This window comes from Nicotiana tabacum, chromosome 9, assembly GCF_000715075.1.
Source record: "Nicotiana tabacum cultivar K326 chromosome 9, ASM71507v2, whole genome shotgun sequence".
In the NCBI taxonomy this organism is placed as follows: Eukaryota; Viridiplantae; Streptophyta; class Magnoliopsida; order Solanales; family Solanaceae; genus Nicotiana; species Nicotiana tabacum.
Genome location: NC_134088.1, coordinates 71,989,774 through 72,061,862, shown reverse-complemented (window position 1 = coordinate 72,061,862; position 72,089 = coordinate 71,989,774). Strand labels below are relative to the sequence as shown.

The 72,089-nt window shown below is 40.5% G+C and overlaps 2 protein-coding genes across 2 annotated transcripts; one reads left to right on the top strand and one right to left on the bottom strand.

Annotated features, from left to right (window-relative positions):
• Positions 1–35,658: 35,658 nt before the first annotated feature.
• On the bottom strand, positions 35,659–38,167 carry LOC107806741 (uncharacterized). Its single transcript, XM_075221109.1, has 4 exons — positions 38,123–38,167; positions 37,073–37,171; positions 36,135–36,494; positions 35,659–35,865 (listed from the first exon to the last, which is right to left on the bottom strand). The coding sequence occupies exons 1-4, from the start codon at positions 38,165–38,167 to the stop codon at positions 35,659–35,661; spliced, it is 711 nt and encodes a 236-aa protein (XP_075077210.1).
• A 29,001-nt stretch (positions 38,168–67,168) lies between these two features.
• Positions 67,169–67,576, top strand: LOC142163953 (uncharacterized). The gene has a single exon (XM_075221108.1). It carries the CDS (start codon positions 67,169–67,171, stop codon positions 67,574–67,576), a length of 408 nt encoding a protein of 135 aa, XP_075077209.1.
• The last annotated feature ends 4,513 nt before the right edge of the window (positions 67,577–72,089 follow it).

Below are 72,089 nucleotides of genomic sequence, written 5' to 3'. Positions count from 1 at the left end.
CATCCAAATAAACCACGACGAATTCATCAATGTATTATCGGAAGACTTGGTTCATCAAGGTGCAAAATGTGGCTGGCGCGTTAGTCAAGCCAAAGGGCATAACCAGGAAGTCGTACGACCCATATCTTGTCACACAGGTCATCTTGTGCTCATCACCATCGGCAATCCGAACTTGCCAATAACCTGTCCTTAGGTCTATTTTGGTGAATACCGTCGCACCACCCAGTCTATCAAACAAGTCTGCCATTAGCGGAATAGGGTACTTGTTTTTCACGGTGATTTTGTTTAGAGCCCGGTAATCCACGCAGAGTCGTAAACTACCATCATGTTTCTTTTGGAATAGCACAGGGGATCCATGTGGGGACTTAGAGGGCACAATGATCCCTGTGTCTAGCATTTCCGTCAATTGTCTCCGAAGCTCGGCGAGTTCGGGTTGTGACATTCTGTATGGTGCCCGGGCAGGTGGCTTCGCACCCGGCACCAACTCAATCTCATGGTCCACGGTTCGCCTAGGCGGAAGACGCTTTGGCATGTCTTGTGGCATGATGTCTTCAAATTCCAGAAGCAACTCCTTCACGGGTGCATGAATGGGACCCGAGGAGCGTTCTATATCTTCCATGCAGAGGGTAGCCAAGAACGTGGGTTCATGTCTTTTTACCCCCTTCTTCAACTACAAGGCCGAGATGTTCTCGGCTGCCATATTCATGGGAATGCACGGAATAATGTAGGGCTTGGCCCCATTTGCCCCCATCATCAGTAGCATGTCTGCATACGGTGCGGGCATGGTATTGGTCTGTCTCAGGAATTCCAACCCCACGATTAACTCAAAGTCATCTATGATCACTATGCGCAGGTTGAACTTTCCTTCATAAGGGCCAAGCTTCACTGGTACTTCTTTGGCTATTCCACCCACTGGTTGAGGTGGTGAGTTGATAGCCTTCACACGACCTTTGCCCTTTCCTACAACTAGTCCAAGACGCTCCACCTGAGTCGAGGCTAAGTAGTTGTGGGTGGCACCCGTGTCTATCATTGCCCGAATGGGCTTGCCATTTACCTTCATGTCAACGAACATTAGGGTCCTCTCTTGATGAGGAGGAGTCCTCAAATTTGCCTTCTTATTTCCTTTCCTGGTAATTGGATAGGGGTCCTTCTTCTTGCGGATACCGGCACTGGTTCCCGCTAAGGGCTCAGAAATGGAGCCAACAATTGCATTGAATGCACCTACTGGCTCGGTCTGGTCCGCATCATCGGCGTCGTCATCCGTCCCATCCTCAAAAGCTTGATGGGCGTTCATCTGTGCATGTGGACATTCATTATTCCAATGTGGTCCGCCGCAATGGCGACATCCTGAGGGGGGCTTCCTCCCCCGATCATTGTTGTTAGATGCAGCACTAGTACTGCCGGAAGAGGGAGCCTTGGATTTGGGTGCACTCCGGTCTCCTCCACTTCTGCTAGGGCCACTAGTGTTTGGTTGGCCCCCTTTGTATCCTCCTCGGACAGGCTGTTGAGGCCTATCCTTCCAGGCTTCCACTTGGTAATCCCCAAGGCACTCTGCTGCTTGGATTTCCTTAGGCAACGTGTCTACCCTTTGTCTCTGCAACTCCATCCGGGCATAAGGTTTCAACCCTTCCAGGAAGGTGAAGAGTTTGTCTTTGTCCCCCATGTCACGGATGTTCAGCATGAGCGCGGAGAATTCCCGCACGTAATCTCACACTGATTTGGTCTGGCGGAGCTCCCGCAACTTTCTCCTGGCATTGTACTCAATATTTTCGGGGAAGAACTGTAGGCGTATGGCTGCCTTCAGTTCCGCCCATGTGTCGAGGGCATCTTCACCTGCCTTGATGGCTTCGTACTTCACCCGCCACCAGAGTTTGGCATCACCCTGAAGATACATGGCGGCAGTTGCTACCTTCTTAGCTTCTTCCAGGCTTCCCACGGCATCGAAGTATTGCTCGATGTCGAAAATGAAATTTTCCACTTCTTTGGCATTCCGAGCTCCACTGTATGGCTTTGGCTCAGGAATTTTCAGCTTTTGTGCCATGGGGGCGAGGTTCACACCACCCCCAAATTGGTTTCCGCCTCCTCGAAGTAGGCCTTGTAAAGCAGCATTGACAACATTGAGCTGGCCTGTCAAGTTGTCTATGGTTTGTTGCATGGCAGTCACCCTGTCTGCCTCTTGTTCCCTGTTGGCTAAATCCTCGGCACGCTCCTGCTGGAGGACCTCAAATTTACCAAAAATTTCAGCTGCCTCTGTGGCTGCTGTTTGCCGGTCTCCTTCAGAGTCACGACTGATGTTTTCTATGTCAACTCACCTCAAACAACATCAAATCATCAAATTACCCTCGGATTCAAGCCTAAGAACTTCTAAATTTCCAAATTCGGCAACCGATGCCGAAACCAACCAAACCACGTCTGAATGACCTCAAATTTTGTACACACATAACAAATGACACTACGAACCTACTCCAACTTCCTAAATTCCATTCTGACCCCGATATCAAATTTTTCCACTGCCGACCGAAATCGCCAAATTTCCAATTTCGCCAATTCAAGCCTAATTCTACCGCGGACCTCTAAATCACATTCCGTACGCGCTCCTAAGTCCAAAATCACCTGACGGAGCTAACGGAACCATCAAAATTCAAATCTGAGATCGTTTATACATAGGTCAACATCCAGTTGACTTTTCCAACTTAAGGTTCTAAATAAGAGACTAAGTGTCTCATTCCACTCCGAAACCACTCCAGGCCCGAACCAACTAACCCGGTATATCATAATGTAGCTTAAGAGCATAAAGGAAACATAAATAGGGGAAATGGGGCTATAACTCCCGAAACGACTGGCCGGGGCATTACAGTAGTTTAGCCAACATACCTCACTTTGAGATTTCCTTAAATTACTACAATGTTCCGGAAATTCTTAGTAATCACAATCTATTTTGATACATAACAAAATTGAATACAAATTAGGAAGGTATTCATGGGTTCAGATCATTTGAGCATTTCATCAAACACTTGGTGTACAAATTTGGTTACAAGGTTCTTCTACAAGATTTCAAAGATTCTACAACCCAATCTTTACTTATTTAAGCTCAACAATCTTCCCGCAACATTTATTGGTACATGCATGAATAAATAATACTCTCATACCCAAGAATAATACTCAAAATTAACCATCTTCTACCCAAATTCGAAATTAAAAATTAGGGTATGGAATCTTACCTATTAGATGAAGAACTTGTGAGATTTCCTTATTGGATTTCAAAGTTTGGACAAGATATTGATGAACAAATCATTTGAGCTTCTTCTTCTCTCTAGAAATCTCTCACTTCTCTCTAAAATCATCAGATAATTGCCCCAAAATAAGCCCCAAGGCCTATTTATCAAAATGGGGTCGGGTTATGAAAATAGGAAAATGGACCCTCCGAAATCAGGTATGCGGTCGCACAATGGACCGCACAATTGGCATGCGGGTCGCACTATGGACAGCAAAATCGGTTCCCAAAATTGGGTTGCGCTGGCCAGGTCTGCGACCATTTTATGGTCGCATAACTACTTCTGTGATCGCATAATGGTTCTGCGATCGCAGAATTGGTTACAGAATAGCATTTTTCCAGACGGTTTGAAGCATTAGAAACTAAACACATCGACCTTTCTTTTGATATGTAATACACCATATAAATCTTCATATCATGAGAGGTATGCTCGTTTGAAGTTAGGTATTGTGCGAACTCACTTGAAACTTTAGTCTATTATGATATTTCCAACTTGACTTGGACTTAGGGATCTCCTTAGACCATAAACCATTCTTAATGCACCTCATACATATATTATAATGATAAATTGATATTATTCATATAATAGTCCTTGTATTCACAAAAAATAATATAATTAGCGCACATCAACTTTCTTAATAGCGCTTAAGTACTTCGAAATTTTTCGGGGTGTTACATTCTGCCCCACTTAAGAACATTTGTCCTCGAATGTTTTACAAGTCCCTTCTAAGAATAGAGTTACCATCATTTTACCCCCAACCATTATACATAGGCACTTATGACTACATCGGTCTTATACATCCTTTCCAAAATTTCAACTTACTTATGGACCTTAAGATTTGGCTATCTTAATAAATTCTTAAACATTTCGACAGAGTTTCCCCTATAACTGGGCCTATCCACCTGTCAAAGAATTACAGAAATCAATCCTTACAATATATCCATTACTCAACAACACATCACAGTATATATCAACAATACTGATCTAGACATTAGGGCATTACATTAAAAAAAGTGGTATCTCGACATGAAATGTACACATTTAAACCATAATGCATAGAAGGTACATTTTTGAACCACAACCATTTGGCTCTACAAACAAGTGAGAATATTTCCTTTCCTCAACACTTTCGGCCCTACGAGGTGATCTCCTCGACTCACAGACATAGCCATAGCACTTGACGGAGGCAATCTTAACTTCCCGACTTATCTAACAAGGATAGCAAATAGTTGCTCCTCATAATCCAATTATCCATTAACTTCACCTTCTTAGACATAGACACATGAAACACCGGGTACATGGAGAACAATAATAGGGAAACATCATACTCATAGTTTGGCCGATTTCCTTCTTGATTTCATAAGTCCTAATGTGACTACACATACCTTACCCTTATTAACAATTCACATAGCATCCTCATGGAGAAAATATTGAGAATAACCTATTCACTTTCTTCAACTCTAAATCTCTACGCCGAACACCCAAACTAAATCTTTGGCGACCTTCAACAATTATTCTAAGATGTGCTAGCTTGAATATGACCATAAAATTTTCTATCCAATATATTTGATCATGGGATGATGCTTCTTCTTTGACATGTTTGAACCTTTAGCCCCCACAGGTTTACTATAAATAGGAACAACAAGGTTTGAGATTGGACTCGAATTATTAAAGAATCCATCAATGTGCCGAGCATGGCATTTCAGGAGGTTATATCCTAAGAGACATGAAGGTTACTACCAATAGTGATGACATGGTTAATCGTTGTGATGACCTCATTGATTCGACATATAAGGCATAGAGTTTCCTAGTAGGCATTGATAATGTAGGGATCATGTTCATAATTCTGAGATTTAAATAAATCAGTCATTTTATACATGTGACATATGGGAGGCATGGTCGGGAGGATAAAGACATTAGCGTCAGTTATTCTTGGAATATTATGAGCTATGAAAAGGACAACAACAATTGTTTCATTCCATACGTGCCTTGTTTGGCAATAGTAGGCCTTAAAGAGAGATAGCACTTATGTGACACCAGTCGCCTCTTGGAATGTAGAGAAAATCAGTTTAACTCGAAATGAGAATATTCTAGCACCCTGAATATGATATGGGTTTCAAGATACACGAAGTTGCATTATGCTCTTAACTGTATTTGACACAAGTTATCTATGCCACAAACCCATGAGGATGAATAAAAAGTTAAAACGTTTGTGAGATTATTATCATTCTGACAGCTTAACCCTTCCTGATAGTTGATTCTATATGAGAGGACTAGAGATACAATGAACTTTTCTTTCAAATCAATATGCTCTCATGTTACTAGACGGTGAAAAGGATTCATGATAATATACACAAAGGAACAAAGTGATTGTTCAAACCATAGGAGCAACATACACTAGAGAGAAGTGGCTCAAGAAGGATCTCAACACTAGGCCGTTATACATTGGATTTGATACCACATAGGTAAACTTTATGACGGTGCATGCATAAGCACAAGTGAGTAGATGTTATCCACTTGAATCAAAAGGTTCTGTAAGAAATTCATCAGGTATAGTCTCTTGTTGAGAATTCAGGAAAGCAAGTGGGAAGTATTAATCCTAGAGTTATAACTCAATTCAAGGACATAACTATAGAGCTCAATTCCACAATAGGTTGTAAATAAGAAAATATGTGATAGAGTGGATCCACGAATAATGCGTCTCGTTCAAAGAGTAGGTACATGTAATGTTTTGGGATTCAACATCTTGTTAAGACCATGTTTATGAGAGCTCATAAATATAGGTGCACATTTACAACAAAGAAAAATCATAAGGTGTTCATAACGATATAGCAAGGAGTGACTTACTTGGTAACTTTAGATTGATAGAGCAGTACCTTACTTGATGCCCCTCAACTCCACAACCATAACTTATTTCAAGAGTCATTCAACACGTCCCCAAGTAATGTTTCTTACAAATCAAACATTCTGACTTATTGGTACAAACAACCCTCTTTTGTTTCTTAGGTGCTCTTACCACATGATCCGGTGGCATGATAACATTAATAGGGACAAGTACACTTCCCTTAGCAACTGGTTCTTTTATTCCCTTCTCATTGACTCGAACCCGTAGGTTACTCATATGAAAAAGAGACATGACGAGGAAATTAGCTTCCTATCTTGAGCTCTACCGCACGATCGGGAGTATCAAAGAAGTGAGAAATTCCTAAATGTCCAAGTAGCCTCCACATTATAGATGTGGTCGACAACACACCGATAAGAAGGATTCTACTAGACATGGCTCTGAAACATCCTAGGGCACTTTAAAACCTTAGGCTCTGATACCAAGTTTGTCATGCCCCAAACTCGGGGAGCACGCCCGGCGCTCAGCTGAGTGAACCCAGCCGAGCAAGCCTATTAGATTTCCTTATACCCAAACTCATCCATGAATAAAAAAGAGATGCACTCCATTAATCAAATACTGAAAATATTTTATTAACAACTCCCATTTCATTCCATTAGAAACTTCGTTCATAATTTTTAAAGTATTACAAGTTTATAGATATAATGAAAAACATGTTTTCCAAATAAGAACATTTCTAGTTCAATTCCCAACATCATACACCACCCACAACCTGTCAACGGAGCCTCTAAATATGAATAGTATGAAAGTGCCGGCAACAAGGCCCCGGCTATACCTCAAGACACAAAGTGTAACATCAAGTGACATCGGGCCCGGAATAGAGTAGGGCTCACCAAAACTTACTAAATAGGGAGTAACTACTAAAGAGGACCAAATTTGCACCGCTGATGAACCACCTGCATCCATTGAAGATGCAGCGCCCCCGGCAAAAGGGACGTTAGTACATATGGAATAGTACTAGTATGTAAAGCTAGCTGTCCTCTTTCAAAATATAATACCAATGTAAGAAAGGGAAAACCATAGAAACAACAATCAACAATCAATGATATTCAATGCCAAGTTAAAACATAATATTTTCTAAAATATGAAGATAACACGGTGAAGTGATAATCAAAATATGATGATAATATTATTTTTGGTTGGGAGATCTTTAGCACCGATATACCACTGTTCACAATACCAATATTCACAATACTAATATTCAAAATACCAATATTCACAATATCAATATTCACAATACCAATATTCACAATAACAATATTCATAATGCCAATGTTCACAATACCAATATTCACAATACCAATACCACTGTACTTTTAGCACGGAGTCCAATCACGACCCGATCGGCTAGGCCATCTCATTATAGACATCAACCACAATCACTATCAATACCAATACCACCGTACTTTTAGCACGGTGTCCGATCACGACCGGATCAGCTAGGCCATCTTATTTGAAGACATCAACAAAAATCACAATCTCAATCACAATCTCTATGCAAATATACCACCGTGAATCTAGCACGGAGTTCGACCACAACCCGATCGGCTAGGCTCTCTTATTTGAAGACATCAACCAAAATCACAATTTCAATTACAATTTCCAGCACAATCATCACCATGTGTGTGGCATGGTGTCTGATCACGACCCGGTCGGCTAGGCTGTCTTATTTGAAACATCAACCTTTTTATATCAATCAATCTCATCCCAATTAAAGGGAATAATTTAATCACATCAATCTCATCTTAAATAAAAGGAATAATTTTATCACATTAATCTCATCCCAAATAAGGGGAATAATTCACAAAAAATAACATAGGTACTAATGTATTTACCTCATCCTCTTTCACATTGTAAGAATCTCAACTAGTATTTTCAACCAATCAACAACAATATTTCCTTGGCTCTTTTGGCCATTCACAAGATTCTTTATTCAAGGAACAGTGACCGTATTTGATATTCCATACTTTTATTTCTTCCCTCTCATGTATCATCATCATAAATATCAACATATATACTATTCCGGAAATCACAACTTTAAGTTCATTAGAAATGAACAATTTAAGCACAATAGATTTCATTCCGAGAAATGGGGTACAATAATTGGCAATTGATGCGCAAGTTAAAATTATCAACAAGTAACACACTATTTATTCTTGAAATACTTTTCCCTACAAAGGGCAATACACAATTTCCACTTATGAATATGTAAGAGAGCAAAACACATTGAAAATACTCACAAAGCATAGCATTTGTTAAAACAACCACATATGGGCATGACTTGAGTTCATAAGCTTTTAGGCAATTCTATTTGCGAAGTCAATTCGGAATAGTTGAATCAAGGCTCATTTCATAACCTTTCTCACATCATTTCATTTCATTGGCACCATTGGCCACAAGTATAACTTTAACTCTTGGCACGTTGGCGACACTTTATATCCCCAATTCACTTATTTTACTTCTAACCATCTTTATAGATTATCGACAATAAGACATTTCCAATCAATCCTTTAGGTACACACATGAGAAATTAAGAGTCTTAAGTATATTGGAACTTTCTCAGACAATTTGGCATCATAACCTTCATTTGAAACACAACTCAAAGACATAGCATTTTAATACACATATCATTCTTTAATACATTCCCAAAAGATAACATAATGTGATAGGAACATTCGGAACACGTTTTGAATACATAATTCTCGAAACTTTGCTTATTCGGGACAATCAAATTTATTGGGATCAACTCGGAACATAGAATAAGGAACTTGAGACAACCATGCTTGAAACTTACGGGAACATCGTGGAATTCAATTCTAAGAGAGTAGTTTAGCCAACATACCTCGTTTTGAGCTTTCCTTAAATTACTACAACGTTCCGAAAATTCTACCAATCCCAATCTATTATGAGACATAAATAAATTGAATAAATATTAGGAAGGTATTCATGGTTTGAGCTCATTTGAGTATTTCATCAAACACTTGGTGTGCAAATTTGGTTACAAGGTTCTTCTACAAGATTTCCTTCATTCTACAACCCAATATTTACTTATTTAAGCTCAACAATCTTCCCAAAAAACTTATTGGTACATGCATGAATACATAATACTCTCATACGCAAGAATCATACTCCTAATTAACCATCTTCTACCCAAATTCGAAATTGAAAACTAGGGTATGGAACCTTAGCTCTTTGATGAAGAACTTATGAGATTTCCATGTTGGATTTCAAAGTTTGGACAAGATATTGATGAACAAATCATTTGAGCTTCTTCTTCGCTCTAGAACTCTCTCACTTCTCTCTAAAATCATCAGATAATTGCCCCAAAATAAGCCCCAAAGCCTATTTATCAAAATGGGGTCGGCTTATGAAAATAGGAAAATGGACTCTCCGAAATCATGTATGCGGTCACACAATGGACCGCACAATTGGCATGCGGGTCGCACAATGGACCGCAAAATCGGTTCCCAAAATTAGGTTGCGTTGGCCAGCTCTGTGACCATTTTGCGGTCGCATAACAACTTTTGTGATTGCATAATGGTTCTGCGATCGCATAATTGGTCGTAGAATAGCATTTTTCCAGCCTTTGGTAATTTGGTCATAACTTCTTGTAGGAATGTCGAAATGACTAACGGTTTGAAGCATTAGAAACTAGACACATAGACCTTTCTTTTAATAGGTAATAAACTATATAAAGCTTCATATCATGAGAGTTATGACTATTTGAAGTGAGATATTATGCGAACTTAATTGAAACTTTAGTCTATTACGAAATTTCCAACTTAACTTGGACTTAGGGCTCTCCTTAGACCATAAACCAATCTTAATGCACCTCGTACATATATTATCATGATAAATTAATATCATTCATATAATAGTCATTGTATTCACACAAAATATTATAATTAGCGCTTGAGAATAATTTCACTGATAGTCGATGCACCTTGAGAGTAATCTATCCTGTAGTCGGGCCACAATGAGAGTAATATCTCCGATAGTCGGGCCATCTTAAGAGTAATCTCTCTGATATTCGGGTCACCGTGAGACTTATCTCACCGATAGTCAAGTCACCTTGAAAGTAATATCTCCGATAGTTGATCCACCTTGAGAGTAATCTCTCTGATAGTTTGGTCACCTTGAGAGTAATCTCTCCGATAGTCGGGCCACATTGAAAGTAATCTCTCCGATAGTCTGGCCACCGTAAGAGTAATCTCTCCGATAGTCGGGTCACCTTGAGATTAATTTCTCCGATAGTCAGGTCACCTTGAGAGTAATCTCTCCTATAGTCGGGCAACCTTTAAAGTAATCTCTCTGATAGTCGCATCATCTTGAGGGTAATCTATCCGATTGCAAGACCACATTGAGAGTAATCACTCCGATAGTCGGGCCACCTTGAGAGTAATTTCTCTAATAGTCGGGTCGTATTGATAGTAATCTCTCTGATAGCCGGTCCATATTGAGAGTAATCTCTCCGATAGTCGGGTCACCTTGAGCGTAATATCTCCGCTCTTCAAGTCTGTCGGCTTTAAGTTGAAGTCTTCAAATTTGTCGGTCTTAAAGTTGAATTGTTTAAACCCTCCAAATCTTCAAGTTTAAATCTTCAAGTCTACTAGTTTTTCAAGTTGAATTTTTAAAGTCCACCAATCTTCAAGTTGAAGTCTGCAAAATCTGCCAAATCTTCAAAGTTTCCAAATGTTCAAGTCAATGTCGTCAAGTCCAGAAAGTCTTCGAGTTGAAGCATTCTAATTTTCCAATCTTAAGGTGGACATTTATGTCCCATTGCACCTTAAGTTGGCCTCTTCATGGGTTTGTCTTTAAAATGAACTATAACTTTCCAATCATAAGGTGGACATGTAAGTCTCTCTGATATCCGGGCCACCTTGAGAGTAATCTCTCCGATATTCGAGCCGTGATGAGTAACCACCCATTCACACCTTGAGAGAAATCTCTCTGATAGTCGGGCCAACTTGAGAGTAATCTCTCCGATAGTCGAGTTACCTTGAGTTTAATCTCTCTAGTAGTCTGGCCCCATTGAGAGTAATATCTCCGATAATCGGGCCATCTTGAGAGTAATCTCTATAATAGTCGGGTCATCTTGAGAGTAATCTCTCCGATAGTCGGGTCACCTTGAGGGTAATCTCTCCGATAGTCGGGCCACATTAAGAGTAATCTCTCCGATAGTCGGGCCTCCTTGAGAGTAATCTATCCAATAGTCGGGCCACTTTGAGAGTAATCTCTCTGATAGTCGGGTCATCTTGAGAGTAATCCATTCGATAGTCGGGCTACATTGAGAGTAATCTCTCCAATAGCCGGGCCACCTTGAGAGTAATCTCTTAGATTTTTGGGTCACCTTGAGAGTAATCTTTCCAATAGTCGGGTCAACTTGAAAGTAATCTCTAAGGTAGTCAGGCCAAATTGAGAGTAATTTCTCTAATAGTCGGGCCACCTTGAGAGTAATCTCTCTGATAGTTGGGCCACCTTGAGAGTAATCTCTCCGATAGTCGGGTCACTATTAGAGTAATTTGTCCAGTAGTTGGGCCATATATAGAGTAATCTCTCCGATTGTCGGGCCACCTTGAGAGTAATCTCTCCAATACTTGGGTCACCTAGAGAGTAATCTCTCCGATAGTTGGGTCACCTTGAGAGTAATCTCTCCGATTGTTGGGGCACTATTAGAGTAATCTGTCCAGTAGTTGGGCCACATTGAGAGTAATATCTCCGATAGTCGGGCCACCTTGAGAGTAATCTCTCCAATACTTGGGTCACCTAGAGAGTAATCTCTCCGATAGTTGGGTCACCTTGAGAGTAATCTCTCCGGTAGTCGGGTGACATTGAAAGTAGTCTCTCCGATAGTCGATCTACCTTAAGAGACATCTCTCCGATAGTCGGATTACCTTGGGAGTAATCTCTTTGATAGTCAGGTCACCTTAACAGTAATCTCTCAGAAAGTCGGGCCACCTTGAGAGTAATCGCTCAGATAGTCGGGCCACCTTAAGTGTAATCTCTCTGATAGTCAGGTCACCATTAGAGTAATGTGTCTAGTAGTCGGCCCACATTGAGAGTTATCTCTCTGATAGTCAGGCCACCTTGAGAGTAATCCCTCCGATAGTCGGGTCGTATTGATAGTAATTTCTCCGATAGTCTGCTCACCTTGAGAGTAATCTCTCCGATAGTCGGGTCACCTTGAGCGTAATATCTCCGCTCTTCAAGTTTGCTGCTATTCAAGTTGAAATATTTAAGCACTCCAAGTCTCCAAGTTGAGGTCTTCAAGTCTATCGGTTTTAAGTTAAAGTCTTCAAATTCGTCGGTCTTAAAGTCGAATTGTTTAAACCCTCCAAATCTTCAAGTAGAAATCTTCAAGTCTACTAGTTTTTCTAGTTGAATTTTTAAAGTCCACCACTCTTCAAGTTGAAGTCTGCAAAGTCCACCAAATCTTCAATGTTTCCAAATGTTCAAGTCAATATCTTCAAGTCCAGAAAGTCTTCGAGTTGAAGCTTTCTAATTTTCCAATCTTAAGGTGGACATTTATGTCCCATTGCACCTTAAGTTGGCCTTTTCGTTGGTTTGTCTTTAAAATGAACTATAATTTTCCAATCATAAGGTGGACATGTAAGTCTCTCTGATATCCGGGCCACCTTGAGAATAATCTCTCCGATATTCTAGCTGTGATGAGTATCCATCCCTTCACAACTTGAGAGCAATCTCTCTAATAATCGAGCCAACTTGAGAGTAATCTATCCAATAGTCGGGTCACCTTAAGTGTAATCTCTCTAGTAGTCAGGCCCCATTAAGAGTAATCTCTCCGATAATCGGGTCATCTTGAGAGTAATCTCTATGATAGACGGGTCACCTTAAGATTAATCTCTCCGATAGTCGGGTCACCTTGAGGGTAATCTCTCCGATAGTCGGGCCACATTAAAAGTAATCTCTCCAATAGTCGGGCCACCTTCAGAGTAATCTCACCAATAGTCGGGTCAACTTGAGAGTAATCTCTCCGATAGTCGGGTCACCTTTAGAGTAATCTCTTCGATAGTCAGGCCACATTGAGAGAAATCTCTCCCATAATCGGGCGACTTTGAGAGTAATCTCTTCGATATTTGGGTCACCTTGATAGTAATCTTTCCGATAGTCGGGTAACCTTGAAAGTAATCTCTAAGGTAGTCAGGCCACATTGAGAGTAATTTCTTCGATAGTCGGGCCACCTTGAGAGTAATCTCTCCGATAGTCGGGCCACCTTGAGAGTAATATATCCGATAGTCTAGTCACTATTAGATTAATCTGTCCAGTAGTTGGGCCATATCGAGAGTAATCTCTCCGATTGTCGGGCCATCTTGAGAGTAATATCTTCGATATTTGGGTCACCTTGAGAGTAATCTTTCCGATAGTCGGGTCACCTTGAAAGTAATCTCTAAGGTAGTCAGGCCACATTGAGAGTAATTTCTCTGATAGTCGGGCCACCTTAAGAGTAATCTCTCTGATAGTTGGGCCACCTTGAGAGTAATCTCTCCGATAGTCGAGTCACTATTAGAGTAATTTGTCCAGTAGTTGGGCCATATTGAGAGTAATCTCTCCGATTGTCGGGCCACCTTAAGAGTAATCTTTCCGACCTAGAGAGTAATCTCTCTGATTGTTGGGTCACCTTGAGAGTAATCTCTCCGATAGTCGGGTCACTATTAGAGTAATCTGTCTAGTAGTTGGGCCACATTGAGAGTAATATCTCCGATTGTCGGGCCACCTTGAGAGTAATCTCTCCAATACTTGGGTCACCTAGAGAGTAATCTCTCCGATAGTTGGGTCACCTTGAGAGTAATCTCTCCGGTAGTTGGGTGACATTGAAAGTAGTCTCTCCGATAGTCGATCTACCTTAAGAGTCATCTCTCCGATAGTCGGGTTACCTTGGGAGTAATCTCTCTGATAGTTAGGTCACCTTAACAGTAATCTCTCAGATAGTCGGGCCACCTTGAGAGTAATCGCTCTGATAGTCGGACCACCTTGAGTGTAATCTCTCTGATAGTCAGGTCACCATTTGGGTAATGTGTCTAGTAGTCGGGCCACATTGAGAGTTATCTCTCCGATAGTCAGGCCACCTTGAGAGTAATTCCTCTGATAGTCGGGTCGTATTGATAGTAATCTCTCTGATAGTCAGGTCACCTTGAGAGTAATCTCTCCGATAGTCAGGTCACCTTGAGAGTAATCTCTCCGATAGTCGGGTCACCTTTAGAGTAATCTCTTCGATAGTCAAGCCACATTGAGAGAAATCTCTCCAATAATCGGGCGACCTTGAGAGTAATCTCTTTGATATTTGGGTCACCTTGATAGTAATCTTTCCGATAGTCGGATAACCTTGAAAGTAATCTCTAAAGTAGTCAGGCCACATTGAGAGTAATTTCTTCGATAGTCGGGCCACCTTGAGAGTAATCTCTCCGATAGTCGGGCCACCTTGAGAGTAATATATCCGATAGTCTGGTCACTATTAGAGTAATCTGTCCAGTAGTTGGGCCATATTGAGAGTAATCTCTCTGATTGTCGGGCCATCTTGAGAGTAATATTTTTGATATTTGGGTCACCTTGAGAGTAATCTTTCCGATAGTCGGGTCACCTTACAAGTAATCTCTAAGGTAGTCAGGCCACATTGAGAGTAATTTCTCCGATAGTCGGGCCACCTTAAGAGTAATCTCTCTGATAGTTGGGCCACCTTGAGAGTAATCTCTCCGATAGTCGGGTCACTATTAGAGTAATTTGTCCAGTAGTTGGGCCATATTGAGAGTAATCTCTCCGATTGTCGGGCCACCTTGAGAGTAATCTCTCTGATAGTTGGGTCACCTTGAGAGTAATCTCTCCGATAGTCGGGTCAATATTAGAGTAATCTGTCCAGTAGTTGGGCCACATTGAGAGTAATATCTCCGATAGACGGGCCACCTTGAGAGTAATCTCTCCAATACTTGGGTCACCTAGAGAGTAATCTCTCCGATAGTTGGGTCACCTTGAGAGTAATCTCTCCGGTAGTTGGGTGACATTGAAAGTAGTCTCTCCGATAGTCGATCTACCTTAAGAGTCATCTCTCCGATAGTCGGGTTACCTTGGGAGTAATCTCTCTGATAGTCAGGTCACCTTAACAGAAATCTCTTAGATAGTCGGGCCACCTTGAGAGTAATCGCTCAGATAGTCGGGCCACCTTAAGTGTAATCTCTCTGATAGTCAGGTCACCATTAGAGTAATGTGTCTAGTAGTCGGCCCACATTGAGAGTTATCTCTCTGATAGTCAGGCCACCTTGAGAGTAATCCCTCCGATAGTCGGGTCGTATTGATAGTAATATCTCCGATAGTCGGGTCACCTTGAGAGTAATCTCTCCTATAGTCGGGTCACCTTGAGAGTAATCTCTCTGATAGTCGGGTCACCTTGAGCGTAATATCTCCTCTCTTCAAGTTTGCTGCTATTCAAGCTGAAATATTTAAGCACTCCAAGTCTCCAAGTTGAGGTCTTCAAGTCTGTCGGCTTTATGTTGAAGTCTTCAAATTCGTCGGTCTTAAAGTTGAATTGTTTAAACCCTCCAAATCTTCACGTAGAAATCTTCAAGTCTACTAGTTTTTCTAGTTGAATTTTTAAAGTCCACCACTCTTCAAGTTGAAGTCTGCAAAGTCCACCAAATCTTCAAAGTTTCCAAATGTTCAAGTCAATGTCGTCAAGTCCAGAAAGTCTTCGAGTTGAAGCTTTCTAATTTTCCAATCTTAAGGTGGACATTTATGTCGCATTGCACCTTAAGTTGGCCTTTTCGTTGGTTTGTCTTTAAAATGAACTATAATTTTCCAATCATAAGGTGGACATGTAAGTCTCTCTGATATCCGGGCCACCTTGAGAATAATCTCTTCGATACTCTAGCTGTGATGAGTATCCATCCCTTCACACCTAGAGAGCAATCTCTCTGATAGTCGGGCCAACTTGAGAGTAATCTATCCGATAGTCGGGTCACCTTGAGTGTAATCTCTCTAGTAGTCAGGCCGCATTGAGAGTAATCTCTCCGATAATCAGTCCATCTTGAGAGTAATCTCTATGATAGATGGGTCACCTTAAGATTAATCTCTCCGATAGTCCGGTCACCTTGAGGGTAATGTCTCCGATAGACGGGCCACATTAAAAGTAATCTCTCCGATAGTCGGGCCACCTTCAGAGTAATCTCTCCAATAGTCGGGTCAACTTGAGAGTAATCTCTCTGATAGTCATGTCACCTTTAGAGTACTCTCTTCGATAGTCGGGCCACATTGAGAGTAATCTCTCCAATAATCAGGCCACCTTGAGAGTAATCTCTTCGATATTTGGGTCACCTTGAGAGTAATCTTTCCGATAGTCGGGTTACCTTGAAAGTAATCTCTAAGGTAGTCAGGCCACATTGAGAGTAATTTCTTCAATAGTCAGGCTACCTTGAGAGTAATCTCTCCGATAGTCGGGCCACCTTGAGAGTAATATCTCCGATAGTCTAGTCACTATTAGAGTAATTTGTCGAGTAGTTGGGCCATATTGAGAGTAATCTCTCCGATTGTCGGGCCACCTTGAGAGTAATCTCTCCAATACTTGGGTCACCTAGAGAGTAATCTCTCCGATAATTGGGTCATCTTGAGAGTAATCTCTCCGATAGTCGGGTAACTATTAGAGTAGTCTGTCCAGTAGTTGGGCCACATTGAGAGTAATCTCTCCGATAGTCGGGCTATTTTGAGAGTAATCTCTCTGATAGTCGGGTCATTTTGAGAGTAATCTCTCTGATAGTCGGGGTCATTTTGAGAGTAATCTCTCCGATCGTCGGGCCACATTGAGAGTAATCTCTCTGATAGTTGGGCCATTTTGAGAGTAATCTCTCCGATAGTTGGGTTACCTTGGGAGTAATCTCTCTGATAGTCAGGTCACCTTGACAGTAATCTCTCAGATAGTCGGGCCACCTTGAGAGTAATCTCTCCGATAGTCGGGCCACCTTAAGTGTAATCTTTCCTATAGTCGGGTCACCATTAGAGTAATGTGTCTAGTAGTCGGGCCACATTGAGAGTTATATCTTTGATAGTCGGGCCACCTTGAGAGTAATCCCTCCGATAGATGGGTCATATTGAGAGTAATCTCTCCGATAGTCGGGTCACCTTGAGAATAATCTCTCCAATATTCAGGCCACATTGAGAGTAATCTCTCTGATAGTCGGGCCACCTTAAGAGTAATCTCTCTGATAGTCGGGGCACCTTGAGAGTAATTTCTCCGAGAGTCAGGTCACCTTGAGAGTAATCTCTTCGATAGTCGGTCCACCTTGAGAGTAATCTCTCCGATAGTCGGGCCTTATTGAGAGTAATCACTACAATAGTCGGACGACCTTGAGAGTAATCTCTCCGATAGTCAGGTAGTCTTAAGAGTAATCTCTCCGATAGTCGGTCCACATTGAGAGTAATATCTCCGATAGTCGGGTCACCTTGAGCGTAATCTCTCCACTCTTCAAGTTTGCTGCTATTCAAGTTGACATATTTAAGCCATCCAAGACTCCAAGTTGAAGTCTTCAAGTCTGTCGGATTCAAGTTAAAGTCTTTAAATTCTCCGGTCTTAAAGTTGAATTGTTTAAGCCCTTCAAATCTTCAAGTTAAAGTCTTCAAGTCTGCTAGTTTTTCAAGTTAAAATTTTAAAGTCCACCACTCTTTAAGTTGAAGTATGCAAAGTCCGCCAAATCTTCAAAGTTTCCAAATGTTCAAGTCAATGTCGTCAAGTCCACAAAGTCTTTGAGATGAAGCTTTTTAATTTTCCAATCTTAAGGTGGACATTTAAGTCCCTTTGCACCTTAAGTTGGCCTCTTCGTGGGTTTTTCCTTAAAAGGAACTATAATTTTCCAATCTTATGATGGAAATTTAAGTCCCTTTGCACCTTAAGTTGGCATCTTCGTGGGTTTGTCCTTAAAAGGAACTATAATTTTCCAATCTTTAGGCGGAAATATAAGTCCCTTTGCATCTTAAGCTGGCATCTTCATGGGTTTGTCCTTAAACGGAACTACACTTTCCAATCTTAAGGTGGACATGTATGTCTCTCTGATATCCGGGCCACCTTGAGAGTAATCTCTCCGATATTCGGGTTGTGATGAGTATCCATCCCTTCACACTTTGAGAGTAATCTCTCCGATAGTCGGGCCACCTTGAGAGTAATCTCTCCGATAGTTGGGTCACCTTGAGTGTAATCTCTCTGGTAGTCGTTTCTCATTAAGAATAATCTCTCCGATAATCGGGCCATCTTGAGAGTAATATCTATGATAGTTGAGTCACCTTGAGAGTATCGGGCCAACTGGAGAGTAATCTCTCAGATAGTCGGTCACCTAGAGAGTAATCTCTCCGATAGTCGGGCTACCTTGAGAGTAATCTCTCCGATAGTCGGGTCATCTTGAGAGTAATCTCTCCGATAGTCGGGTCACCTTGAGAGTAATCTCTTCGATAGTCGGGCCACTATGAGAGTAATCGGGCCACATTGAGAGTAACTCTTCGATAGTCGGGTCACCTTGAGAGTAATCTCTCTGATAGTTGGTTGATCTTGAGAGTAATCTCTCCGATATTCGGGCCACCTTGAGAGTAATATCTCTGATATTCAGGCCACCTTGAGAGTAGTCTCTCCGATATTTGGGCGGGGATGAGTACCTATCCCCTTACGCCCTAAGACTGTCTTCTTCATTCATGGATCGTCTCGTTAAACAAGAAAATATCCTTCTAGTTTGACCTAAAAAAATGAAAAAAAAAATGCAAAAGAAAGAAAAATAAGTTACCTCGCCACTATAGTACTTCTTGTGATTTGAGAACAATAAATTGATGTCCAACGGATGGAGGGCATGTAGCCTTGCATGTAAGGTTCGACTTAACAGAGTAAAAGCCGATGCTCTGATAGTCCAGTCTTCTTAAGAGTAATCTCTCCGATAGTCGGGCCACATTGAGAGTAATCTTTCCGATAGTAAGGTCACCTTGAGAGTGATCTCTCCGATAGTCGGGTCATCTTGAGAGTAATCTTTCCGATATTTGGGCGGAGATGAGTACCCATCCCCTCACATCCTAAGACTACCTTCTTCATGCATGGTTTATCTCGTTAAACAAGAACATATCCTTCTAGTTTGACCTACAAAAAGAAAGGAAAAAAAAATAAAACAAAAACGCAAAAGAAAGAAAAAGAAGTTACCTCTGCACTGTAGTACTTCTTGTGATTTGAGAACAATAAATTAATGTTCAATGGATGGAGGGCATGTAGCCTTATATAGGTATGTTAGAGATGACTTGATAGAGTAAAAGCCGATGTGGGATCACGTATTTTGCATTCGAGAAAATAATCGAGACTGAAAAATATGCGTCGAGAAAATAATCGAGACAGAAAAATATTGCAACAATCGTAGTATTTGATTTCGAGTAATTTGAGTGTACAATCTCTATGGTTTCTCTGATTCTATTTTTCCAATATAAATTCAAGGGCGTTCGAGCTTGATACTTAATCTATATTTGTTGCAACGGACGATGATCTTGGATTCAACTAGCACGAACATTGATTTGAACTTGTACTCCTTGAATCTTGATTTTTTCTTTGTTCTTGAGCTTGAACTTAATTGTTGAACTTGAACTTGATTGCTTGAAGCTTGAAAGTTATGGAGGAATTTGCAGCGTTTGATCCACGAGATCTTTCTTGCTTCTTGTTATAACTTCTGGTGTCTTTTCTGGTTTATGAAGACCCCTACTTATAGTTGTGGAAGGAAAGAGTTATGATAAGAATAAAATCTTTCTGACCAATCAAATTGAAGTGTGACAAGGCCGCATTTGATTGACCAGAACATGTTACTTGCACACGTGGCGCGGTTTCATTAGATTTTTAATTTGGCTTAGCATGCTTTGTCATTTTGACACATGGCACGATCCTATTGGCTCTTTTGTTTGACTTGGCGTGCCACATCATTTGACACGTGGACACCAAATTGGGCCTCTAGGAAGATAGTATCTTGGGCTTAATGAAGTGGGCTCATCACTTTAGCCTAATTAAATTGGTTAGCCTAATGAATTTGGACTTATTTATTTAATCTGTATGTATTGAACTTATATAATTAATCCAATTATATTAGCTCATAATATTTATTTGTACTACCATATTTAAAATATAATCCAAATTATTTTTAAATTTTTTTCGATAAAATTGATATGCCTACAAATGCCCCCTACTTCAGGATTTATTGAGGTATAGACTTGTTATAACCCAAAATGGGTCACGAAGTATTGGCTGACTTGCCAGATTTGTTGCATGCCAGAGTAGAATGCAAAGTACCAACCATGTAATTTGTTACATGTATACCCAATCAATTACATGAACAATGTAATAACCATTTACCTTTGAATAAGGACAAAGACAAAACCATGCAAACTATTATTTTAATATAAGTTGTAACAGCCATGACATCTCCATTTCTCATTAGGAAACGAATTCCCTCTTTATTGTAATGATTGGATATAACTTCACATGCATTTCAATTTCAATAGCAATTTGAGTTGCCTTTGGATTCCAGCAGTAACCGAATCCCAAGTGGAATATCAGAAAGATTGCTCTCAATGTGGCCTGACTATCGGAGAGATTACTCTCAAGATGACCCGACTATCGAAGAGATTACTCTAAAGGTGGCCCGACTATCAGAGATATTACTCTCAAGGTGACCCGACTATCAGAGCGATTACTCTCAAGATGGCCCGACTATCTGAGAGATTACTCTAAATGTAGCCCGACTATCGGAGAGACTACTCTCAAGATGACCTGACTATCGAAGAGATTACTCTCAAGGTGGCCCGACTATCAGAGAAATTGCTTTCAAGGTGACATGACTATCGGAGAGATTACTCTCATGTTGGCCCGACTATTGGAGATATTATTCTCAATGTAGATAGACTTCCGGAGAGATTACTTTCAAGGTGACCCAAATATCGGAGAGATTACTCTCAAGGTGACCCAAATATCAGAGGGATTTCTCTCAAGGTGGCCCAACTATAAGAGATATTACTCTGAATATGGCCTGAGTACTGGACAAATTACTCTTAAGGTGAGACGAATATCAAAAGATTACTCTCAAGGTGGCCCGATTATCGGAGAGATTACTCTCAAGATGGCCCGACTATCGGAGAGATTACTCTCAAAGTGGCTTGACTACCAAAGAGATTACTTTCATGGTGACCCGACTATCAGAGAGATTACTCTCAAGGTGACCCGACTATTAGAAAGATTATTCTCAAGGTGGCCTGACTATCGGAGAGATTACTCTCAATGTGGCCCGATTACCAGAGAGATTACTCTCAAGGTGACCCGACTATATGAGAGATTACTCTCCAGTTAGCCCGACTATCGCAGAGATTACTCTCAAGGTGACCCGACTATCACAGAGATTACTCTAAAGATGGTCCGATTATCAGAGAGATTACTCTCAATAGGGCCCGACTACCATAGAGATTACACTCAAGGTGACCCGACTATCGGAGAGATTACTCTCAAGGTGGCCCGACTATCGGAGAAATTACTCTCTAGGTGTGAAGTGATGGATACTCATCACGGCCCGAATATCGGAGAGATTACTCTCAAGGTGGCCCGGATATCTGAGAGACATACATGTCCACCTTAAAATTGGAAAGTGTAGTTCCTTTTAAGGACAAACCCACGAAGAGGCCAACTTAAGGTGCAAAAGGACTTATATTTCCGCCTTAAGATTGGAAAGTTATAGTTCCTTTTAAGGACAAACCCACGAAGAGGCCAACTTAAGGTGCAAAGGGACTTAAATATCCATCTTAAGATTGGAAAATTATTGTTCCTTTTAAGGACAAACCCATGAAGAGGCCAACTTAAGGTGCAAAGGGATTTAAATGTCCACCTTAAGATTGGAAAATTATAGTTCCTTTTAAGGACAAACCCATGAAGAGGCCAACTTAAGGTGCAAAGGGACTTAAATGTCCACCTTAAGATTGGAAAATTAGAAAGATTCAACTTGAAGACTTCGTAGAAGTGACGACATTGAATTGAACATTTGGAAACATTGAAGATTTGGCGGACTCTGCAGACTTCAACTTGAAGAGTGGTGGACTTTAAAATTGCAACTTGAAAAACTAACAGACTTGAAGAGTTCAACTTGAAGATTTGGAGAGCTTAAACAATTCAGCTTTAACACCGGCGAATTTGAAGACTTCAACTTGAAAACATCAACTTGGAGACTTGGAGGGTTTAAATATTTCAACTTGTGAGCGGAGAACATGAATACTTTAGCTTGAAGACCGATGGACTTGAAGATTTCAATTTGGAGACTTCAACTTGGAGGGCTTAAATATTTCAACTTGAAGAGCAGCAAACTTGAAGATCGGCGGATTTAAAGATTTGGAAAACATGAAGACATAGTGAATCCATGAACTTCAGTGCAAATATTTGGTAGCCTCTTAAAAGACTATAATCATTTTATTGAAGACACAAATTTACCATAGCGGGTTGCCCCCTTTAAATCAAATGGGATCCAAAGTTTAATAGAAGAATGGTATCTCAGCTCGATTTTCAAGTGTTGATTGAATGGATTACATTCCATCGTACTTTATTCGGACAATGATTGGGGGATTATGTATCTTTTGAACTTATGCGACTTAACTCAGAATGAAACTCTAAGCTGCCTACACACCTCGGTGAAGAGGATCAAGTCAAACCGTAGTTCAGAATGGGTGATTTTTTTATTTTTTTATGGCCTAACTTTTTCCTAGGTCGCATCTTTTGTGGTTTTAAACTTAGCAGATTTTGTTTTATTTGTTATGTCCTAACTTTTGCCTAGGCCGCCTCTTTAGAGGTTTTCAACCTAGCAGATTTTTTTATGTCTAACTTTTGCCTAGGCCGCTTCTTTTGAGCTTTTCAACCTAGCAGACTCTTTTGTTTTCTTTTTTTTTTTTTGGTGGTGGGCCGTACACAGTTTAGACTCATGCGGTACAGGAGTGTTGCAACTTCAAGGATAATATTTCTTTAAGAATTTTTCATTGATAGGGCTGATTCTCATGCCGTCTGCATCGACCAGCTTGTAAGCCCCACTTGTGTAAGCTTTTTGTTCGACATATGGCCCATCCCATTTTGAAGTGAACTTCCCTACAGGTTTATGGGAAGTAATAATGGGTCTTCTTATTGCAAGGACTTGATCTCCTACTTGAAAGGATCTTGGGCGAACTCTTTTATTGAAGGCGCGAGACAATCGAGCTTGGTAACATTCAAGACTCTTTTTAGCTTCCAACCTCTTCTCATCAAGAGCCTCCAACTTTGCTAATCGAATTTGAGCATTTTCTTTATCAGTGATTCCTTATTGAATAACTAATCGTAATGAAGGTATTTGACTCTTGAGTGGCAAGACGACTTCGACTCCATAAACGAGTGCATATGGGATCGCTTGTGTTGGCGTGCAGTGAGTTATCCTATATGCCCATAGAGCTTCTTCCATACTGTCATGACAATCCCTTTTGGATTTAGAGATGACTTTATTTAACAAGTTGCATAGAGTCTTGTTGAATGCCTCAACTAGACCATTAGCGGCAACATTGTACAAAGAAGAGTTACGTTGCTTGAAGCCAAAGAGATCAAAAATCTTGTTCATCAACCTATTAATGAATTTCTTGCCATTATTCATTATTATGTAATGAGGAATGCCAAAGTGATAGATTATGTTCACTTAGATGAAACTTACAACATTTTCCTTCTTTACCTCCTTAAGAGCAATAGCTTCAGCCCATTTAGAGAAGTAGTCAGTTGCACCCAAGATGTGTAAGTATCTGCCAGAGGATTTTGGCAATGGTCCAACAACATCTAGTCCTCAAGCATCAAATGGCTATGATGCAACAGTCGCATGTTGTCATGCCCCGAACCTAGGAGCGATACAAGCACCTGGTGCCTCACCTAACCTGGCATACCAAATTGCGACTAAGGGACTCTGAACACATAATGTCATACTTTGGCCATGGGGCCACCTTGCAAGACAATTTGTGAAGCAAAATATAAAACTGAATGGAAACTAGCGCTAACTAAACATCAATATAAAGCTAGGCCGAAAAGGCCGTCATAGCTACTACAGCTGACAAACCACCAAATTATACATACAAGGCCTACAAACCCAACATACTGTACTAACCAACAGGATATGTCTATAAGCCTCTACTAATAGATGTACTATGATCGGAACAGGGCCCCGACCTACCCATAACATATATACAGATATACATAAGATGTACACAACACTCTAGACCTGGCAACTCCGAAAGACGTGGAGCTTACCGATCAGGCTGAACTCGGGAAACACCTACTGAGGAGATCTACTCGTCTGTCTATCTGAACCTGCATGCATGAAATGCAGCATCCCCGAAAAAGAGACGTCAGTACGAAATAATGTACCGAGTATGTAAGGCAATAACATAACTGAAAATTGAAACTGAACTGATAATATAATAACTGGAAGTAACTGGGAGTCAAAGATGATCTGGAGATATACTTACCTGCTGATACTGACTCAACTCCTTCAATATAGTAAGTAAAATAATTGTACGGCCTTATAAGGCTCGGTATATATAACTGCTCTGCCATAGTAGGCTCGCTCATAGGCGCTCGGCCATACTAGGCTATGTATCTCGACCATGCTGGGCTCGCTCATAGGCGCTCGGCCACAGTAGGCTCGGTATATAACTTTCCATCTGATCAGAGGTTGCCCAATAGGGGCCTGCCCATCGATTATAGCTCGATGGTAATGAAAATACTGTAATACTGTATATATAGGCTTGATGCTCTCTTGACTGGAAGAAGACAATACTAAAATTGAATATAGAGTCTCGATAAGGAATAATATTGTAACTTTTGAGACTAGAATAGTGTGAATAAATTCATGAATTTGAACTTCTCTTTTTGTCTCATTACTAACACATGTAGCTACGAGATCATGCCAAAATGAAGGAAGGCTTAGCCTTAACATACCTTATCACAATCTTTCCAATCACCAAGTTAAACTCACCTCTTCGCACCTTAATCTACAAGAATGATAATAATACTATCATTAAGTTACGAAAGGTACAACTATCGTATAACGAACGACAAACCTATTTTGTATTAAAACGGGCAGCATCTCCCCTACAATCCTTACTTCCTCCAAATTCAAGATAACACCAACAATACAAGAACAGAACCATAACAACATATATACATCATTTTCTAGCCCTATATACACCATCAAATACTACATAACAGCCCAACACACCCCAATCTTTTCGTACACAAAACGACCACCGTAGTAGTGTCAAACGACCCGAAAATGTTATGACGAATGACCAGCCAACCACCCTACATTTATATGGTGTTTATAAACCCCCTTCCTCCTCCAAAACTCCACCAAATAGTAGTAAAACACGCAGCCCAACAGCAACACAAAACAGTCCACAAAACAGTCCGCTACAAGTGAATAACTCGAACTCACGGCTTCCGATCACCGTCCCGTGAGTTCTTACAAGTATAGAATGACTTACCATGAATTTACAGAAGAAAAATTGGATGAAAGAGAGAAGTAAACTCACCTTATTTGTTGGATAACTCAGCTCTTATCTTGGTTCTTCAAACTCTAGGTTTTACCTCCAATTGGAACTTGAAAGGGAGAGAAAATCAATTAGGGTTTGTGGAAAATTTTTGGGAGGATTCTTTGCAGAGCTTATGTCTGGTTATTATGCTCTATTTCAAGTCTAATATATGAAGAAAATAGGCCCTTAAAAGGCCTCTTTGGACGACCCGAAATGGCCCATTTGTTTGGGCTCTCATTTAAGCAAGTAGGTGACACACCTACTTGTCACCTAGGAGCTTGCGCAGTATCGCACAAATGCCCATATCTTTCTACTCCAATATCGTATTGACAAACGGTTTAATGCGTTGGAAAATAGACTCATAGATATTTAATTTGATAGGTGGAACACCCCATAACTCTAAGTATATTGGGAGAAAATCGCAATTACATTTGACCCAAAGTTTCAGTAAAACTTATGAATGTAACTTGTGATGACTTTCATCGACTTTTGTTCCACAACTCTCTTGACTTCAAAAAATAACACACGGATGTCATACGACTAATATAAATCATAACATAATCTCTTTATCATGTTAAGAAACCTAGTCTCACCCCAAAGGTATATGTTATAACATTCCCAACTTGTCGACTTTCGACGAAACATTATTTTCTTCAATTGCTTTATCTTCTGAACCGTCCAACCCTTTTTGTACTTGTTGTTCATGATCTTCAATATTTGTAACCTCAGAGGTAACATGATTAAATTAATTTATATACTTTTAAATATTATCTCATTTTTGGTCCTACATTAGTTTGCTTACGATGCATTTTTATGTACGAAAATATAGGGTGTAACATCATTCCCCCCTTGGAAACATTCGTCCTCGAATGTTTACTCTTAGAGACTTTGGAAACTTTTGCCAGAGTATCCTTCGTACACTAGGTTAAAACCAACCTGTACGTAGCTAGAAAACATACTATGCATGCCACACATGGCCAATGTTTATAAATAGCAACACTTTGCCTCACCAACCGTAAATCATAAATACTAAAAGTGAAAAATAAAAGCTTACCTGCTGACCTGCTAGCCTGAATAGAGCTGTGTTGTAGCATCCCATCTCGAGCCATATCTTCAGTTTGAAATAGGTGGGGGTATTTAGACTTCATTTCTTCCTCCGATTCCCACGTCATCTCTTCTACATTCTTGCTCTTCCATAAAACCTTTACGGAAGCTACCTCCTTATTTCGTAGATTGCGGATTTGTCGGTCTAGGATGGCAACTGGAATTTCTTCGTATGACAAGTCCTCTGTAATCTGTACATCATCCGTGGGCACCACTCGGGTAGGATCGCCAATGCACTTTCGTAGCATAGATACGTGAAAAACCGGATGGACAGACTCCAATTCTGAGGGCAACTCTAACTCATAAGCTACTTGGCCCACTCTCCGAATGATCCTATAAGGCCCAATATACCGTGGGCTAAGCTTGCCTTTCTTGCCAAACCTCATCACGCCCTTCATAGGTGATACCTTTAAGAATACCCAGTCATTAATCCTGAACTCTAAGTCTCGTCGCCGCACGTCAGAATATGACTTCTGACGACTCTGAGCTGTCAACAGTCGCTCCCGGATAAGCTTTACTTTCTCTATGGCCTGTTGAACCAGGTCTGGCCCATATAACCCAGATTCCCCAACATCAAACCACCCTATAGGAGATCTGCACTTACGCCCATACAAAGCCTCATACGGAGCCATCTGAATACTAGAGTGGTAACTGTTATTATATGCAAACTCGATAAGAGGTAGATGTTCATCCCAACTTCTTTTAAAATCCAACACGCATACTCGTAACATATCCTCGAGCGTCTGAATTGTGTGCTCGGCTTGTCCATCAGTCTGTGGATGAAAAGCTGTGCTAAGATTCACCTGAGTCCCTAGACCTTTCTGAAATGACCTCCAAAAATGTGCTGTAAACTGAGCCCCACGGTCAGATATAATAGAAACTGGTATTCTGTGTAGCCGCAATATCTCCTTAATATATAACTTTGCATAATTTTCTGCTGTATATGTAGATCTGACCGGTAGGAAGTGAGCTGATTTTGTGAGCCTATCGACTATCACCCATATGGAATCGAACTTACGATTAGAACGAGGTAAACCCGTGATAAAGTCCATGTTTATCGCCTCCCATTTCCATGTCGGGATCTCTATAGTCTGCATTAGCCCTCCAGGCTTCTGGTGCTCTATCTTCACTTGCTGGCAACTAGTACATTGGGCGACAAACTCAGCAATGTTCTTCTTCATATCATTCAACCAGTACACATCCTTAATGTCATGATACATCTTCGTCGATCCAGGATGGATGGAATACCATGAATAATGTGCCTCTGACATAATCCTGTCTCGTAGCCCTGCTACATCTGGAACACACAAACGACCCCTGTATCTGAGAACCCCATCTCCCTTGAGCTCTAACAATGGCTTCTTCTGCTGCGGAACTCGCTCTCTCAACTCGACCAACTCTGGGTCCTCGTACTGCCTTTCCTTGACTTCCGCTATGAGGGATGATTTTGTAGTGTTTTGGAGTACAACTCCACCATCCTCAGAATCTACTAACCGAACCCCCAATGAAGACAATTGATGAATCTCTCTAGCTAATTGTCTTTTCTTGGGCTCTACATGTGCTAAGCTACCCATAGATCGGCGACTTAAGGCATCTGCTACAACATTAGCTTTCCCTGGATGGTAGAGAATGTTAACATCGTAATCTTTCAATAACTCAAGCCATCGCCTCTGTCGCAAATTCAACTCTTTCTGCTTGAAGATATATTGTAGGCTTTTATGATCAGTAAATACATCAACATGAACACCATATAAATAATGCTGCCATATCTTAAGTGCATGGACAACCGCAGCTAACTCGAGGTCGTGGGTCGGATAATTCCTCTCGTGCTTCCTCAACTGCCTTGAAGCATACGCAATTACCTTCCCATGTTGCATCAGGACACATCCTAACCCGACACCTGATGCATTACAATACCCGGCATAACCCTCTAGACCCTCTGGAAGTGTTAGAACTGGAGCCGAGGTCAACCTGTTCTTAAGCTCTTGGAAACTCCGCTCACAAGCCTCTGTCCATTGAAACTTAGTTTCTTTCTGTGTCAACTTCGTCAATGGTGCCGAAAGGGAAGAAAAACCCTCTACGAACCTTCGATAGTATCCTGCTAAGCCTAGAAAGCTACGAACCTCTGTCGGAGTGGTAGGTCTAGGCCAAGATTTCACGGCCTCAATCTTCTGAGTGTCCACCTTTATCCCTTCATCTGATACAATATGCCCCAAGAATGCTACAGACTTCAACCAGAACTCACATTTAGAAAACTTAGCATACAACTTACGATCACGGAGGGTTTGGAGTACCGCTCGCAGGTGGTCCGCATGCTCATCCTCTGAACGGGAATAAACCAGAATATCATCAATAAATACTATCACGAACAGATCTAAAAATGGTCGGAATAGGCTATTCATCAAGTCCATAAATACAGCGGGTGCATTAGTCAACCCGAAGGACATGACAAGGAACTCGAAGTGGCCATATCGGGTCCTGAAGGCTGTCTTCGGAATATCTTTTTCCCGAACTCTGACTTGGTGGTACCCCGACCTCAAATCTATCTTTGAAAAGCATCTAGTCCCCTGCAACTGATCAAACAAGTCATCGATCCTTGGAAGTGGATACTTATTCTTAATAGTTACCTTGTTCAGCTGCCTATAATCGATACACATCCTCAGCGAGCCGTCTTTCTTCCGCACAAATAGTACTGGTGCACCCCAAGGTGAGGTACTGGGCCTGATGTAACCTTTCTCTAACAAATCTTTTAACTGCTCCTTCAATTCGCCAGGTGCCATTCTATACGGAGGGACGGATATTGGTTGAGTTCCTGGAAGCAAATTGATGCTAAAATCAATCTCTCGCTCTGGAGGAATACCTGGAAGCTCATCTGGAAACACATCTGCATACTCTTTGACTACGGGAATAGACTGAAGTGTAGGTATCTCAGTATCTGCATCTCTAACTCGCACAATATGATAAATGCACCCTTTTGCGATCATTTTCCTCGCCTTCAGATAGGAAATAAACCTACCTCTGGGTGTTGGTGTATTACCTACCCATTCAAGGACTGGCTCACCCGAAAAATGAAATCTGGCTGCCTTTGCTCGGCAATCAACTGTGGCATAGCAAGCTGCCAACCAGTCCATGCCCATGATAGCATCAAAATCCATCATCTCTAGCTCAACTAGGTCAGCTGAGGTCTGACGACTACAAATTGTCACCGTACAACCTCGGTAAACCTGTCTAGCAATAATCGATTCTCCGACCAGTGTAGATACCGTAAAAGGATCACTTAGTATTTCAGGAACTATACCAAACTTCCTCGCGACAAATGGGGTAATATACGATAAAGTAGATCCTGGGTCTATCAAAGCATAAGCATCGTGAGAGCAAATGGTTAATATACCTGTCACAATGTCTGGTGAAGACTCCTGGTCCTGTCGACCTGCTAAAGCATAGATACGGTTCTGATTACCACTTGAACTGGAACCTCTACCTCTGCCCCGACCTCTACCAACCGAAGACTGAGAGTCGCACCCTGAAGGATGCACGGACATAGATGATCCTATTGCTGAACTCGCTGGTTGTGCCATTCCCCCCGAATCTCTATTTGGGCAATCTCGCATCATATGCCCTGGACTCCCACATGTATAACAAGCATCAGAACCTGCTCGGCATTGGCCCAAGTGTCCTCTACCACAGATGTCACACCGTGGAGGAAATGACCATGTCTGCGCAGATCCTCGCTGTCGCTGCAAACCCGACACCCATGAGCTCTCACCTGGTCCTGACTAAGTATAACGGTCATACCTGTAACCCTGTAACTGAGGTGGCGAAGGCCTAAGTAGCCGTCCGAAGTACTGGGTCCTATAACTACCCTGATATTGCTCCTGAGACCTGGGAAATCTCATCCTCTTACGTTGCCCTTGCTCAGCCCTTTCTGCACCCTGCTGCTGACGCCTACCCCTTTCTATATTCAGGGCGAATGCCTGAATCCGGGAGATATCCATACTATCCTGCAATGCAGCGGTGGCACATGCCTCGGTTAACTCTGGGGCTAACCCTGCTATAAACCTGTGAATCCTGTCCCGCATAGTAGCAACTATGGATGGTGCATATCTGGCCAATGAGTCAAAACGGAGACTATACTCTCGAACACTCATATTACCCTGCTTGAGGGCTAGAAACTGATCGACTCGAGCCTGTCAGATCTCCCGTGGTAAGTACTGGTCAAGGAAGGCATCTGAAAAATTCTCCCAAATAGCTGGAGGTGCATCACGTCCCCTGAACCTCTCCCATCCCTCATACCAAAGGATGGCTATATCTCGGAGTCGAAAAGCTGCTAGCTCAACTGCCTCTTTCTCCGTGGCATGCATAACACGAAAGATCCTGTGAAGCTGATCTATGAAATCCTGCGGGTCCTCCCTCTGATCTGTCCCCGTGAACTCTGGGGGACTCAAAGCAATAAACACTCGGACCCTTGAACTCCCAGACCTCTCAGAAGTTCCTGCACTAGCTGATGCCCTAGCCTGTTGCTGGGTAGCTACCAACTGTGTCAACAAATGCACCGCACTCCTCAAGTCCTGATCTGATGGAAGTGGAGGGGGAACTGGATGTGCGGTTTCCCTAGGAATCTCCGTAGTTGGTGGAGGAGCCGGTAATGGCTGAGTAGGGGTCTCACCTTGAGCCTCAGACTGGGCCCCATCTACTGGGGGTACCCTGCTGGTCCCCTCACCTACTGCTGTATCTCTCCTCTGGCTAGCCGTAGTCTTCCTAGTCACCGGCATCTGTGCATGCAAACACCAACACATAAGTTTAATTCAAATTTCCTATAACTCAGTTCTGTAGCACGATTTAGATTTCAAAGAAGGGTAACCAACTCCTAAATGCCCTGTAGTGCCCTGCTTATATATTGTGGTGCACAACACATCTATAAACAAGACCCTACTAGACACGGCTTGTAGACTCCCTAGGACAGAACTGCTCTGATACCAAGTTTGTCACGCCCCGAACCTAGGAGCGATACAAGCACCTGGTGCCTCACCTAACCTGGCGTACCAAATTGCGACTAAGGGACTCTGAACACATAATGTCATACTTTGGCCATGGGGCCACCTTGCAAGACAATTTGCGAAGCAAAATATAAAACTGAATGGAAACTAGCGCTAACTAAACATCAATATAAAGCTAGGCCGAAAAGGCCGTCATAGCTACTACAGCTGACAAACCACCAAATTATACATATCAGGCCTACAAACCCAACATACTGTACTAACCAACAGGATATGTCTAGAAGCCTCTACTAATAGATGTACTATGATCGGAACAGGGCCCCGACCTACCCATAACATATATACAGATATACATAAGATGTACACAATACTCTAGACCTGGCAACTCCGAAAGACGTGGAGCTTACCGATCAGGCTTAACTCGGGAAACACCTACTGAGGAGATCTACTCGTCTGTCTATCTGAACCTGCATGCATGAAATGCAGCGTCCCCGGAAAAGAGACGTCAGTACGAAATAATGTACCGAGTATGTAAGGCAATAACATAACTGAAAATCGAAGCTGAACTGATAATATAATAACTGGAAGTAACTGGGAGTCAAAGATGATCTGGAGATATACTTACCTGCTGATACTGACTCAACTCCTTCAATATAGTAAGTAAAATAATTGTACGGCCTTATAAGGCTCGGTATATATAACTGCTCTGCCATAGTAGGCTCGCTCATAGGCGCTCGGCCATACTAGGCTATGTATCTCGACCATGCTGGGCTCGCTCATAGGCGCTCGGCCACAGTAGGCTCGGTATATAACTTTCCATCTGATCAGAGGTTGCCCAATAGGGGCCTGCCCATCGATTATAGCTCGATGGTAATGAAAATACTGTAATACTGTATATATAGGCTTGCTGCTCTCTTGACTGGAAGAAGACAATACTAAAATTGAATATAGAGTCTCGATAAGGAATAATATTGTAACTTATGAGACTAGAATAGTGTGAATAAATTCATGAATATGAACTTCTCTTTTTGTCTCATTACTAACACATGTAGCTACGAGATCATGCCAAAATGAAGGAAGCCTTAGCCTTAACCTACCTTATCACAATCTTTCCAATCACCAAGTTGAACTCACCTCTTCGCACCTTAATCTACAAGAATGATAATAATACTATCGTTAAGTTACAAAAGGTACAACTATCGCACAACGAACGACAAACCTATTTTGTATTAAAACAGGCAGCATCTCCCCTATAATCCTTACTTACTCCAAATTCAAGATAACACCAACAATACAAGAACAGAACAATAACAACATATATACATCATTTTCCAGCCCTATATACACCATTAAATACTACAAAACAGCCCAACACACCCCAATCTTTTCGTACACAAAACGACCACCGTAGTAGTGTCAAACGACCCGAAAGTTTTATGACAAACGACCAGCCAACCACCCTACATTTATATGGTGTTTATAAACCCCCTTCTTCCTCCAAAACTCCACAAAATAGTAGTAAAACACGCAGCCCAACAGCAACACAAAACAGTCCACAAAACAGTCCACTACAAGTGAATAACTCGAACTCACGGCTTCCGATGACCGTCCCGTGAGTTCTTACAAGTATAGAACGACTTACCATGAATTTACAGAAGAAAAATTGGATGAAAGAGAGAAGTAAAATCACCTTATTTGTTGGATAACTCAGCTCTTATCTTGGTTCTTCAAACTCTAGGTTTTACCTCCAATTGGAACTTGAAAGGGAGAGAAAATCAATTAGGGTTTGTGGGAAATTTTTGGGCGGATTCTTTGCAGAGCTTATGTCTGGTTATTATGCTCTATTTTAAGTCTAATATATGAAGAAAATAGGCCCTTAAAAGGCCTCTTTGGACGACCCGAAATGGCCCTTTTTTTGGGCTCTCATTTAAGCAAGTAGGTGACACACCTACTTGTCACCTAGCAGCTTGCGCAGTATCGCACAAATGCCCATATCTTTCTACTCCAATGTCGTATTGACAAACAGTTTAATGCGTTGGAAAATAGACTCATAGATATTTAATTTGATAGTGGAATACCCCATAACTCTAAGTATATTGGGAGAAAATCGCAATTACATTTGACCCAAAGTTTCAGTAAAACTTATGAATGTAACTTGTGATGACTTTCATCGACTGTTGTTCCACAACTCTCTTGACTTCAAAACATAACACACGGATGTCATACGACTAATATAAATCATAACATAATCTCCTTATCATGTTAAGCACCCTAGTCTTACCCCAAAGGTATATGTTATAACATTCCCAACTTGTCGACTTTCGACGAAACATTATTTTCTTCAATTGCTTTATCTTCTGAACCGTCCAACCCTCTTTGTACTTGTTGTTCATGATCTTCAATATTTGTAACCTCAGAGGTAACATGATTAAATTAATTTATATACTTTTAAATATTATCTCATTTTTGGTCCTACATTAATTTGCTTACGATGCATTTTTATGTACGAAAATATAGGGTGTAAGACATGTAGCACTTCAGGAGGTTGATAAATTAAATTTACGTGGAACTGGAAAGCCTTGCATCTTCGAGCATGGTCCAAGCAATCTTTTACCATTGTCGTCCAATAATATCCCATCCTTTTTATATGGAAGTGGAGCTTTGGTTAACGATGAAGCTAGGGCAGCTAAAGCATCATCCTTATTGTTTTATTTCCTTGGCACATGTTGAATAGTCACGTCACTGACCCACCCCATTAATGTTTTTAGCATAATCATGATATGGGCATAGTTCAGGTTTCATGACCTCGTAACTACCTAAAAGCTGGTTGATCACCAACTGAGAGTCACCAAAGATTTGTAACTGTAACCGCTTCATTTCAACCACCATTTCAAGCCCAAGTATTAATGCTTGATACTCAGCAACGTTGTTAGAGCAGAGTTGCGTCAACGTAAAAGAGTATGGCATAACTTCACCTTGAAAAGAGACAAATACTACGCTAGCACCGGCTCCTAAGTGATGTGCAGCACCATCCAATCTTCCATGGAGGTTGAACTTCAATGACCATTGTGTCCTCGTCAGGTAGTTCATCGGTTAGCTCCCAATCATCAGGTATAGGGTGATCTGCGAAGAAGTCTACCGACGCTTGTCCTTTTATAGCCTTTTGAGGGATGTACACAATTTCGAATTGTTGAAACTGGAGGTACTATCTTGCTAATCTATCACTAAGGACATCTTTTGACATCATGAACTTTATCGGATTTGCTCTAGAAACAAGACGAACGACATGATCTTGAAAGTAGTGCTTCAACTATTGGATTGAGAAAACTAGTGCCAAACATAACTTTTCGATTGGCGAATAATTCAACTCATTTGGTGTCATCATCCTGCTCAAGTAGTAAAGGGAGTTTTCTTTCCATTCACTATTATTTTGGGCCAACAGCGCTTCAACAGACCTTTCTTGTGCTGAAATATATAATATCAACGGCTTTCCAGATATAAAGGCTGCCATAACTAGAGGCTTCATCAAGTATGTTTTGATTCTTTCAAAGGCATTGCTACAAGCTTGGTCCCATTTGAAAGGAATGCCTTTCTTCACGAGTCAACTGAATGGTTGGCACCTCCCAGCTAGGTTTGAGATGAATCTCCTAAGGTATGCTATCTTTCCTTGCAGACTTTTCAATTCATGAATATTGTGAGGCTCAAGCATATTCAAAATGGCATCCACTTTGGCTTGATCAATTTCGATCCCTTGATGTTGGACAATCAAACCAAGGAACTTTCTAGAAGTAACTCCCAAGGCCTATTTCAATGGATTCATCCTAAGTTGGTACCTCCGGAGCAACTTAAACACCACTCTTAAGTCTTTCAAGTGGTAGCTCTTCTCTCTTGATTTAACCACCAAGTCGTCAACATAGCATTTGACATTCGTGTGGAGAAGATTATCAAAAATATTCTGCATAGACCTTTGGTAAATAGCACCAGCGTTCTTCAGGCCAAAAGGCATTACCTTGTAGCAATAAATACCCTTGGGGTACTGAATGCAGTAAGCTCTTCATCTTTTGGTGCAATGCGAATTTGGTTATAGCCCGATGAACCGTCCATAAATGGCATTGCCTCATATCCAGTAGTAGTATCGATCATCAGCTATGAAATAGGAAGCGGGAATTCATCTTTGGGACACGCATTGTTGAGATCTCTGAAGTCAACGCACACCCGAATCTGGCCATTCTTCTTCATTACAGGGACAATACTTAAGGCCCATGTTGGGTATTTAACTTCGCGAATAAAGCCAGATTCAATGAGTTTGTTAACTTCACTTTCGATCAAGGGAACCAAGTCTGGCCTAAAGAACATTTGGGCGTGCTTAACAGGACAGGCGTTATTCTTGACTGCAAGGTGATGAACTACTACTTTAGGGTCCAAATCAGGCATCTCTTTGTAACTCCAATCAAAGACATCCTTGAACTCCTTGAGTAACTCGATATAAATGATTTCTTCATCGATTGCTAGTAAATCACTTAGGTATGTAGGACTTAGTTCTTCATCTATGCCAAGGTTAACTTCTTTTAAGACATCAATCATTGCATTCACCCGTTTCTCAAGTTCTGGGGGAGCATCTTTCGCATCCTCATCTTCCTGAGGGTCCCCATCATTGAAGGATATATGATAACACGGTGAAACATCCTCCAATTTCCCGTCATCCTCCATTAGAGATGAAACAACGTGCTCGCCTTGTGCAGTGACATGATACGAAGAACCTAAACTTTCTTCGTCTTCATCACATTCTCTAGTGCAGACCATAGTGTATGGCTTCACCTTTAGTACCTCATCATACGAAACAATGACTTTTGTTTGTCGCCTCATTCTAAAAGGAACCAGACTTTGGAAATCTTTAGAGATCTTCTGAATTTTGGGCGAAGTGGGTGTTCTTGTATTTCGATAATTTCTCTAAAACTTATTCCCTCTCAATTTGTAGGGAGTTCCACTTTCTGCAAACTATTTTGGGCCACAAATCCTGCAAGTGTCTTTGAGGACAACTTTACTGCCTCAATTCGTTTTACCGGAAGAGTTAACTCCTTTAGCATGTTAGATTGGAGATTGGATGATTCACCTTCATTTTTCTTCCTTTTAGAGGAATATTGGAGCGCATGAGTTACTTTCTTGCCATAAGATGCAATATCCTCTCTATAATATTTATTCGAGTTAGGTTGCACCTTTTCAATAACAGCTTTAGCTCTACCAGCAGTCACCTCAGCTCTTTTAGTTGTGGGCTCATCGTTCTTTCTTTTCATGACATCATCAGCTGTTAGCTCCTTCACAATGCAGCAAAGTGTGTCTCAACCTTGGTGAATGGCTCATCATCAATAACTATTTTTCTTCTCGATTTCACCTCGTAGTATTTTAAACATTGATGGTAGGTAGATGGAACTACTTTATTCTTATGTATCTAAGGCCTTCCAAGCAAGATGTCATATGAAGTCTTTCCATCGATCACATGCAGCCATGCACTTGATTGCATATCTTCAATGGTGATTCCAAACCTGATAGAACCTATGGCCCTTTTCCCCCCTTGGTTGAATCCTTGAATCATCACAGGACTTTCCGAGAGTTCGTTCATGGGGATACCAAGTTCTTTCACATTGCGAATTGGCAAGATGTTTACTGAGGATCCTCCATTAACAAAAATTCGATTTACCCTTTCATCGCGCATATAGCCAATCAGGTACAATAGGCGGTTATGAGAAGTGTCACCTAGTAGAAGATCGTCATTTGTGAACGTAACTTTTTCCTCACAAGCATTAACTTCTTGAGGAATGGACTCGATGAGGTTTTTCGAAGATGGTGCTAATGGTAGGCCATCACTCTTTTCTTCCCCTTTGTCAGCATGGCAACAAGAGGCATCAATACCTTCATGGGAAATCTTTATGCGGAACCAACTTGGTAAGAACTCCTCCAAGGTCACTAGATGTCGTGGCTTTTGAGGATGGTGCACCTCCACTTTTTCTTTTTTCAAATGCTTAACTGGATTCCATCACCTTGATCTTTTCACCATTATTTTCCTTATTTGTTGTTCTTGATTCTTTTCGTGGGCTCCTTTTGTGGCGCATATGGCGAGTCACCAACATCCAACCCTCTTTATCATCATGGTCGTCTACTTTGACTTTGTTATTCTCCAGTAATTCTTCATCTTTGATTTCTTTTAAACCTCATAGCTCATCTATACTAAATGAGCCAAAAGTGATAGAGACTTGGTTTGGACTTGCCTTGTCATCTTCAAGCATTATCTTCTTTTCACGGGCCAAGTCCATAACTTTGTCCTTGAAGACAAAGCACTTCTCCAGAGGGTGGCTCATGAGTCGATGGTATTAGCAGTAATTTGGGTCATTCATTTTATTAGCAGTAAAATGCTTGACAAAGTAATCTCCATAAGTCCCATCATTTTTGCATATCTCAACGAAATGTGCCACATATTATTTTGGATTACCTTTACCATCAAACTGCTGAAACTTTGGAGGTTGATAGCCAGCAGGAATATTTAATATATCGATCCTTGCAGTATATATCTTTGTGTATTTAAGAGAGCACTTGGCAGCAGCTTCATACTTATTTTTAATAATTCCTTCAATGAACTCCTTCAATTGATCAATTGGAATCATCCCTTTAGATGAGACAAGGATAGCCTTAGCGGATGCAACTTGTCTTGGGGAAGAATTACTCACTGGAACCTCTGGGAACTTTGCCAGGTGCATGGGTGGATTCTTCTTCCGACAAGATTCCCACTCTGTCTGTTAACTTGTCAATTCTAGCATCTTGATTTTGCGTGCACTTGGTCAAGCCATCGATTGCTTCCGTCAAGTTTGCCAACTACTCCTCCACAGATGAAGTGTTTGTCACAATGACTTGCATGATTGTTGTGGACGATGGAGAGTAGCATGGATTGTCACACAGATTGATCCTTGATTGACTCACTCTATGTGGTGTAAGTAGAGAGGATCCATCACTTAAAGAATCATCATCTCCCTCCACAGTAGAGTTCTTGGATCCGAAAAGGGCAAGCAGAGCAAGAGTTTTCTTAATCTTTTTAGCAACAACGCTTCCTCCTTCGTGTGTGTTTGTGGAAGATCTTACTCCTTTTGAGGATGAAGATCCGAAAACAGGGGTTGATGCGGACGACACTTGGAATGATTGTTATCCTAAAGAGCTTGCCTTGGTCCTTATAGTTGGTTCAAATCTTCAAAAGGTAACATCGAGGATGCTTTCTACATCAGCGTATAACCTGGAAATAGCAGCCTTGGTGGAAGTTGATCTGGGATTGATTTTCATTGAAGCCATTTCGATGTTCTTGAACTTTGGTGATTGAAAAGTTAAGATGAGAGTTAGAGATTGTCCCACTGGGCATGCTAGAATTTGTAGACAATATATTTACGTCGAGAAAATAATCGAGACTGAAAAATATTGCAATAATCGTAGTATTTAATTTTGAGTAATTTGAGTGTACAATCTATGTGGTTCCTCTGATTCTACTTTTCCAATATAAATTCAAGTGCCTTCAAGCTTGATCTTAAATCTATATTTGTTGCCACGGATGATGATATTTGATTCAACTAGCACGAACTTTGATTTGAACTCGTACTCCTTGAATCTTGATTTGTTCTTCGTTCTTGAGCTTTAACTTGATTTGTACTTCGCTCTTGAGATTGAACTTGGTTTGTTCCTCGTTCTTGAGCTTGAACTTGATTGTTGAACTTGAACTTGATTCCTTGAAGCTTGAAACTTATGGAGGAATTTGCAGCGTTTGATCCACGAGGTCTTTCTTGCTTCTTGTTTTAACTTCTGGTGTCTTTTCTAGGTTATGAAGACCCCTATTTATAGTTGTGGAAGGGAAGAGTCATGATTAAAAAAACCTCTTTTCGACCAATCAAATTGAAGTATGACAAGGCCGTATTTGATTGGCCAGAACATCACTTGCACAAATGGATATAGTCCAAATTATTTTTGAAATTTGTTTTGATAAAATTGATATGCCTACAAATGGATGGAGGATCCTTAGTGAACATCTTGCCAATTTGCACTATGAAAGAAGTTGGTATTTCTATGAACGAACTCTCGGAAAGTCCTATGATGATTCAAGGATTCAACCAATGGGGGGCCAAGGGCCATAGGTGCTATCAGGTTGGGAATCACCATTGAAGATATGCAATCAAGTGCATGGCTGCACGTGATCGATGCAAAGACTTCATACAACATCTTGCTTGGAAGGCCTTGGATACATGAGAATAAAGTAGTTCCATCTACCTACCATCAATGTTTAGAATACTACGAGGTGAATTCGAGAAGAAGATAGTTGCTGATGATGAGCCATTCACCGAGGCTGAGTCACACTTTGCCAATGCAAAGTTCTACTTGAAGATGAAAGATTCAACTCGAAGACTTCGTGGACTTGACGACATTAACTTGAACATTTGGAAACTTTGAAGATTTGGCGGACATTGCAGACTTCAACTTGAAGAGTGGTGGATTTTAAAAATTCAACTTGAAAAACTAGCAGACATGAAGACTTCAACTCGAAGATTAGAGGGCTTAAACAATTCTATTTTATGACCGGCGAATTTGAAGACTTCAACTTGAAGCCGATAGAGTTGAGGACTTCAACTTGGAGATATGGAGGGCTTAAATATTTCAACTTGAAGAGAGGTAAACTTGAAGCGCAGAGAACATGAAGACTTCAACTTGAAGACTGATAGACTTGAATATTTGAATTTGGAGACTTCAACTCGGAGGGCTTAAATATTTAAACCTGAAGAGCAGCAAACTTGAAGATCAGCGGATTTAAAGATTTGGCGAACATGAAGACATAGTAAATCCGTGAACTTCAATGCAAATAATTGTTAGCCTCCTAAAAGATTACAATCATTTTATTGAAGATACCAATTTACCATAGCGGCCTGCCCCCTTAAATCAAATGGGATCCAAAGTTTAACAGAAGAATGGTATCTCAGCTCGATTTTCAAGTGCTGATTGAATGGATTACATTCCATCGTACTTCAGTCGGACAATGATTGGGGGATTATGTATCTTTTGAACTTATGCGACTGAACTCAAAATGAAACTCTACGCTGCCTACATACCTCGTTGAAGAGGATCAAGTCATACCGTAGTTCAGAATGGGTGATTTTTTTATCTTTTTTTTTTATGTCCTAACTTTTGCCTAGGACGCCTCTTTCGAGCTTTTCAACCTAGCGAATTTTTTTTAATGTCCTAACTTTTTTCTAGGCTGCCTCTTTCGAAATTTACAACCTAGCAGACTCTTTTGTTTGTTTGGTGGTGGGCCGTACACAGTTTAGACTTATGCAGGCTAGGAGTGTTGCAACTTCAAGGATAAAACTTATTCAATAATTTTCCATTGATAGGGCTGATTCTCATGTCGTCTGCATCAACCAGCTTGTAAGCCCCACTTGACTAAGCTGCTTGTATGACATATGGCCCATCCCATCTTGAAATGAACTTCCCTACAAGTTTATAGGAAGTAATAATGAGTCTTCTTATGGCAAGGACTTGATCTCCTACTTGAAAGGATCTTGGGCGAACTCTTTTATCGAAGGCGCGAGACAATCAAGCTTGATAACATTCAAGATTTTGTTGAGCTTCCAACCTCTTTTCATCAAGAGCCTCCAACTTTGCTAATCGAAGTCGAGCATTTTCTTCATTAGTGATTTCTTCTTGAATAGCTAATCGTAATGAAGGTATTTGACGCTCGAGTGGCAAGACGACTTCGACTCCATAAACGAGTGTATATGGGGTCGCTTCTGTTGGCGTGCAGTGAATTGTCCTATATACCCATAGAGCTTCTTCTATATGGTCATGCCAATCCCGTTTGGATTTGGAGACGACTTTCTTTAACAAGTTGCATAGAGTCATGTAGAATGGCTTGCCATTATCCGTTATTATGTAACGAGGAATGCTAAAGTGATAGATAATGTTTACTCGGATGAAACTTGCAACATTTTCCTTCTTTACCTCCTTAAGAGTAGCAACTTCAGCCCATTTTGAAAAGTACTCAGTTGCAGCAAGATGTATAAGTGTTCGCCAGAGGATTTTGGCAATGGTCCAACAACATCTAGTCCCCAAGCGTCAATAGCCATGATGCAACAGTCGGATGTAGCACTTCAGGAGGTTGATGAATAAAATTTTCGTTGAACTGGCAAGCCTTAAATCTTCAAGCGTAGTCCAAGCAATCTTTTACCATCGTTGGCCAATAATATCCCATCCTTATTATATGGAAGTGGAGCTTTGGTCCGGACTGATATGATCCACATACCCAAGAATGTGCTTCTTACAAAGCTTGGAGTGCTTCATCTTCCCCTAAATATCGCAAGAGTACTCCCTCAAATGATCTTCTATATAGAGTATCTTTGTAGTAAAGGAAGCGAGGTGCATGACGCGGATTTCAGTCTTTCTCCTCAGATTTTCTATAAGTATCCAGTATCTCATGTAATTGATAATGGGTTGTTGCCATTCTTCCTTCTCAGCCTCAGAAACGACCACAAGATGCTCGAGTTCATTTTCTTCACCTTCACCCTCATTTGGCGGCGGTACTACCCATTTTTGGCAGATAGTAACTTACGCTTGATCAGGCAGGGTTAACAATAAAACTAGGGTAGCTAAAGCATTAACCTTCTTGTTTTCTTTCCTTAGCATAATCATGCTATGGGCATAGTTAAGGTTACTTGACCTCGTAACTACCTAAAAGCTGGTTGATCACTTACTGAGAGTCAACAAAGACTTGAAATTGCAACAACCATTTCAAGACCATGTATTAAGTCTTGATACTCAACAACGTTGTTAGAGCAGAGTTGATTCAACGTAAAAGAGTAGGGCAGAACATCACCTTGATAAGTGACAAATCCTACGCCAACACCAGCTCCTCCGCGATGTGCAGCACCATCAAAGTACATCTTCAATGGAGGCTAAACTTCAATGACCATTGCGTCCTCATCATGTAGTTCATCGGTTAGCTCCCAATCATCAGGTATAGGGTGATCTGCCAATAAGTCTTCTAACGCTTGTCATTTTATAGCCTTTTGAGAGATGTACACAATTTTGAATTGCTGAAACTGGAGGTACCATCTTGCAAATCGATTACTAATGACAGGCTTTGACATCACGAACTTGATTGGATTCAATCTAGAAACAAGACGAACGACATGAGCTTGAAAGTAGTGCTTCAACCTTTTGGCCAACAGCGCTCCGATAAACCTTTCTTGTGCTAAAATATATAGTATCAACGAGTTTCCAGGTATAGGTGCTGCCAAAACTAGAGGCTTCATCAAGTATGTGTTGATGCTTTCAAAGCCATTGCTACAAGCTTGGTCCCATTTGAAAGGAACGCCTTTCTTCATGAGGCGACTGAATGGTTGGCACCTCCCAACTAGGTTTGAGATGAATCTCCTAAGGTATGCTAGCTTTCCTTGCAGACTATTCAATTTATGAATATAGTAAGGCTCAGGCATCTTCAAAATGGCATCCATTTAGGCTTGATCAATTTTGATCCCTCGATGTCGGACAATGAAACCAAGGAACTTTCCATAAGTAACTCTAAAGGCACATTTCAATGGATTCATCCTAAGTTGGTACCGCAGAAGCAACTCAGACTCCATTCTCAAGTCTTTCAAGTGGTCTCTCTTCTCTTTTGATTTTACCACCAAGTCTTCAACATAGTATTCCAAATTCTTGTGGAGAAAATCATCAAAAATATTCTGCATAGCCCTTGGGTAAGTAGCACCAGCATTCTTTAAGCCAAAAGGCATTACCTTGTATTAATAAATACCCTGGAGGGTACGGAATGCAGTAAATTCATCTTGTATCAATAAATACCAAATTCATCTTTCGAAGCCATGTGAATTTGGTTATAGCCCGATGAACCGTCCATACATGACATTTCCTCGCACCCAGTAGTAGCATCGATCATCAGCCCAGGAATAGGAAGTGGGAATTCATCTTTGGGACACGCATTGTTGAGATCTCTGAAGTCAATGCACACATGAATCTGACCATTCTTGTTCCTTACAGGGACAATACTTGAGACCTATATTGGGAATTTAACTTCGCGAATAAGACTAGGTCTACGGACCTTATTTGAAATGGTGGCTACTACACTGAGGAGGATCGAATATGGCAGAAATTAGTTGCTGGAAATGAAGAAGGGTATGAAAACTTGATTATCGTTGGGATGCAACATGACTTCGAGTTTGGAATGTATTGGCGGACTTTCAGTTGATGTCAATAGGGAATGAATAGACTTGTTCAACTGGTGGATGAGCACGGGCTCGGTAGAGTTTACTGATTTCGTGGTAGTTGTACCTAGTGTAGCGTCGTTGGGAGATATCGGTATGGAATTCCACAGGTGGCCTATCTCCTGTGGACAAGTTAGTGGTTGTGTGATTTTGATGAAGGTTTTACGAATAGTTCTACTTACTACCCGGCAGAAGGTCGAATATGCGATTGTGTCTGATAATTCGGAATGTTCACGAAGAGCTTAACAAGGGACTACGAGAAGTTTGGTGAGTTGTAGGTGCGAGATCATGGTTCTTGAGAAGGGGGAATCTTTGTGAGTTCTAGATTTATGTGATTTTAGCTTAATGTTAAGTGGGGGAGCCCACTGTCTACGACTGGGGCGTATGGTCATCTGCTTGTGCGGTTTATGGTTATCGGTGCATTGGTAGATTATTTATGACCAAGAAAGGAAAACACCAGGGGTAATTCTAGCAAAATCGACCCATGTTACAGTTTTGGGAAGACTCAGTGTGTATGCTTCTTGTGGTTGGGATGTACAAGGAAAAGAATTAATCTGGTTGCTTCTTTGAGAGTGTTCATATGCTAACAAAACGATGGAGTTTGATTATATTCGGGACCAGGTCGGAGTGGGTGACTCTCAATAGTGGTTCTAATAGGTCCAAGGATGTAATCGCGATGTCTAAGAATTTTGAATTCGTTGTCTGGCTGAAGACTGGGATTTTGCAGTAGAGTATGAAGAATACTTGTGGAACTTTCTATGTTATAATCGGGTATGCGAGGAAGTATTAGAGAAATGGGAGAAACAATTTCGGATTCGTGGAAGGTCTTTCAGAATGGGTGTACCAGTTGGATATGCTACTGTGTGCATGAGGAAGGTAAGAGATGGTTCATGGATATTGAGACAATGTGGTCTCGTGAGTTGGTCACTCGGGAGGAGTGTTGTTGAGTATCGTTATGATTCTTGAATGGAGATACTATCATTTCTACGACAAGTCAAGAGTGAATTAGAAGAAGTTGGTTCGATTAGTAATGGTTGAATTAGCATGTTTGTTGCAATGATCAGCTCCTTCGGTGTTTGAAGTTATAAAGGTCGCTTGTGGTCATTTGATAGCCTCCATAACTTGATTGATTTGAGAGGTATTTGATTCAAATGTCCTTGTGGTGTAAATGGATTCCGGAAGAGTCATGGCAGTTTAGATCACGACTTGAGGTTTGTATTTTCTGTGGTTTGGGAATTCAGTTACGTGTTGCATTGACTCTTCTGAAATGAGCTTTCTCAGTCTTGCATTCTACCTCATAAGCTCAGATGTATCAAGTACCAGTAACAAACGGATAAGAAGTACAATGTAAAATGTCGGGCATCGGTGGAAGGATAATCTCGTGAATGTTCGGACTACCAGCGATATAACGCATGATTATGCCGAGGTCGTTCAGCCCGATCCAGAATAATGTGTACATTGTCGAGGGTCGAGCGGCACAAACCATAGATGCATCTATTATACTGTTGAGGCGTTCGATCCGCTCCACAAAAAAAGGATGAAAGTTATCGAATCACGAGATACATGCTTACAACACAGTACATGAGCACAAAGTGAATATAATGTTTACCGTTTCTCAAATAGCTAGCCAATAACTCAAGTTAATAAGGCTCGCCATAGTAGCGAATAAGGTCAACCATCGGGCCACGTGCCCGGATTCCGAAATATTTTCGAAGATAACTTTACCCATAACACCACGAACTCAAATATATAATTTATTTCAAATTTTATATCCAATTTTGTTGTCAAAATCCAAAAATATCAATTTTTAGGTTTTCTACCAAAATCCCAAATTTCTACTAATTTCCATGTTCAAATCCACATATAAACCATATATATAGCTCACAATATGTGGGAATTACTTACCTTGACATAGATGATGAAACTCTTCCCTCCAAGAGCTCTAAACATCGCCCAACCAAATGAAAATGAGAGAGAAATGGGCTAAGTCTCGAATTTAAGAACACCCCACTACCCAGCGACCTTCCCTCTAAGGCCTGGAAAATTCGCTTTTGCGGTCACGCTTCTGCGGAGAATTGACGATTCCTGCGAGCCCACGCCTACGGTACACGACCGCACCTGCGGTCCAGTAGCAAATACACAGCTTCTGCATCTGTTGTGCCTTCTCCGCTTTTGCGAATGCGCATCTGCACGCCCAAACTCCGCTTCAGCGCCTCCGCACCTGCGCCCAAATTTCCGCAGGTGCGGTTGCACCAGAACTTGGCCAAAACCAGCATGTTCTAAATTCAAGGTTTCAATCTGTTTTCAATCTGTTTCAAACCCGAGGCCACCGGGACCCCATCCAAACGTACCAAATAGTCCCAAAACATAAGACAAACCTACTCGGGGTCTCAAATCACACCAAACAACATCAACATTGTGAATCGACGATAAAAACCTTTCTTTAAACTTTTAAACTTCGACGAACGCGTCCGAATCATATCAAAACATTCTGGAATGAAGCCAAACTTTGCGCAAAAGTCTTAAATCACAATACGAACCTATTTCAAGGCTTGAAATCCCAAACAGACATCGATAACACTAATGTCAACTTCAATTCAAACTTAAGAAATTTTTTAAACCATCAAAATGCCAACTTCCATAGTAAGCGTTGAAATGCTCCCAGGCCACCCGTTACTCAACCCGAACATATGCCCATGTCCGAAATCATCATGCGAACCTATTGGAATCTTCAAATCCTGATTTCGAAGTCGTCTACTCAAAAGTCAAACCTTATTCAATTACTCCAACTTAAAGCTTCCGAAAATAGATTTTTCTTTCCAAATCAACTCTGAACTTCCCGAAATTCAATTCCGACCACACGTATAAGTCATAATACCTGAATTGGAGCTACTCAAGGATTCAAACCGTCGAATGACATGCTAGATCTCAAAACGGTCAGTCGGATCGTTACACTTTCCAGTCTCTCGGGCTCACAAATATCATGACAATCAGCCCAAATAATGGCAATAAGATGTAACAATAAATGGCAACAGAGACTGAGATATGATATGCAAAGGATAGATATGATGGAGTACATAACTATAATTTAAGCAAATAATTCAACAACAGAAACGACCTTTGTGGATCCCAACAGTACCAACATATGGCCTAAATATGGTATCTAACATGGATCTCAACTCAATTCCTCTAACACATGGACATTACATGAATAACAGGAAGATTGGGCAACTGCACAGTTCCACGAAAATAACCGAGTCACAATTACTACGGTGCACGCCGACACGCCCGTCACCTCATCACCAACCACATAACATGTAGTTCGGGGATTCATACCCTCGGTATCAAGTTTAAAAGTGTTACTTACCTCAAATCGCATAAATCTCTACTCAAGCAAGACCTTTCCTTGTGAATCGGTTTCCGGACGACTCTAATCTAGCCATAAACAACTTAATACAATCAACACATGCTATAATAATCAATTCCATATGATAAAGCTAGGTTCTTTAACAAAAAGTCAAAACGTCAACCTAAAAGGTCAACCCTGAGCCCACATCTCCTAATATGATAAAATTAACAAAATCCAAACACCCATTCAACAACGAGTTCAACCATACCAAAATTACTCAATTCCGATCTCAACTCGACCTTCAAATCCTCAAATTTAAGTCTATGAACTTTTAACAATTTTCCTCAATATTTCTCACCCAAAACACTAATTAATTGGTAAAAACAATGATAGATTCATGTATATTAACCAAATCCGAGTTAAAATCACTTACCCCAGTCGATTCCTTGAAAAATCCCTTAAAGAATCGCCTCTATCTGAGCTCCCAAAGTCCAAATTTGAAATAATACTCTAACCCTCATTTTTTGAAATTATAAATAATCTGCCCAGTTGTTCCTCTTCGCGATCGCGAAAAGTCCCTTGCGATCGCAAAGAACAAAATGTGTTTCCCTAAAAAATACTCTTCGCGAACGCGAACAAATCATCGCGAACGTGCTGACTAATTCCCCTAAAGGTACGCGATCGCGATCGCGAACACACTCATGCGATCACCTAGAGCAACGCGCCTGACTTCCCAGGCCTTCTCTTCCTTCATCGCGAACGCGACACCTAAAACACGTTCGCACAGCACAAACTCCCTAAGTTTCGCGATCGCAGACCTTTTCTCGCAAACGCGTAGAACAATTTCCCCGGTCGCCAAAACAACCTTTCGTGATCGCGAATCTCCACTCGCGATCGCATATAAGGAAACCAACAAAAGAGATAACAATAGTCCAACAAGTCCAGAAATGAGCCGAACATGATCCGAATCACACCAGAGGCCCCCGGGGCCCCATCCAAACATACGAACCAGTCCTACAATACGATACGAACTCGCTCGAAGTCTCAAATCACATCAAACAATACTAAAACCATGAATCGCACATCGATTCAAGCCTAATGAACTTATGAACTTCTAACTTTCAAAACTAATGTCGAAACATACCAAACCAACTCCGATTGACCTCAAATTTTGCACAAAAATCATAAATGACACAACTGACCTATTCCAACTTCTGGAACCAAAATCTGAGCCCTGTAACAACAAAGTCAATTCTCGGTCAGACCTCTTAACTCTCCAAACTTCAACTTTTCCAACTTTTGCCAATTCAAGCCAAAATCATCTACAGACCTCCAAATCAACATCGGGAACACTCCTAAGACTAAAATTATCATATGGAGCTATCGGAATCATCGAAACTCCATTCCGGAGTCATTAACACATAAGTCAACATCAGGTCAACTCTTCCAACTTGGCTCCCAACCTTGGGATTAAGTGTCCTCATTCATTCTGAAACATCCTCGGAACCAAAGCAGCCACCCCGACAAGTCACATAACAATAAATGAGCATTGAATAAATAATAAATGGGAGAACAGGGCTACAATACTCAAAATGACCGGCCGAGTCGTTACAAAGATATTATTCTAAAATATATTTTTTAGTATTTGATCGATGAGTGGAATAAAAGATTGGTCATCAAGAAGAAGAATCAAATTTACTTATGTACACACATATATACATCAGAATTGGAGGAAGAAATAGAAAATCAAAATGGGAGTATTTAAAGATATGATGACAGGCGGTAAATCCGAATGAGAATATTAATGAGAATAGCTAGGATTAATGAGGTGACTTTAAGTAAATAGTTATAGTTGGAAAATATATTACATTGGATGTAATATTAAATCAAATTTGGATAAATTATAGAAAATATAGAGATGGTTAAATTAAGAAGAACGTCTGATAAACAAATACGGCATGCTAAACATAGCTCGAAACTCAAGACTCTCTAGTTAACAATAGAGTAGTGTAGACCGCTCTAACACTGGCTATGGTAGTTAACTGGCGCTAAAGTTGGCCAAATTTTGCCTCGGAACTATTAAAACACGTTGCCATCTAATTCCATCTCCAGTAATATAGAGGCCATGTTGTACTTGTTTTATGGGTTTTTTCCATAGTTTAAAGAAAAGAATTAAAAGGTCAAAGAATTAAAATAAGAAAGGAAAAAATATGTTTGAAACATTAGTATCACAACTGATAATCGGCTTAATGTATGCATATTTTGATATATATCGCCTCACATTTTACTCATGTCTCGACGATTTGAGATGTTTAATATGATTATCTGTGCTAAAATTTGGTATTTCTATGTGTAGGAATCATTCGGATGCAATTTGGGACGAAACGGCGCGAATTGGAGCAAAATCGGGACAAAATCGCAAAAAGGGAAATTTGAGGGCCACAGGGGCGCTGGCTGTGGCGCAATTTACAGAAGCCAAAATATTTGAGCGCCAGGGCCAGCGCCCCACGCTGCCCTGGACGCTCAAGACGGAAAGTGACATTTTTCGACTAGGACCCGGTTATTTAGACCCTAGACGCCCCCAACTCATATGAAAGCCAACCTAAACCTATTTTTGAGAGGAGGAACGTGATTTAGAGAGAGAAGGGAGGCACAAAACACTTTAAAGCAAGGATTTGATCAATTCTTCCATCCCTTTCCTAGTATTCATTGATTTTATGTTTGAAAACATTATTTTTGATGATTGTATGAACATGAGTGGCTAAGAAACCTATTGTTCTAGGGTCATGGGTATACATGAATGTTGATGTTTGAAGTTTAATTTGACGAAGTTGATTTTATCATATTGGGTTGTTTATTTAATTCTGTTTTTAATTATTTTGCTGAGTAGCTAATAGTTAAATACTATCTACGAATCTAGAGTTGAACTCGAAGGTGGGAACTCTAGATTGCATATAGAATTAAATAGAGCAAGTTCTTAAACCTGGGCATCGGAGAATGGATTCGCAATTAGGATAGACATATACCTAATTTCCTTGCTCGGTTGCAATACAGGAATTGTAAATGCGTTCTTGTTAATCTTAATTCCATAGACATATAGGTATTAAGTTAGCTTAAATAGACGAGTAAGGACTCGACAGATTCTTATGAGTAATATCAACCCTGTCAATCAACAATCCAGATAAATCAATTAGTTATTTCAAGCTAAGAATGCAACATGATTGTTAGATAACCCATGACCCTGGAATATTATCTCCTATTGATTTTTATTCAAAACTATTTAAGTGTTGTGTTGATTTCTAGTATTTCATTACTTGATAGTTTTTAGATAGTAAATTAGACAATTATCTATTTTATAAAAAATTGCTTGAATCAATAAGCTATTTGAGTTTGAATTAGTCAAAAGTTAATAATAAGTCTTCGTGGGAACGATACTTTATTCACTACTCTATTACTTGACGACTACGTATACTTGCGTGAGTGTGTTTGGTCCCAACAAGTTTTTGGCGCCGTTGCCGGGGACTTAGAAATTAGCTACTTGACTGAGTTAAGCTTTTATTAGTTATTTGTTCAAGTGTATAATTTTCAGTTTGCCTTGATTTTGTTAACGCGGGATCTTCTCTTGAATGTGGGGGAGTAGAAGTGCAAACAACCTCCTTCCTTTTGATACTGAAATTGAACGAACACTTCATAGAGTGAAGAGGGAAGTTGAAACAAGAACTAGAATAGAGGGAGAGTTGGACATTGTAGTTCAACCACAGCCAATAGAGATGGCAGGTAATGAAGAGCGTGTGGTGATAGAAGCCACAAGACCCAATCTTGCGAATATGACTCAGGCTATTGTGAAGCCTAATATCACGGGGCATTTCGAACTCAAACAATACATGGTACAACTGATTCAGTCCACGGGGCAATATGTGGGTCTATCTCATGAAGACCCGCAGAGGCACATTCAGAAATTCTTGGAAATTACGGACACTTACAATTATCCGAACGTTTCCAAGGACTATGTCAGGCTGACACTATTTCCCTTTTCACTATTGGGAGAAGCTAAGGAATGGTTGCAAAAGGAGCCCGCGAACTCAATCCACACTTGGGATGATCTAGCAAGGAAATTCTTAATCAAGTTTTTCTCCACTAAGAAGACAAAGTCGCTAAGGAGCCAAATTCTTGGGTTCCAACAACGAGATGGCGAGACACTTCGTCAAGCTTGGGAAAGATACAAGAAGCTACTCAGAGACTGCCCGCATCATTTTCAGACTGATGAAGTATTGGGTCACACTTTTGTTGATGGGCTAGATGAGGCATCAAAGATGAATCTTGATTCAGCTTGTGGGGGTAGTTGCATGGCGAGGCCGTATAGTGAAATACAACTCTTGCTAAATAACTTCACTGCTAATGACCATAATTGGCAAGGAGATGGGGACTCACGAAGGGCAATTAAACAGAAGGCAACCGGGTTGATTAAGCTTGATGATTTTTTAGCCATGAAAGCCGATATAGCAAAATTGGCAAATCAGATGAATAGAATGACAATGCAACAAACACAACAAATGCAACATGTACAACAGATGTCTATTTGCTGTGAACTATGTGGTGACAGTCATATGAGTGACATGTGCCCCACGAATCCTGAATCTATATACTATGTGGGGCAATAGAGTAGAGGTCCAATGAATCATCATGCACAATATGGGAATACTTACAATCCAAATTGGAGGAATTATCCTAACTTCTCATGGGGAGGAAATCAACAGAATCAGAACCAGTATAGGCTCCAAGGAAATTTCAATCAACCTTAAAAACCACCCCTACAAACAGAAGAGAGTACGAATGACTTGCTGAAGAAGTTGTTGCTTGATAATTAACAGCTCAGGACCGATTTCAGAAATCTTGAGAGGCAAATGGGACAGTTAGCAACAAATCAAAACACTAGACCTGCAGGCGCTCTTCCCAGTGATACAGAGAAGAAACCTCAAGTTAATGCAGTTACACTCAGAAACGGGAGGGAACTAGAAGAAGTGCCAAAGAAGAGAAAGGACAAACCTATACCTGAGAGGGAGCTGATCCCTAAGGCAATACACGAGTCAAAGAAAAATGATGCAGGTTCAGAGCCAGTGGGAGCTGCAAGGCCACCACCACCTTTCCCCTAGAGATTGTAGAAAAAGAATGATGATCGCATGTTCAACAAATTTCTCTCTATATTGAGCCAGGTTTAATTGAATATTCCATTGGTGGATGTACTTCGTGAAATTCCAAAATATGCTAAGTACATAAAAGATATAGTGGCTCACAAGAGGAAATTGACTGAGTTCGAGACAGTTGCACTTACTGAGGAGTTCACTTCAAGGATCCAAAACAAGCTTCCTCAAAAGCTTAAGGATCCTGGCAGCTTCACCATCCCTGTGCGAATTGGTAATATTGCCATGGGTCATGCTCTTTGTGATTTGGGGGCGAGCATAAATCTAATGCCCTTGTCCTTATTTAAGCAATTGGGTCTGGGAGCTCCAAGACCAACCACTGTGATGTTGCAATTAGCTGATAGGTCCATAGCCTACCTTGAAGGAGTGATTGAAGATGTATTGCTGCAAATTGGGAAATTTATCTTCCCAACTGACTTCATTATTCTAGATTTTGAGGATGATGAACAAGTTCCAATCATATTGGGACGACCTCTCTTGGCTACTGGTGATGCAATAATTAAAGTGAGAGAGGGGAAAATGATTATGAGGGTGGACAACAAGGAAGCAGTTTTTAATGTCTACAAAGCGATCCAACTTCCCCACCACTATGAGGAACTCTCTATGATATCTGTTATGGAGATGGATAAGGAACTTCTTGACACGAGTGTATATCTAGACGATTCTCTAGAAAAAGCACTCATGTTGTTCGATAACTTGGAGATTGATGATAAGGTTGAGGAGATGATGCATATCCTAGATGCATCTTGTGCTTACATGCAGGGAATACACCCGTTTGAGCCCCTGAATAGGCTAAGTGGATCTCCTCCAAAGCCGTCAATTGAAGAAGATCCAAAATTGGAGCTTAAACCTCTACCCCCTCACCTTCAATATGCTTATTTGGTTAGTTCTGACACTTTACCTATTATTTTTTCTTCTGACTTGTCTAAATTGCAGGAAAAAAATTGTTGAGAGTGCTACGTGAATAAAAGCGAGCAATTGGGTGGATGATGTATGACATCAAAGGCATTAGTCCAGCTTTCTGCATGCATAAAATCCTCATGGAGGATGGACACAAGCAAATTGTAGAGCAACAACGCCGCCTAAATCTAATCATGAAAGAGGTGGTAAGAAAAGAAGTGATTAAGTGGCTTGATGCAGGTATTATATTCCCAATCTCTGATAGCAAATGGGTAAGCCCCGTTCAATGTGTGCCAAAGAAAGGGGGAATGACTGTAGTGGCTAATGAAAATAATGACTTAATTCCTACAAGAACTGTCACTGGGTGGAGAATTTGCATAGATTATAGAAAATTGAACAATGCCACCCGAAAGGACCGCTTTCCCCTCCCTTTCATTGACCAAATGCTTGATAGGTTAGCTGGCCAGGAATACTACTGTTTTCTAGATGGTTATTCGGGGTATAATCAGATTGCTATAGCCCCAGAGGACCAAGAGAAAACCACATTTATGTGTCCCTATGGCACATATGCGTTCAAGAGAATGCCCTTTGGTCTTTGTAATGCACCTGCGACTTTTCAAAGGTGTATGATGGCTATTTTTACTGACATGGTTGAAAGATTTGTGGAAGTGTTCATGGATGATTTTTCTGTATTTGGGTGTTCTTTTGATAATTGTTTAATGAATCTTGATAAAGTGCTTGCTAGGTGTGAAGAGACAAACTTGGTACTCAACTGGGAAAAGTGCCATTTCATGGTACGTGAAGGTATAGTCTTGGGGCACAAGGTGTCAAAAGATGGTCTACAGGTGGATAAAGCAAAGGTGGAGGCAATTAAAAAATTGCCCCCACCGACATCCGTCAAAGGTATTCGCAGTTTCTTGGGCCATGCAGGTTTTTATCGTCGATTCATTAAAGATTTTTCGAAAATTTCTTCTCCATTATGCAGGCTTCTAGAGAAAGATGTCACCTTCAAGTTTGATGATGCATGTCTGAAAGAATTTGAGGAGCTGAAGGGAAGGTTGGTGACTACACCAATTATCATCGCCCTAGATTGGGGACTACCATATAAGTTGATGTGCGATGCAAGTGACATAGCAATCGGAGCTGTTTTGGGGCAAAGAAGGGATAAAATATTTCACCTCATTTATTATGTGAGCAAAACTATGAATCCAGCTCAGATGAATTATACAGTTACTGAAAAAGAGTTGCTTGCAGTGGTGTGGGCGTTTGACAAGTTCAGATCTTATCTAGTGGGAACCAAAGTTATCGTCTACACAGATCATTCAGCTATCAGATACTTGTTTGAAAAGAAAGATGCCAAGCCGAGGCTGATTCGTTGGGTCCTCCTCTTGCAAGAATTTGAATTAGAGATCCGAGATCGAAAAGGGACAGAAAATCAAGTGGCTGATCACTTGTCCAGATTAGAAAGTCGGAACCATGTAGCTGAAGGAGGGTCAATCAAAGAAACATTTCCTGATGAGCAGTTATTAGCAGTCACCTCAGGTGAAGCCCCATGGTATGCGGATTATGTGAATTTTATTGTAAGTGGGGTGACACCACTAGAATTAACACCTGATAATAGAAGAAGATTCTTACATGATGTGAGGCTCTACATGTGGGATGAGCCATTCTTATATAGGCAATGCGCAGATCAGTTGGTGCGAAGGTGTGTTCTTAAGGAAGAGATGAATGCAATATTGCATGGCTGTCATGCTTCGCCATATGGAGGTCATCACGGTGGGGATAGAACCGCCCCAAAAGTTCTACAATCAGGTTTCTATTGGCCAAAATTATTTAAGGATGCACATGCCTTTATTAAAAAGTGTGACAGATGCCAAAGAACCGGAACTATCACGAGGAAGCAAGAAATGCCTTTGCAAAATATTCTGGCAGTAGAGCTGTTCGATGTTTGGGGGATTAATTTCATGGGACCGTTCCCATATTCTAATGGTCACAAGTACATCTTGGTGGCGGTCGACTATGTTTCTAAGTGGGTGGAGGCCATTGCTCTTCCTACTAATGATGCAAAGGTAGTGGTAAGCTTTGCAAAGAAGCACATCTTTACGCGCTTTGGGACTCCAAGAGTGTTAATAAGCGACGGAGGAACTCACTTTTGTAACAAGTTGCTGAATAATGTCCTTACGAAGTATGGAGTTAAGCACAAAGTTTCCACTGCCTATCATCCCCAAACGAGTTGTCAAGTAGAAGTTTCAAATAGAGAGGTAAAGCAGATTCTGGAGAAAACAGTAAGTAGAAATAGAAAAGACTGGGCAGGGAAGCTGGATGATGCATTATGGGCATATCGAACTGTATACAAGACTCCCATAGGTACTTCTCCGTACAGGTTGGTTTATGGGAAGGCATGCCACTTGCCCATCGAGCTTGAACATAAAGCTTATTGGGCGATCAAAAAGCTAAATATGGATATGGACTCAGCTGGTGAAAATAGGTTGCTGCACCTCAACGAGCTTGATGAATTTCGATTGCACGCATATGAAAATGCCAAATTATATAAAGAAAAGACGAAGAGGTGGCATGACAAGCACATTCAACATCGAGAGTTTGAGCCGGGTTAAGAAGTTCTCTTGTTCAATTCAAGGTTGAAGCTATTCCCTGGAAAGCTTAAGTCTCGTTGGGCAGGTCCTTTTGTTGTGGTAAGTGTGAGGCCTCACGGAGCGGTGGAACTGCGTGATACGAGCTCAAGTGGTACCTTCTCGGTAAATGGCCAGAGAATAAAATATTATTGGGGTGGTGACATTGCACGTCACAAGACCTCAGTGGACTTAGCAGATGCTTAAACATGTGTTGAGTCGTGCCGCGACGTTAAATTAGGCGCTCGTTGGGAGGCAACCCAATTTTTACCGCTTTCGAAGCATAGTTTTATTCTTTTGTAGGCCATAATATTTTCTTTGAAGGTTGAAATGGTGTGAAATATGTGTAATGTATATATTGAGTACTCGGATAGTCGGGATTGTTTAAAAAAAAAATCAGCGAAGACGTTGCCTGGGGCGCACTTTGCAGTATCCCCGAAGCTTCAGCGCGAGCCCAGCGTGGGGCGCTGGGCTGGCGGTCCAGGTGAGTAATTTTTTGTTTTAATTTTTGTTTTCTTTATTTAATTAAAAATACCCTACCCAATTACCCATATACACTCACAACCCAACCCATACCCAATTACCCAAACCCATTCCCCCACCTAAATTAAGACAACCCAACCCAAAACCCCCAATTCTATTCAAAACAAAAAAACACACGGTTTCTTCTTCTTCTTCCCCTTTTCTCTCAAGTTCTCATATTCTTCAATATTCCTTGCTCAATTCCATCTCAATACTCTAAGGTATGTTCTTCTTGTTATCTCTTTTCTTGTATTTTGGAAGTTCTTAGAGTAGTTGTAGTCTTCTTTCTCCCCCAATCCTCCAACACCCTAGGTCTCTTAAACATATTTGGATGTTATTGTGGGTGGAATGATTATACACGAAATTGGTGCAAAAACTTTGGTTGAGCAGTTGTGTTTGAAGTAGTAAACTATAATTCCCTCTACTTCATGTAAATTTGGGAGGCCCACCTTCTCCCACCATTGTTGAAATAGAAGAGCACAATTGATGCACACAAGGTGTTTGTTAATATGCTTAAGAGAGTAAATTTGAACACCGGTGAAGTCTAAGTAGCCGAGTATAGTTGTATATGAGTTTTGGCGAAGTGTGGGGTGTTGTGGGGGTATTGTCTTTTGTTGTAAACTTTTGTAAGTTGTAGTTAGTGTACTAAAATAGTGTAGAAATGTAGACTTTAGCTTTGTTATGCTTGCACTATAGTTAAGTTACGGCCATGTTAGACTAATTAAATTTTATGGCATAGGGAAGTCTAAGTACCTATAGCTTTGTTATGACACATTGGTGCACATTGAATCAATATTATGATTAGATTATATATAGCCTTAGGTTTTAAGTGTGGGGTCATCTTGCCTCTCACGATGACCTTAGGCAACATCTCTTGATTCATTCTCATCTTTGTGTTTATCATGTGTAGGTTGCTATGGCTCGTGATGATACCGCTAAAGGAAAAGGGGTGGGGAAGTCCTTCACTACTGCTCCCCCTCCAAAGAAATGCAAGCAAGGCGAGAGCTCCTCCCGACAAGCCAAGGGAAAGCAAGTGGCTAGCGGATCTACGAGGCCACCACGGCCTCGAGTGGAACTTGTTCGGGATGACGCCATCAAATGGCATGATACTTTTGTTCCATATGGGAGATATGTGTCTGAAATGGGGATAAATGTGAAGGCTTTAGAACGGAACTTCCCAGATGTACTTGCTACATTGATTGAAAAGAAGATGGATAAGCTCCTCGAATGTCCGGGCCCGGCAAATCTCAGCATGGTAAGAGGGTTATATGCCAACTGGAACGAGAAAAATGACATGTCGTGGGTCAGAGGAAAGGAAATTCCAATGGATAGGGAAGCCTTGTGTCATTGTTTTGGGAGTTGATAGTCCTAACCCACGAAGGCTTCAAAAGTTCGTCAAAAGTCCAAGCTACCAAGCAATACGTCACACACTTTGTGACGTTGATTCTAATGCAAAATAGACGCGAACTAAGGGAAATATTCACCTTGAAATGCTCCGGTTCGACTTCAACAAAACGGCCAAGGTTTGGCAAAACTTTGTGCAAGCTAGATTAATGCCCGTTGAACATAATACTGAGTGCACTCGAGCTCGAGTGTGCGTGATCTACTTTTTGATGACTGGGCGCCCCATAAATATGGGTGAGCTCATGCTTGGGGAGATGACCCGCACCCGTTTTGGAGGAAGGATAAAAAGGTTTTTTTTTTGGCAACACCCTGACACAATACATGCTCTCTCGTGGGGTACCAGAGTACCCATGCTATGATGAGGTAGTGGAGGCACCCACAACATTGTTAGACATCACATCCATGTTAGAATCCATATCCAAGCTCACCCAAGCTGCTAGGAATGAGAGGGACGAAAATTTCAACAGGTATCTTTACTAATCCCTCAATGTTATTATGAGCAAGCTTGGGGTGTCAGATGAGGAGCGCATGCAATTGCGAAGTGATCTCTCCAGTTCTTCCAAGGAGATGTTGGGCATAGCACCAGGCAGTCCCGTTCGTCCATCTGAGGATGAAAACACTGACAAAGAATCTGATAATGAGGATGCGGATGATGATGAAGTTATGGGACCAATGGCTTTGGTACCCTTTGGAGATGATGATGAGCCCATTACCGCAGCTGGTTGGCACCATGATGAGGCAGACTCCAACTAACAGGGAGTTCTTTCTTTCCATCTTACCTTATTTTCGAATTTATTAAGCATCGGGGACTATGCATTGTTTAAGTGTGGGGTGGAGGGAATATTCCTTGAATTGTATAATGCTCCTTGAATTGTATATAATTTTTAGTGTTATTACTTTTTTTTTCTTTCTCTCTTTTATCACCTTTTAGCTTAGTTTAAGACTAACATAGTCTAATTAGCTAGATTACAAAAAAAAAAGATATAAAAAAAATTTAACAAAAACTTGGGACTTTTCCCGACGATGGATCTATTGGACAATTTTCTTGAGGGATTAAAGTCCGATTAAAAATACCAAAAAGATTTTCTTTTGTTTTATTTTTTATAGTTAGATAGTATCCCTTGGTTTTTCTTTGGATGCCGGTTCTTTTTCAAGGGTGTAGCTCGAACCGGGTATTTTATTTTATTTTTTTTAGGAGTAGGATAAGGGAGAAAACTGAGATTGCTCTGAGGTACCTATTGACATGTTTGGTGTTGGCAAGTTAAGTTAGAGCATGCGCTCTGTCGTCCGGCATATATGAATTGAATTGTAATGCCCAAGTAGATTAAGTAGCCTACTCTTTGACGCCTTTTTCTCAGTTGAGTGACTTGTATGCCACTAGTGCATTGTTGCTTAAAAAGCCTCAACTTGATATGCTTGCTTGACTTGAGAGTCACATAGAACCGTCTTGAGTGAGTCAAGTGCCATGTGTGTGTAAGGATTGTTGATATTATGTGCTATCTTGTGTAGTCTAGAACTTGCCCCGTGTATTAATCAACACAAAATCATTAAGTTGTGCTAGTCTAGGAGATGACGTAGGCATTTCTTGCTTGACCATAAAGGTGTTTGTCACTGACAAATAGAATATTTCCATTGCTATCCCTTTTGAGCCTATAGATCGTTTCCTTGGCACCCACATTACAAGCCGTACTCCTACTTTGTTCTTAATGTGAGATTGTTGAACCTTTACCTCCTAAGGCACTTAGTCGCTAGAAGAAGTAAGGTGAGAGATTGGGAAGTGGCTTTCGAGTGGAACCATGGAATGGCCCTTAAGGTGCACTAAAATTGTGAATAAAGGTCACTAGCTTATAAACTTCAACGTATGGAGTGTGAGAAAAAAAAAATTGCAAGAAAGAGCAAACAAAAGTTCAAATAATGTAGAAAGACACACCTCCTAATCCTTCTCACTCGTTCTAGTGAAACCATAGAGGTGCTTGATGGAAAAGAGGGCTATGTTAGTTATGGTGTATGACAAGTGAATGGGTTGCGAAGCAATTGCGCTTGAATTATGAGTGTAGTGTATTAAAGTGCTTAGGAGGGTTAGTCACTATTCCTAAATGTATCCTACCCGTCCCTTAGCCTACATTACAACCTTAAAGTCCTAATTGATCCTAGATTTAGCTAGCTTAGATTAGTAGAGATGTACACTACGAGCAAGCTTATGGTACGACCACGGGATGCACATGAATTCTTTGTGAGAGTGAGTGAATGTTGTTCAATTGTGGGATGTCCTTAATTTATGTTTAATGACATATTTAAATTTGTGGACTACTTTGATATTCACTCTTTTGCTTGTGGTGAGGGCACTTGATCTCATGACGGATTGGTGATATTGTACACTTTCTTGTGTTAGGTGAGTGCGTGAGTTGAGGATGCTTAGTGGTAATGAGTCGTCTCTTGAGGTAAGGTGGTTATGGAGAGGTTGCTTGAGTTGATTGAGTTGGTTAAAAAACATTGAGTATACTTGGGCTATTTAAAAACGGGAAGAATGTGAAATTTGTGTGTTCATGCTTAATTGCCGACATCGATCATAGTCAAAAGGTAGGATGTTTGATTGAATTAATTGTGAGGTCCTCTTTCATAGTGCTAAGTACGTTTTGGGGGTGCTAACATAGTTCCATTTATCGAGGACGAACAAGAGTCTAAGTGTGGGGTGTTGATAATTGGCTTAATGTATGCATATTTTGATATATATCGCCTCACATTTTACTCATGTTTCGACGATTTAAGATGTTTAATATGATTATTTGTGCTAACTTTTGGTATTTCTATGTGCAGGAATCATTTGGATGCAATTTGGGACGAAAGGGCGCGAATTGGAGCAAAATCGGGACAAAATCGCAAAAAGGGAAATTTGAGGGCCACAGCCAGTGTGGGGCGCTAGCTGTGGCGCAATTTACAGAAGCCAAAATGTTTGAGCGCCAGGGCCAGCGCCCCACGCTGCCCTGGACGCTCAAGACAGAAAGTGTCCTTTTTCAACTAGAACTCGGTTATTTCGACCCCTAGACGCCCCCAACTCATATAAAAGCCAACCTAAATCTATTTTTGAGAGGAGGACGTGATTTAGAGAAAGGAGGGAGGCGCAAAACACTCAAAAGCAAGGATTTGATCAATTCTTCCATTCCTTTCCTAGTATTCATTGATTTTATGTTTGAAAATATTATTTTTGATGATTGTATGAACATGAGTGTCTAAGAAACTTATTGTTCTAGGGTCATGGGTATACATAAATGTTGATGTTTGAAGTTTAATTTGACGAAGTTGATTTTATCATATTGGGTTGTATATTTAATTTTGTTTTTAATTATTTTGCTGAGTAGCTAACAGTGAACTACTATCTACGAATCTAGAGTTGAACTCGAAAGTGGAAACTCTAGATTGCATATAGAATTAAATAGAGCAAGTTCTTAAACCCGGGCATCGGGGAACGGATTCGCAATTAGGATAGACATATACCTAATTGCCTTGCTCGGTTGCAATACAAGAATTGTAAATACGTTCTTGTTAATCTTAATTCCATAGACATATAGGTATTAAGTTAGCTTAAATAGACGAGTAAGGACTTGACAGATTCTTATGAGTAATATCAACCTGTCAATCAACAATCCAGATAAATCAATTAGTTATTTCAGGCTAAGAATGCAATATGATTGTTAGATAACCCGTGACCCTGGAATATTATCTCCTATTGATTTTTATTCAAAACTATTTAAGTGTTGTGTTGATTTCTAGTATTTCATTACTTGATAGTTTTTAGGTAGTAAATTAGACAATTATCTATTTTATAAGAAATCGCTTGAATCAATAAGCTATTTGAGTTTGAATTAGTCAAAAGTTAATCATAAGTCTTCGTGGGAACGATACTTTATTCACTACTCTATTACTTGACGACCACGTATATGTGTTTAGTCACAACAACAACCCCATAAACGTGGAGGACTTTGCTTATTCATAGTCAACTTGGCAAATATATTAACGACGCATGATCGACATAACATCTTGCAAAACCATCTAGCAAGGCCCATAGAAATGAGTCTAAAACTACGACCCAATAAATAAGGTAGGTACACTCTTTTCGTATCGACTTCACGAGCCTTCACTTCATTAAGGTATAAGCTCATGCTTTATGAAGTTATAGAAAGCAAAGGAGCATAATAGACATCTCTTTCGCCAGAATCGTAATGGCCTCGCCGGCCAGCGGCCTGCCTGTTTTCATGGATGGTCTGCCTCCTCTCAATCCCCAAACAACTACCAATCCTAAACCGCATAATTCCCAGCCACTAAATTACACAAACATATTAAAACCTAATGCATTGAAGGCTGCCATGCACGCAACTTCCAGCACAAATTCTATCGCCCCAATTCCTCTCAATCTTGTTACTTTCCTGCATGGGCAACCCTTCATCAAGTGGACGGAAGCAGAAGTTTCAAGAATAAACGTTATAGAAGGGATTCAATATGCAATCGTGTGGAAATTCTCTTATGGATGGATTGAGTTGCAAGAGATACGTAAAATTCTTCCTGCTCAATGTGGTGTCAAATGTGAATGTAATATTGGTTTATTTTGAGATGGACATGTACTCATTAGGTTAACATTGTTAGAGGATTATATTAATATTACTTCAAAGGATGCGTATTATTTGAAAGCTAAGGATGGATACCAATACCAGATGCGACCTCTAATTTATGATACGAAATTTAAACATGGTGAAGAAACACCTTTGGCTATGGCGTGGATCTCTTTTCCTAACCTGTTTCCAACATACTTTGTCAAAGAATGTCTTTTTCATTGGCTTCGGCAGTGGGCACACCTTTTAAATTGGACATGGCAACAATATATAATACAAGGCCAAGTTGCGCAAGAGTTAAAGTCCAGGTGGATTTGCTAGCTGATTTACCCAAGAAGATGCATATGGATATAGAGGATGAAGTTATTGGAAGTGTAAGGACCGAATGGGTGAATATACAGTATGACTACATTCCTAAGTACTGCAAGAGATGTAAACTACAAGGACACAACGAAAATTCCTGTTGGAGATTACATCCAGAACTATTTAAGGATTCTGGGAAAGACAAACAAAATAATTCTGATAAGGAGAATGAAAGCAAGGATAAGGGCCCTTTGATGGTCCTCACAAGTGAAAAGGTAGTGGGCAATGTAGGTAAACGAAGGATTTTAAGGATAATCGTGTGAAAAATATGCAAAAGCAGGCTGATATACAAAGACAACCAGGCAAGGAAATCGTTCCAGTTAGAAATGGGGATCAACAACAGGTTCAAATAGTCAATAAGTTTGCAGGTTTGGAGGTTGAGGAAGGTGAAATAGCAGAAAACAACCAGTTAGCTTTGACCGAGGAAAACACAGGTCAAAAAAGCCTTACACTTAGTCCCAATGAGAGTGGGAGAACTTTGAATCCGGCAACTCCTATTTTCAACCCTAAGTCACCTGAGATTAAGGCAACCAAAGAGGATAACAATACAAATACTATCCAAAATGACAAGGCAAAAGAACCAACAGCATTTGTAGAATCCACAACTTAATAGGTGAGTAACTTTTGGTGGTAAGAATGTCACAAATAACCAATCTAAATTTGCTCAGGCTATTGTTAATGTCTCTAACAAAATCTGAGCGTTTGTAGATGAGAAATTTAATATGACAATTTTGATTAACATGGAGCAGCAATTAACTCTGAGGCTATACGATACAGATGATCAAAAGGAGTTCATTCTAGCCCTTGTGTATGCTAAGTGTGATAAGGCAGAATTGAATTATGGGACTCTCTTTATGATCTTGCTCAAGACATGACTACACCGTGGATAGTGGGGTGATTTTAACGTGATTTGGGATGAAGAAGATAAATTTGGAAGACTTCTGGTATCCATAAATGAAGTAGATAATTTTAGACTTTGTGTAAATACTTAAAATCTATTTTATCTTGGCTTCAAAGCCAGTATATACACTTGGCGGAATGGGAGAGCTGACAGAGACGGTATTTTCAAGTGATTGGATAGGTGTTTATAAAATATAGAATTTCAGCAGATATGGCTAGGATTGGAGATCACTCACTTATCCAAGATAGGATTGGATCACAATCCTTTGCTTATCAAGTACAGTCCAGATGCAACTCCAATCAAGAAGACCTTCAGATTTCTAAAATTTTGGACAAAGCATGACTCTTTTCACGCAATAGTGAATGAGCATTGGCACGCAGATTTTCGTGCTAATCCTTTTTTATTCTTTTCAATTATAATCTCAAGAAAATGAAGAAGGCTCTTTCTTCGTGGAGTAAGGCAACCTATGGGGATATTTTCCATAAATTGGCTAGTCTTGAAGAAGTGGTAATGGTTCATGTGGCGCAGTTTGAACTAAACCCTTTCTATTCAAAATATGGAGAGGCTTCAAAAGGTGCAGTTGAGTGGATTAAATACTTAGCATTGGAAGAGGAATTATGGAAATAAAAGGAATGAATGGCTTGGTTTAAGAATGGAGATAGGAATACTAAATTTTTCAATGCTCAAGTCAATAGAAGAAGGAAGAGATTACATCTGAAGAGTATACAAACAATGATGGAACTTGGATTGAGGATGAGGAGGCCATGGCAGATGTTGCCGTGCAGTTCTTTCAAGAACAATTTCGTGAAGACATAGTCCCTACTGCTTTTGGAATAATCGATCATGTTATGGATCAGAACCATGAACAAACAAGGCATCCTACAAAAGAGGAAGTAAAAGCAGCAGTGTTTACTCTCAATGGTGAGAGTGCTGGAGGGACGGATGGCTTTACTGGCAGTTATTTTCATGCTTGCTCGGATATCGTTGGGCATGGCGTGTTTGATATGGTGAATGCCTTATTTAATAGTCAAGAATTACCTAACTTTGTAACTCATACAATTTTGGTGTTGCTACCAAAGAAGAAGGAGGTGAATACCTATTCAGATATGAGACCTATTAGCTTGAGCAACTTCATCAACAAGGTCTTTTCCAGAGTTATTCATGAGAGGTTATGTTGTTATTTATCTAATCTTATTTCAGATGAACAAGCAGATTTTGTGAAGGGGAGAAGCATTGTTGAAAATGTTCTATTGACACAAGAAATAATCACTAATATAAGATTGAGAACAAAGACAGTCCCCAATGTAGTGATCAAGTCAGATATGACAAAGGCATACGACAGATTTCTTGGATATTCTTAACCAAAGTGATGAGAAAGATGTGATTTTGTGAGAGATTCATTGGCATTGTGTTTGCAATTGTCTCCAATAATTGGTATTCAGTAGTTCTCAATGGGAAACCACATGGCTTTTTTAAATCTACCAGAGGTGTCAAACAAGGAGATCCATTGTTACCTACACTCTTTATACTTTCAGCTTAGGTACTTTCAAGAGGATTGAATAATCTCTATTTGAATCTATATTTTTGTGGCTATGGCCTGACTAAGTGGAGTCCAAAGGTCAATCACTTGGCTTATGCAGATAACACTATTATTTTCTTCTCATCATATGCAACCTTATTGCAATTGATCATGAAAGTATTAGCAGCATATGAAGCATCATCAGGTCAACTAATTAACAAAACTAAATCAGGAGTATTTTTGCATCAATCAGCTAGTGAACAAGTGGTAAGAAAGGCAGAAAGAGTCACTAGAATTGTAAGGCAATATTTTCCTTTCACTTACCTGGATGCCCTATTTTTTATGCTAGACGAAAGATGGATTTCTATCAACGACTCATCAAAATATTTCTTGATAAGTTACAAGCTTGGAAGGAAAAGTTGATGTCAATTGGAGGCAGAGCAGTTTTAATCTCTCATGTCTTACAAAGCATGCCTATTCATCTACTGTCAGCAGTCAATCCTCCTGCTTGTGTAATTAACAAATTACACAAGATTTTTACTAGATTCTTTTGCAGTAATTATGTGGATGGGAGGAGCAGGGCTTCATGGGATAATCTTTGCTTGCCTTGTGATGAATGAGGTATAGGCTTTAGATCATTACATTATATGTCTAAAGCTTTATTTTGCAATTTTTGGTGGAATATAAGAACAAAATCTACTTTTTGGAGTTTGTTCATGAGCCAAAAATTATGTAAAAAATTGAATGCAATTGTAGTCCCTTGGAGAAATGGATCACAAGTTCGGAAAAAGATGCTTGAATATAAAGACATTATAGAGCATCAAATACTTTGGAATACAAAGATGGGGTCATCACTGTTCTGGTTTGAGAATTGGACTGGCTTAGGAGCATTATGTTTCATCATCCCTCCTGATTTCTTCTGTGATGAGTCTGTACAAAATGTGAGGGATGTAGTATAGGAAAATGGATGGGATGAGGACAGAATTAGGGACCTGCTGCTTGAGGATGTTGCAGATCATATTCTTGAAAACTTGAAGCCTCATATAACGCATGAGGTCCTTGATAAGCCATACTTGAAGTTATAGACAAGATGACTGTTTACAGTGAAATCAGCGTGGGAGTACTTGAGAAGAAGAAAGGAACCTTACAATGCATATAAGAAGATTTGGGTGAAAGGACTTCCTTTTAAGATATACTTTTTGACGTGGAAGGTTTGGAGAAATAAATTGCCACTCAATGACTTCTTCAGGAGATTATGGCTTCTAAATGTTGGTGTTGTGTGAATCCATAAGAAGAAACTGTATCTCACCTATTCTACACATCTTATGCTGCTAAGAAGGTGTGGCACTACTTCCTCTCGTGTGCAGGTATATCATTGGAGGGTGTAACATTTCATCAAGCTGTGGTGAAGTGTTTGACAGCAAATGTAGTGCCTAGGTTGCAACCTATTCTGCAAGTAGTTCCAGCTACCATCATATGGGAATTATGGAAGAGGAGGAATAGCTATAAATATAGAGAGGCAGTGTCTATTAGAAATCATCTACTCTTCAAGCTCTTGTGAAAGTGAGGAAGCCTATTCTCAAATTTGTACCATAAAAATGGCCAGAACTGCTCAATATGATGGAGTGTTATAGTCCAAAACTGAAGATCACCAAGGTGCTATGGGAACTGCCTGAGCCAGGATGGATGAACGTTAACACGGATGAGGCATCTAAAGGCAACCCACGAAGAAGTTCAATTGGTTATGTCCTACGTAATGAGATAGGTGATGTATTATATGCATGTGGAAGGGAGATACAAGACTCAACCAACACTGAGGCAGAAGCAGTAGCAATGGTGGAGGCATTAAAACACTATGTTGAGCATTCTTACTTACAGATATGGCTGCAAACGGATTCATTGTTATTAAATAATACTGTAGATGGCACTTGGAGCAGTCCATGGAAGGTGGTAGGGCATGTTGAAGAAATTAGATTGCTCATGGAATCATGTGAAGTGGAGGTGTCACATATTATGAGGGGGGAATAAATTAGTGGATTATTTGGCTAACTATGCTCTAGACACTGGCCCTATTGAAACTCATAGCTTTATTGATTTGGATACTCAAGGGAGGAGGATAGTCAATAGTGATAAGCTATTATGTCTGTATCTAAGGGTGAAGGTCGACAGGAGATCATGAAAGGAGAGATGGTGATTGAAAGAAGGAAGGAGAACAGTGAGGAGATTATATTAAACCTTCATGTACAAATCCTTAGGGAGGAGGACATGGAGGATTTATTTATCACTAACAAAGTTCTTTTTTGAAGGGAACGATATTGTGCTCATGCCATATCATTTGGAACAACCTCAATGGGTGGTATTAGCACTATTTGCTCATTCCCATGAGGGGATGCCAATGGTAGGCACAAGCATGGGGTTCGATGGGAGTAGGGACCTACTGCTCTTGACGAATTAATACTCCAAATGCAGCTCTCAGATAAAACATGGAGGACACAGAACTTAGAGAGAGCATGCACAAAAGAAGAAGATCAAGTCACACCAAACTTGGCCATGCTTTATTGAAACTAAGAATGTTGGGTTCGTTCACTAGTAGGAGACCTCTTGGGGAGCTTGGTAAGGTGACTGGCCATCAGAGAATTCTTAGCTCATCCCTGAGCTTTGAAGTAGTCAATAGCACTTCACACAAAGCTCATTTTGTGAAAGAGCATATGACAATCATACACTGCTCAGCTATGGACACTGCATTTGGATTGGGATGCAAAAAATGAAGGCAACAAATTGCAGATTAAAACTGATAAAGTATGCTACAACTTCAAGCATACTATCGTGGGAAGATCATGAAGACCAAGGCTGGACGTGTTGCTCTCCACAGACTTTGATTTTGACAATATTTTGGCTAGTTCTTGATTCACCATTTTATTCTAGGCTAAAGACATGGGTAATTGTTAGACCAAATTGTACTACCAACATGGTGTGCCATATAAACCAAGTTGGTAATAGGAAGTATGTACTTTTCTTGATTTATTGTCTTGCACGTTGCAAGACCTTATGGTACACTGTTTTTATTTTCTATATATATAAAAATTAGCCCTAGGCATCATGCCCGGTGGATTTGGATTTGTCCAAAAAAAAAATAAATCTACAATGATTATACATAAGAATAGGAATTCGCACATTATTCTTTAATAAAATTTGATACGAGACAACAGAATAACTCCACTTGTTTTATAATCTAGAACAAAAGAAAAACTTATAAACTTACAGAGCACTTCACTATATTTGTTTTGTGACTTTTATAATATGATTTTTCAAATTGGAAGTGGAACAATCTGAATGGGTGCGGATGGTTGAATGCACCCTAAGTAGGAGGTAGTTACGTTTTTACAAACAAAAAAAAAAAAGAGAGGATGCAATACACTTCTAGTTATTCTCTAAAAGAATACAACTTTTAGAAGAGGAATAGGCAATGAAACACGTCTACACTTTCACAAACAGACAAATATTTAAATAAGACACACGCATGCACACGGTTGAACAAAACCTTTTGAAAGCCAACGGTTAAAACTATTTTAGAAAGAAAATTTAGTTGTTAATAAGAAAAACACAACTTTTTAGAAAAGCCACTTAAATCAAAACGTTTTTTTCCTATTTAAATGGTATTGCTAATATATTATTCTTAAATATTTTTAGAAGCAGAATATTTAGGTAAATAAGAAGGGTATTTTAGTAATTCAACTTTTAAGTTAAGGGCTTCATGCTTTTATAATAACTAGTCATAGGATGCGCGCTTTGCGCGTGTACTCTATGTATTATAGTACAACGTTATAAAAAATATAATTTTATTAAAATTTAATTTTACAACTTTCTATGAATGATCAACATAAATTTTCACATCGTAATATGTTTGTCGAAGTCAATATGATTGGATATCGACTGACTCTATGAAAATGATAATGAAAGTTTCATTAGACACATATGATTTTTATACTTATTTTGATTTTGTGAACTACAGACCTGTAATGAAGTATATTAAGTCTTATTTTACCAAACTTGTATTAACAATATCTGTTCTTGTAGAGTTGGAACAACTGACAATACTCGCCGGAGATCTCTTCAAAGACCATAAGTTTTCCACCAAAAGGTTCATTGACGTCTATAATATCTTGAAAGTTTCTGTCAACAATTTCAAATTTGTGACACTTGGTCATGGCTGTTTCGTCCATATTCTCAATTTTGATTATTTTATTAACTTAGCAGCACCTTTATATCGGGTTGCACGTCGCAACAGACTTATTAAAAGTCCATATTGAAGGATCGGGTTGCACGCCGCAACAGACTTATTAAAAGACCATATTGGAGAATCGGGTTGCACGCCGCAACAGACTTATTAAAAGTCCATATTGGAGGATCGGGTTGCACGCCGCAACAGAACCGAATGTGAATATATTGTGAGAGCGTGTTGCACGCTGCAACAGAATTGAATGTGAATATATTGTGAGAGCGGGTTGCACGCTGCAACAGATTTGATGGAAATAATAATTGGTTACGACTGCTGAATTGGCTTCAATTATTGTAAATGAGTTACCTGATTTATTTCTATTATTTGTTGTTGTTACTGATATTCCGTACAAGTTAATGTAAGTGACCCGCCTTCGCCTCATCACTACTTCGTCGAGGTTAGGCTCAGCACTTACCAGTACATGGGGTCGGTTGTACTGATACTACACTCTGCACTTCTTGTGCAGATTTCGGAGTTGGTCCCAGCGGCGTACCATAGACTTGCTCGGATTTCAGCTACCAGAGGAGACTTGAGGTATAACTGCATGGCGTCCGCAGTTCTGAAGTCCCCGTCTATTTTACTTTAGTTGTGTATTTATTTTCAGACAGCTTTATTTTATTCAGACCTTTATTTGTATTTATTCTAGAAGCCCGTGCACTTGTGACACCAATTCTGGGATGGTATTTAGATACCGTTATTTTTATGGGTTATTTCACTATATTTCAAACTTTGCTTCCGCATTTGTTTCTTTGATTATTAATAATTTAAAAATTATTTAAAAATTAGTTAATATTATTCTAACGTTGGCTTGCCTAGCAAGTGAAATGTTAGGCGCCATCACGGTCTTAAGGTGAGAATTTCGGATCGTGACAGTTGGTATCAGAGCACTAGGTTACATAGGTTTCACAAGTCACGAGCAAGCTTAGTAGAGTCTGAAGGATCGGTACGGATACGACTGTACTTATCTCTCAGAGGCTATGAAGTTTAGGAACAATATTACTTCTTTATTATTCAGTCATGCGATTTTATTCTATCATCGATGATTAAACCATTCTACTCTTATTCTCTCGCAGATGGTGAGTACACTTAATACCTCTACCGATGGTTAGGGACCAGAACCCCCGGTGGAAACTATGGCCAGGGGTAGAGGTCGAGGCCGAGGTCGTGCTAGAGGCCGAGGTAGAGCTCAGTCTAGAGCTTGAGCACCTGCACCTGTTGAAGAACCTCAGATGGACCTTCAAGAGGAGGTTCCAGTTCAGAATGTACCAGTTAGACCGGTTCAGGTCCCGGAAGAATTCATAGCCACTCCAGTACTTCAGGATGCTCTAGTCCATTTGATAAGTCTTATGGAGGGCGTGGCCCATAATGGTACATTTTCAGTGGCACCAGCCATCTCACAGGCTTGGGAAGGAGCACAAACTCCCACTACTCCCGCTCCGGAGCAGATGGCTCCCCAGAATCAGGCTCCAGCTGCCCCGCCAGTTGGGGTAGTTCAGCCAGTTGTTGCGGCACAGATCGGTGATAGGCCCGCCATGTCTTTTGAGGCCTTATTAAGACTGGATAAGTTTACCAAGCTCTTTCCAGTTCACTTCAGTGGTACACCTTTTGAGGACCCACAGGATTATCTTGAACGTTGCCATGAGGTGCTACAGAATATGGGTATAGTTGAGACCAATGGGGTTGATTTTGCTGTATTTTAGATGACGGGTTCTGCCAAAAGGTGGTGGAGAGGTTATACATTGACCCGACTAGTCGGATCGCCTGCACTTACCTAGGAGCAGTTCTCTCAGCTATTTCTGGAGAAATTCCTCCCTATCACACTAAGAGAGGAATTCCGCAAGCAATTTGAGCGTCTACATCAGGCCAGTATGACTGTTACTCAATATGAGTCTCGTTTTGTGGATTTGGCCCGTATTGCTCTCCTTTTACTACCTATGGAGGGAGAGAGAGTGAGGAGGTTTATTGAGGGACCCACTCACCCTATCAGACTTTAGATGGCCAAGGAGACCGGAGTGAGATTTCTTTTCAGGCGGTTGCTAATGTCGCAAGGAGGATCGAGATGGTTGTTGCACAGGAGAGAGGGCAGAGGTCCGACAAGAGGCCTCGTCAGTTCGGTGGTTTCAGTGGTGCCTCGTCAGGAGGCAGAGGTAATTTTGGTAGGGGTCATCCTCCCAGACCATTTCATTCATCACTTCATGCATCTCCCGGTGCTTCAGGGAGTCACGGTCCTATCATGCCTTACTCTGGACAGCCGGCATTCAG

Excerpts from the sequence above, each read along its gene's own strand:
- LOC107806741 (XM_075221109.1), bottom strand. The coding sequence starts at position 38,167 with ATGGACTTGGCCCGTGAAAAGAAGATAATGCTTGAAGATGACAAG. Across the intron at positions 36,495-37,072 it reads CTAAAGCTGTTATTGAAAAG|GAAGATGAGGATGCGAAAGA; the intron begins GTGCAACCTAAC and ends GGGGACCCTCAG. Across the intron at positions 35,866-36,134 it reads AATCTGGCTTTATTCGCGAA|GTAATGCCTTTTGGCCTGAA; the intron begins GTTAAATACCCA and ends TATTGCTACAAG.
- LOC142163953 (XM_075221108.1), top strand. The coding sequence starts at position 67,169 with ATGGAGTGTTATAGTCCAAAACTGAAGATCACCAAGGTGCTATGGGAA.